The sequence below is a fragment of the Rutilus rutilus genome (genome assembly GCF_951802725.1).
Source record: "Rutilus rutilus genome assembly, chromosome: 23".
In the NCBI taxonomy this organism is placed as follows: domain Eukaryota; kingdom Metazoa; phylum Chordata; class Actinopteri; order Cypriniformes; family Leuciscidae; genus Rutilus; species Rutilus rutilus.
The window spans coordinates 29,840,232-29,912,320 of NC_140233.1; the positions used below are offsets into that span (position 1 = coordinate 29,840,232).

The 72,089-nt window shown below is 39.0% G+C and overlaps 1 protein-coding gene across 2 annotated transcripts; it reads left to right on the forward strand.

Annotated features, from left to right (window-relative positions):
- The first annotated feature begins 3,863 nt into the window (after positions 1 to 3,863).
- Positions 3,864 to 44,173, forward strand: LOC311282561 (DELTA-sagatoxin-Srs1a-like). 2 transcript variants are annotated; one of them, XM_084396378.1, is made up of 3 exons: positions 3,864 to 3,977; positions 38,342 to 38,485; positions 42,274 to 44,173. In XM_084396378.1, the coding sequence occupies exons 2-3, from the start codon at positions 38,370 to 38,372 to the stop codon at positions 42,716 to 42,718; spliced, it is 561 nt and encodes a 186-aa protein (XP_084252504.1). In that variant the 5' UTR covers positions 3,864 to 3,977; positions 38,342 to 38,369; the 3' UTR covers positions 42,719 to 44,173. The 2 variants fall into 2 exon arrangements, with proteins under 2 accessions (XP_084252504.1, XP_084252503.1); XM_084396377.1 differs by having other exon boundaries at positions 3,893 to 4,048; positions 42,274 to 44,040.
- The last annotated feature ends 27,916 nt before the right edge of the window (positions 44,174 to 72,089 follow it).

Here is a 72,089-nt window from a genome sequence, read left to right on the forward strand (position 1 = left end):
AAAAATTAAAGAAAATAATATTGTGCCAGTGTATTCTCGAGAAAAGGAGTTTTCCTGTAGCGTAAGCTAAACTTACACAACACTCGTTCCCTCTCTAGAGAGAACCGAGGTTACATTAGTAACCGAGTGTCGCTTCATCACTTTCAGTTTCTTATTAATTATCTTTTAATTTCCGTTAGCACCTTTAAAATTGTGATGTATTTTATGATGTAACTACATAAAATCGAGGTTATATTGAAACAGACATCAATCATAATAATGCACTATTTTAACTTTAATCAACAAGTAGAACTGACCATGACATTCTCACCTTATTTCAAAACAAATTGCTGATCCAATGCTGAGCTAGTGAATGTCTGAACTAGTTGATGCACAAAATCAGTACCCTGATAAAGAGGTTGACTGAAAAAAAGTATTTTTTGTATTTTTAAAATACAAAAATACTCATCTTAAATGTATTTAAATACAAATTACATCAGATTTTTTCCAAAGGCTTTAAAATACAAAATAGTATTTTGTATATCAAATACATATTTTAAATACATGTAGGCTATCTGAAATACTGCCCATCCCTGCTCATACCAGAGTCACTGGATGCCCGCCAGTAAGCCTCAGTCCGGTGTTGTGAGTGTGTGTTCGTACATTAGACTCCATGTCAGTACACTGATTTATACAAACTTACTATTTGTGCTATTTATTATTATGTTTTATTGATGATGATGAACCGTCCAATATCCACTGGATTGCTGTGATTATTGACATTGTAGTGACTTTTAGTGTTTTAAGAATTGCTGACCTCTGCTTTCAGAGTGTTTACCACTTTGCTGTGAATTTGACATGCATATTTTTGCATGGAAACATGTCTCTGTTTGTTCGGTGCTCGAACCTGATTGTATAATGTGATAATCCTAGTGGTCATTTACAGTTCGCCGGGTTAGGTCTCGGGGTGCTGTAGTCACATCATGTAACTGCCGCTGCTACATCTGCATGGGCAGGAGAGACTAAAACTATGGTGTTATAAATGTGCCTCATTCCTGAGCGAGTAATTGTATGTTTTGAGCACAGAGAACTATATTTTGCAAGCACATTACATTATATTTTGAACAGAAATTAACAATCGCAAAAAAAAAATGTGTTTGAGCAAAGGAAAAAACGATTCCGTGCTCAATAAATGCTTGTTTGCTATTATCCATATTAGCGTGCAATAATAACCCCTCTCACGCAGTTTACTCAGGTGCTCTCTCACAAACTTATTCTCTGCGCTTCTGTCAAGTCCCTCTCTCTCTCTCAACCTCTTAATTCTGTGCGCGCTCAACTCTTGACACACACGCTCGCTCAACTCGACACACACGCGGGCTCAATCTTGACACACACACTCGCTCAACTCGACACACACGCGGGCTCAATCTTGACACACACACTCGCTCAACTCGACACACGCGCGCTCAACTCGCCCGCTCAACTCGCAACAGCTTACAAGTGTGCCACAAAATCAACCAATCAGAAAATGAAAGGTCAATTGTGATTGGCTGTTGGTCTCCAATCAAATCGCTAGTAGAACCAAAGCCCTTCTTGTAGAACTATCCATAGATATCCATATACATATATCTGTATATAATCATTTATTATATGATATCTATGGAACTATCAGCATCCCGGAAGCTTACTGAAAAAAAAAATCGAAAAAAATAACTGACTACAGCTAGACTAATGGATTAAAACACATTTTGGTAAGTATTTTTTTTTTAATTATTATTAACTTAAAAGTGCCTTGTTAGTTTTGTGTATTATAAATTATAATACACAAAAATAATAATTAAAATAATTATTATAATGGTGGTTTTCTTTAGATCACAGACATTACAGACATTAGCCTAGTTGGAGGGCACATTTTGTTTAATTGTTCAGAAAATGTCAGTTTTAAGAGTGAGGTCATTGTGTGCGGTGATTGACAGTTATATGTGACAGAGGAATATTATGACACTCCTCCAGAGATTCAGCTTATAATTTATAATGCTGTTGTGTTGTTTAACTTACAATATTACATCTCCTATTGTGACTAAAGTGGTGTGACATTTAGGTGTTGCTGTTTTGATGACATTCTGTGCTAGCATTAGAATGCTTGAAAAGGATAAGTCAAACTAGTCACAATAGGAGATATAATATTGTAAGTTAAACAACACAACAGCATTATAATACAAAAAACTAACAAGGCACTTTTAAGTTAATAATAAAAAAAAACTTACCAAAATGTGTTTTAATCCATTAGTCTCGCTGTAGTCAGTTATTTTTTTCGATTTTTTTTTTTTCATATAATAAAGGATTATATATAGATATATGGATATATATGGAGTTCTACACGGGGGCTTTAGCCTAGAAATCTAGACGCACCCTAGCGGCAGCAAAATGTATTTCGCAGCCAGGTACGTCTAGACACTCTCAATAAACCTTCTCGCTGCAAAAACCCAGATTGGGTCAGGCCAATCACGTTGTGTATAGAGTAGGCGGGGCGGGCTTAACATACACGACAGAGTTGCGACGGTTACCTGGCTGCTGCTACTTGAAAACAAAGAATGGCGGCTGCTGATGGAGAACAACGGTCTTTCGAATCGGCTTTGGCCGCGACTCTGGAGGACTTGGAGTTAAGTTTTTCTTTGAGAAAAGAGCAAAGAACGGCACTTAAGACATTCTTTAAAAAAGGAAGATGTGTTCGTCGTTTTGCCGGCCAGATATGGCAAAAGTTGAATCTATCAACTAAGCTCCGCTGTTGGGAAAACGCTCTGGTTGGTTGAAGCGCTGTCCTATTGCGTGCAGAGGGAATTTGAAAGACAGCCGTTTATCCCGCCCCTCGGATTGAGTCGTGACTATGGTGAGTTTCCAGACCTAACATCTTGATGTAGGTCTGGCTTGCCAGGCTACGGGGGCTTTGTTTCTACTAGCGATTTGATTGGAGACCAACAGCCAATCACAATTGACCTTTAATTTTCCGATTGGTTGATTTTGTGGCACACTTGTAAGCTGTTGCGAGTTGAGCGCGCGTGTGTCGAGTTGAGCGAGTGTGTGTGTCAAGATTGAGCCCGCGTGTGTGTCGAGTTGAGCGAGCGTGTGTGTCAAGAGTTGAGCGCGCACAGAATTAAGAGGTTGAGAGAGAGAGAGAGGGACTTGACAGAAGCGCAGAGAATAAGTTTGTGAGAGAGCACCTGAGTAAACTGCGTGAGAGGGGTTATTATTGCACGCTAATATGGATAATAGCAAACAAGCATTTATTGAGCACGGAATCGTTTTTTCCTTTGCTCAAACACATTTTTTTTTGCGATTGTTAATTTCTGTTCAAAATATAATGTAATGTGCTTGCAAAATATAGTTCTCTGTGCTCAAAACGTACAATTACTCGCTCAGGAATGAGGCACATTTATAACGCCATATTAAACACATAACACAACTAAAACATCCATCAATAACATATACAATAAAATTCTCACCTAGCAAATGAAAATACATAGTGATATAGTACAAAAATACTTTCAAAAACATTACCACATGATGAATATTATATATCTAAAATAAACATGAGAAAAAAGAAAAGAAATAAACCTACCAGGGTTATATAACCAGCTACTAAAACACAATATGTTCAATGATCGCATGTTTGACTCCTCTAACCACATTTTCCAATGTAATGAAAATGATTTATTATATTAAACAAAAAATGTGTTTTGAACATGTGATCTGTTGCAGTTTATGCTTAAGATTGAAACTTTTATTAGCTTTTCGAAATAATCTGCGAATTGAGTGTGCACTAATCTCAGTTGGGCTAAATAAATTTGCGTGCCTCAAGGACACGCCCACAATATATAGGATATCAGGAATATTCATATTAGCACCTCCCAGTGGAACCAAACAGCATATATTGGAACAGCTTTGACTCACAACTGCTGCGCTGATTCTCCCGAATCTTTCTTCAGCATCTTGAAAAGGTCAGTCAGAAAATCATTTTCATCTTATTTTCTGACTGAGTCGATTGCTGAGGATTCATCAAAGCATTGCAGTAAGACTTGTTTACTTTCACTTTGTAAGAACGCAAATGAGATCGTTATGGTTTCATCGCTTTCAGTTTATTAATTATCTTTTCATTTCCGTTAGCACCTTTAAAATTGTGATGTATTTACGATGTAACTACATAAAATCGAGATTTTATATTGAAACAGACAAGTTGCATGGAATAGGCTGTAATATAGGCAATTCTCATGGGATAAACTAGCGACGTCTTTTGAGGACGTTTCTGGAACGTTAGCCAAGAAGATTATAAAAAATGGAAACTGTAAATATGAAAGTTTGTGGGTTTTATGGACCGTTCGGTATTTATGGAAGGGGCCACCGGAGGGGAGGGTCATGTCTTTTTATTCTTTTTTTTTAGTCTAGGGGGAGGGTTATGAAGGTATTTTTGGTGCAAAACAACTGAACGCCTGTGATGGTGAAATTTGTAGTTGTAGAGAATAGCCACACATGTGTATCAGTAAATTTGAAGTCACAGAGAGAAATGTTTTAAGAGTTGCAAACTTGTAGATTTTTTTTTTCTCTTCCACAAACACAACACAACAGTTACACCTTCCCAAATTCTTCATTGCAGGTGGACAAATCCTATTCTACAAATCACAAATTAAGAAACTCGTACGCTCACATTTTTGCTACAGTTGCTGCAGTGAATATGGTGCAAAACGCATTCACGGGTGGTTCTTCAACTACGGGCACTTTTGGCCTTGTGAACTTGATGTAAAAAAAAGTGTTCAAATCAAAATTGTCACAGTCTAACAGTTAAATATAACTAGTCTAGTTTAATGATCCATAAGAGAACGCACTTACATTATAAGACAAATTGGTGTTTTTTGACATGTTTTCCGATCCGCACTGAACAAATGTCATTTCCATCACATGCAAATATTTGATGATTATTTAAAATTCTTATGATATACATAATTTCTTAACAGTGTAAAACCACTTCCACACATAGTTTTACCAATTTATACCTATATTGCAATTACCATAGATTTGTGGATTAAGTAAATTAATTGTCATGAGGCCCAAACACAAAGCTTACATCCACCACAACCTGAAATATAATATTGCATTGGTTAGATACATTTCAGAAAAATAACTACTTGTGTTATTACATTAAGTGGAACATTATCCCATAAACTATGCAGAATTTTTTAATGAGTGATTAGAATTTTGTACATATTTTTTAAAAAGTTATGAGGTGGTGGATATGACTGTGTTGTGGAAATGACAATGAGTGGACGTCCATGTAGAAAAACAAAAAACATTTATTTGAAACCCATTTAACAAATCATTAGTCATTAGTCTGTTTGGTTCCATAACCAGATGAACAGTTACAGTCTTACTGTAAACCACTTTAAGCACAAATAGTGAGACCTTTATCCAGTTGACCTCCGCAGCATCTTAAAAATAGATGAAAATTCATTTAAACAAATATATATTTGAATAAATACATTAGTGTTGTACATTTCAATAAATAAAATATCCATATGTAGCCACTCAATCTAAGAATTCCACCTTGTAAGCATAAATGTCATTTCCACCTCACCTTTGTCACTTCCACCCAAGAAGGTAATGTGGTGGAAATGTGGTGGAAATGATAATCCTACAGTATTTTGTAAAAAAAATCCAAGCTAGTATTACATATTAGCTATGAATTGGTAGTTAGCATTGCATGCATGCAAAATACATCTATTTGTGTTAAAAAATCAATTTATTTACAAACTCATTTATTGTTACGTCATGTTTGGAAATGACATACAATAAAAATATTTTCATTTTAAGCAACATTTACCTTGAGTTTTCTTCTCCAAGTTGCTGAAGAAATTTAAAATCTCCTCCATGTCAGACATGTGCTGTGATGTCATTGTTCATCTCCATAGAAACTACCCAAACAATCTTTCAAAAAAACTTTTTAAAGGGACATTACAGCGTTGTGGTGGAAATGACGGCAATACTGTGGGACAACTACATTTTGTATAATCACATTAATAGTTGTCTGACCTTAAATACCTCAATTATGTTTTGATTCTTTTACTGAAACTTTATTCAGTCATAATAAAAAAAAAAGATAAATAATTTTTTTACACTTCTTTTTCATTATTGAAGATCAAAAGTCTGGGTGTGGGACAAGCACAAAACAGCAATATTTGCATGTATAATAATGTTTAAAAAGGTGAAAAAATCATCGTAGACTACCGGTAAAAAGTTCCTAAAGTACTTTCATTGTAAATTTAACTATGAAAGTGTTAATTTTTCAAAATTAAATGTTTTTTTATAAAATATGATCAAAGGACATGAAAGTGCCCGTAGTCTAAGAATTGCACACCCGCATCAAAAAATGTGAAGTCGCGGAGAAGTTTTGCTCATCCGCAAATCAGTATGTGAATTCATCCGATGAGAGTTGCACACTTGTAGAATATTTTCTCACAAATGTATTGTATATTTTTCTAGCACAAACACAAGTACATATTTACAACTGCTTGAATCTGCTGCGACGAGTCTCAAACACTGTTTCTCGCTTACAAGTGACAAGTTTCGCGCGATTTGTCAATGTGAAATATGGTGCAAAACTGAGTTGTGCATCTGTAGAGGCAGTGGGCGGAGCCTGCATGAGTTTCCCGGGCATGCGCGCGGATCTGATCATTTTAGTTCACGCTCCTCGTTTCTCAGCAGGTTTAGCGCGAACTTAAGCTACAATTCTGTATCGTTTCGTAGAGTTTATAATGTTTTTATTAATTTGCACGTCTTATGCATTCATCAATGACTGAATGATTGCAGGCATTCACTTCGTGTAGGCCTATATAAAGCACAGCAAACTTCAACTCGTTAATTTCGTTGTTTTTTTCTTTGTACATTGCAATGCTTTAAAACGGTCTTTTGTTATCATTTGTTAAATGTCACTGCAATAAAAATATTAAAACATTTTACAAACAAAAATATAAATTTAAATAAAAATAAATAAAAAATATCACAAGGTTTAAGGTTCCACTGTTACCATAATTTTACACCTGAAGGCAAATTATTTTCAACAGAATAGCAGAGATAGAATATTCCTAATACATGAACCATTATCATATAATTTATTTATTGCTAAGCTCTTCTAATACCTTACCTTATGAAGCTGTCATCTCTGGCAATAATCTCTGGGAAATAACTCCACAACCCTCCAAATAAACATTTTGCACACTACACTGATGTTTCTCTTTGTCATGTTCTTTCTTTGACCTTATGTGTTGCACTATGTGCTTGGATGATATGATAATCACACAAATGCATGATCTATTTTGTTGCACAACAAACACTCATTTAACATTTTTTAAAAGTCATAAAGTTCCATAAACATGTATGTTCTTAATTGGGCTTCAATTAGAGGCACTTCTGATTTGAACTCTTGAAAAATGAAACCTTTAAACTTTGTTGGATCTATGTTAAAAAATGACATTCTGCCATTTTCATCACTTAAGATTTGCATGACAAAAGTTTGGAATCACTATGATTTAAGAAATGTTATAATTTTTTATTGCATGGCTAGATTGAATTCCAATGTAAAATGCGGTCTGATATTTCTTGATAGCAGACCGCTGCGAAGTAGCCTATAACACACCGTTGCCATGAAAAACAGAGCGTTGCTATGGACGCGGAAGGGACTATTTTCTTTAGCAGAAGCAATATAATCGTTTTTAAATCAATAAACTTCTTTTTTAAATCAATATTTTCCGTCAAATTATTTATTTATTGTGTAGGTAGCCAACCATGTAATAAGCGGGATAATGTATAGCAAGGCGGTTGTTATAGCGAATAACAAATAATGAAATCTAGAGTAATGAGCTCTGCCATCATCACAATAATTTTTTTTTAAACATTAAATAGAAAACAGTTGAAAAAATATTTCACAATATTACTGTTTTTCAGATAAATGTGTCTTGGTGCCTTACTTATAAGTACCTTACCTATTACCTAGTGTATATACAGTATTATTATATCAAAACTAGCACAAGCACGCCTTGCAATCAAAACATAAAAAAAAAATTGTTAGGCTACATTATTTTGCCAGTATGTATATTTGTAAATATATTTTTTTTAGAACATCAAATTATTCACATACTCATCATCAGCTTATTATATTCCGTAAAATAATGTTAAGTGTTCTTTTTTCTCTCATTTACAGTAACCTAGTTAATTTGTAATTTATCCATTTTTGTCCATACAGCTTTTGTTTAATCCAAATATACTCATCTATTAAAGCAACACATTCATGCTTGTATGTGTTCTTAAATGATTTGGCTTATTTAAATTAACAAGAATTTAAGAACAATCACACCAGGATAGGCTATATAAAAAAAGGTGTTAGCCCACAGATACATTTATGAGGGTTTATTTAATTTATTGCAATCAATAAATGATAACAATTAGTAAAAGACACAGTTTTAAAGCTTTGCAAGGTGAAATGTATACGACGAGTTGAAGTTGTGCTTTATATAGGCCTACACGAAGTGAATGCCTGCAATCATTCAGTCATTGATGAATGCATAAGACGTACAAATTAATAAAAACATTATAAACTCTACGAAACGATACAGAATTGTAGCTTAAGTTCGCGCTAAACCTGCTGAGAAACGAGGAGTGTGAACTAAAATGATCAGATCCGCGCGCATGCCCGGGAAACTCATGCAGGCTCCGCCCACTGCCTCTACAGATGCACAACTCAGTTTTGCACCATATTTCACATTGACAAATGGTGCAAAAGGGAGAGTACGCGAAACGTCTCGGTTACGTATGTAACCTTAGTTCCCTGAATAGGGAACGAGATGCTGCGTCAAACGCTGTGTGAACGCTCATGTGTGAGTGCGTCATGAAGCACGTATGGAATCAGTCCAATGGCGAGACGGAACGTCATAGGCGGGTGACGTCATCGACCAGGAAACTATAAAGCACCCCAGAAAACACAAATGCGACAGCTTCTGATACGCCTGAAGCAAGTAGATCACGGGCATGCTGGGAGTATGGCAGAACGACGCAGCGTTTTGTTCCCTATTCAGGGAACTAAGGTTACATACATAACCGAGAAATTCCCTTTCAAGGGAACTCGAGCTGCGTCAAACGCTGTGGGAACGCTAATACCCACGTCGCCATAAGAGCAAGTGTCCGTCGTGTGAAGTCAGAGCGCACAAGCAGACGAAAGCACCTGCGCCCCAGGGGTGGAGCTGAAGTCAAGGTCGTAAAACCTGACAAAGGTATGCGGTGAGGACCAGCCTGCCGCATCACAAACATCATGAAGAGAAACTCCCGACAAGAGAGCTTTAGAAGCAGCCATACTCCTAGTAGAATGAGCTCGCACAGCCAAAGGTGAAGGCTGGCCAGCCGACTCGTAAGCAAGTGAGATGGCCTCAACCACCCACTTGCTCATCCTTTGTTTAGATGCTGGACACCCTCTACTGGTTGACCCAAAAGAAATTTTCCTCCACAGGGCAGCTCTGTGGACATACGCATCTAAGGCCCTAACTGGGCAGAGTAAATTAAGTTTCTCCTGGTCAGACGACGTAAATGGAGGAGGACAGAAGGCCTGTAGAACTATAGGTCTAGGAACATTAGTAGGAACCTTAGGAACATAGCCCGGCCTAGGATGAAGAAAAGCTTTCACCATCCCAGGCGAAAACTCCAGGCACGAGGGAGCAACCGAAAGTGCTTGAATGTCTCCAATCCTCTTGAGAGACGAAATAGCAAGAAAAATAGTTTTAAGAGTGATGAATTTTTCAGAAACCTCTTCAATGGGCTCGAAAGGAGCCAGGGAGAGACCTTCCAATACGATGGCCAAATCCCAGGATGGCACCCTCGTGCGAACTGGCGGCCTCAGCCTCAAAGTACCACGAAGGAAACGTGTTATCAGTGGGTGTCTCCCCAAAGAGACTCCACTGAAAGGGACATGGTAAGCAGCTAGTGCCGCCACGTACACCTTTAGTGTGGAGGGGGATAGCCCTGTGGAGAAATGCTCCTGCAGAAAATCCAGCACTACACCCACTGGGCAGTTAACTGGGTCCAGCTGGTGTTCTCCACACCAAGAAGTGAAAAGGTTCCACTTCAAGGCATATAACCTCCTCGTGGATGGAGCTCTGGAGTGAAGAATGGTCTCAACAACCTCGGTTGAGAGACCAGCACCTATGAGCTGGGCCCCCTTAGAGGCCAGGCCCACAGGTTCCACAGTTCTGGGCGGGGGTGAAGGATCGACCCACTCGCCTGAGAGAGAAGGTCTCCCCTGATCGGAATCTCCAGAGGTGAGCCGTCGAGGAGAGACACCAGGTCCGCAAACCACACTCGGGCCGGCCAGAACGGGGCTACTAACAATAGGCTGACCCCGTCCCGGCGAACCCTCTCCAGAACTCCTGGGAGCAGAGCAATCGGGGGAAAAGCGTACAGACGCAACCTCGGCCACGCCTGCACCATAGCGTCCAACCCCAGAGGGGTTGGATGGCTTAGAGAGAACCACAGCGGACAATGTGAGGTCTCTCTGGAAGCAAATAGGTCTACCTCGGCACGACCGAATGCTCGGGGTGGAGTCTCCATTCCCCGGGCCTCGGCCCCTGCCTCGACAGGATGTCTGCGCCCTGATTTAAATACCCTGGGATATAAATCGCCCTCAATGAAAGAAGCTTCCCCTGGGACCATAGAAGGATCTGGCGAGCCAGCTTGTATAACGGGCGCGAACGCAGACCCCCCTGATGATTTATATAGGAGACCACCGATGTGTTGTCGAACCGAACAAGAACATGATGGCCTCTCAGGTCTGGGAGGAAATATTTCAGAGCCTGAAACACCGCCAACATTTCTAGACAATTTATGTGCCACGAAAGATGATGGTCCTGCCACAGACCCCGGGCTGGACGACCACTCATGATCGTTAGCGTTACACGACGACAAAGAGCTCCCAACACAGGTCTTCGGGACAGAAACCAAGGTTCTCTCCACATGACCAGAGCACGGAGGCAGCGCCGCGTGACCTTGATCATGCGGAGTGGGTTTCCCCTCAGGGAAAACCCCTTGTTCTTGAGCCACCACTGTAAAGGTCTCATGTACAACAGGCCGCAAGGTATAAAGTTGGACGCTGCTGCCATCAGACCCAACAGTCTCTGAAACTGCTTTACAGTGAGCGACTGGCCTAGCTTCACTTGTTTCATGGCTGAGAGAATCGATGTGATGCGAGCAGGAGACAGGCGTGCTTGCATCACTACCGAATCCCATAACACCCCCAGAAAAGAGGTTCTCTGAGCTGGAGATAACACACTTTTCTTGGCATTCAGCCTCAACCCCAATCTCTTGATGTGAGCGAGGACGACATCTCGATGCTGAACCACTTGCTGCTCCGAATGAGCTAAAATCAACCAATCGTCGATATAGTTTAGAATACGAATGCCCTGGAGTCGCAGCGGGACCAGCGCTGCGTCCATGCACTTCGTGAATGTGTGGGGAGATAAAGCTAGACCGAACGGAAGAACACGGTATTGGTACGCTTCGCCCCCGAAAGCGAACCTCAGGAACTTCCTGTCTTGTGGAAGGATGGAGATATGGAAGTACGCGTCCTTTAGATCTATCTTGACAAACCAGTCCTCGGATCTGATTTGTGACACGATTTGCTTGAGAGTGAGCATCTTGAACTGAGCTTTAGAGATAAAATCTACTAAGGGTACCAGCCTCTCGAGGCTGGCCTCTGGAATATTTTGAGCAGCAAACGCAGCGCCCTGTAACGGCGCACCGGCAGGGAACAACTGGTTTAACTGCCCTGAGCCCCTCCTCAGAGAGGGCGAGCGCCCCTCGGGAAAACGCTCGCTGGGACCGTCTACGCCCCGGCATAAAGGCAGGGTTGGCAGACCGGACCCCTGAGGGCACAGAGAGAGAATGGGCACCGTCTGAAGCGGTGAACTCCTTTCCCTCACGGTGGGGACTACCCTCAGCATCCTGACCATCCAAAGGCGTCAGGACTTCTTCATGGACGAAGCCTTCTTGGCCATAATAACCGTCCTCAGATAGGTTTTACCACCGGAAGACTTCGCCTGAGAGTGCAGAGTCTGTTCCCACTGTTTGACAGGGGGAGTACGAGACGCGACACTCTGTTTTTGTTGTGCCCTATGGGAGGAGCTTGTCGACGGCCGGGACTGCCCCCGCCTGGCAGCCCCAGGTACATGAATTTTGAGTGGGAGGTATTTCTGAAACTCTGCTGCTTGCCTTTTCTCTTCTTGAAACTTATCAATGACCGAATTCACCGCATCACCGAATAACCCAGAAGGAGATAGTGGAGCATCCAAAACAAAAGATTTTTCTTTCTCTTTCATACCGGAAAGACTCAACCATAAATGTCTCTCTGCGGCCACCAGGGCTGCCATAGAGCGGCCCATTAGTTTGGCCGACTCCTTAGTGGCACGCAGAGATAAATCAGCAGCCTGACGTAATTCACAAATAACATCAGTACTAACCTCCTCACTCTCGCTCACATCTTTCAATAAATCTGCCTGATACACTTGTAATATAGACATCGTATGCAGGCACGATGTGGCCTGACCTGCCGCCGAATAAGCTTTGCCCACCAAAGCCGATGTATTTCTGAGTGGCTTGGAGGGCAAAGTCGGTGCCTTTAAAGAGGATGCTGCTTCAGCAGAAAGATGGCTCGCTAGCGCTTCTTCAGCCTTAGGCATCGCCCCATAACCATGTAATTTAGCCCCCGCAATATTAGAATAGGTGGAGGTCTGAGGGCTAAAAATACGATATGAAACCGGTTTCTTCCACGACTTCGACACCTCGGTGTGTAGGTCGGGAAAAAACGGTAGGCACCGGCGTGGAGGTTGAACACGGGAGGGCAGAAATCTCTCATCCAGTTTGCTTCTCACAACAGACTCCTGCCTAACAGATGGCCATTCAATGCTTAGTTTAGACACAGCGCGAGTGAGAACCTCCACAAGCTCCTCATGCTCAGGGGAATGAGGTGACGAGTCCTCAGTATCCCCTGTCTCAATACTGACAACATCCAGCTCCTCAGAACTGGATAGTTGCAATATTGGTGCCTCAGCCTGGGGGGAAGAAACCGCAGCGCGTGCTTCCACCTGAACTGAGGCACTGGAACTGGCAGGTAAAGACTGAGATAGGGCAGAGCCTGTCTCAAACCCCGCTGACAGATCCATCTGCGATCCCCACGTCAAGCGCCGCCGCTCTGCCTCAGCAGAAGCGGGACCCGAGCCGCGGGGAGCGCGAACCGAACCACTTTCCTCGAAAAGTAGTCGGCGGGAGCGGAGCATTCTAAGGGGCAAACGCTCGCAATGCTCGCAATCAACCCCCTCGAGAGCTGACTGGGCATGCTGAACTCCCAAACAAACAACACATAGATCGTGTGTATCCCCACCAGTAAGGAAACGAGGACAAGGGGGAACACACTCTCTATACTGCTGCTCGCTCGCCATAATATAAATATATATATATATACTTTTTTTGTAGTGAAAACTCCTGCTTAGTGAAACACTAAATGACAGACAAAAACACTTGGACAATATTTTCACACACAGAGCGCTTGCTGAAGGCACAAAAGCTGTCGCATTTGTGTTTTCTGGGGTCAAGTCAAGTCAAGTCACCTTTATTTATATAGCGCTTTTTACAATACAGATTGTATCAAAGCAGCTTCACATTGAAAAAATGAAAATAATACAACATAGTTTGTTTCTAGAAGAAAATTGCATCATTTGTTTCATACCCTAATAAGGCAGATCAATGGGGTGCATTATAGTTTCCTGGTCGATGACGTCACCCGCCTATGACGTTCCATCTCGCCATTGGACTGATTCCATACGTGCTTTATGACGCACTCACGCAGGGGCATTCCCACAGCGTTTGACGCAGCTCGAGTTCCCTTGAAAGAGAACTTGTCACTTGTAAGCGAGAAACAGTGTTTGAGACTCGTCGCAGCAGATTCAAGCAGTTGTAAATATGTACTTGTGTTTGTGCTAGAAAAATATACAATACATTTGTGAGAAAATATTCTACAAGTGTGCAACTCTCATTGGATGAATTCACATACTGATTTGCGGATGAGCAAAACTTCTCCGCAACTTCACATTTTTTGATGCGGGTGTGTGAATGCGTTTTGCGCCATATTCACTGCAGCAACTGTAGCAAAAATGTGAGCGTATGAGTTTCTTAATTTGTGATTTGTAGAATAGGATTTGTCCACCTGCAATGAAGAATTTGAGAAGGTGTAACTGTTGTGTTGTGTTTGTGGAAGAGAAAAAAAAAATCTACAAGTTTGCAACTCTTAAAACATTTCTCTCTGTGACTTCAAATTTACTGATACACCAACCCGGTATCACAACAAGACGTGAAATAATCACATTGGTCCCCTTTGGAAAACGTGTAGATGTCACAGTTTAACGCCCTCAAACGTGAATCATACACGTTTGCCATATCTTGAAGATATCTGTACAATTTCCTATACCATTTTATAGATTATAAATGTAAGATCTAACTCTACTCCCACACCTAAACATACCCATTTTATGGACAATATTACAATGATAAAACGTAATGGACAGATATGTGTAGGAAAATGGCATTTTTATGAACAATATGAATCCTACCCCTAAACCTAACCATAACCATTTCTTAAAACTACCTAGGCAACAATTACAAAGAAAAACAACAGACAGATGAGTATCACAATCATTTATTTATGGTTCCTATAGAACCATAACTAACTAACACAACAGCGATTCACAAAATACACCAATTTTATTAGCTTGATGTAATCCAAACCTTCAGAATCCATATATTATTTTCAAGAAAAAGATCCAAACTCAGCCATTTATCCAGTAATTGTCATCTTGACCGTAAACGTAAAACCCCGCTTGTTATGAATTCAAATTCAAAAATTGCGCCCTCAAGAAGCGTTACGACAGGTTACTATGGTTACGGCAATATCAAACGCTCATTGGCTCTCGCCTCGCCTGCTTCGTCACAGATTGCGTCATGCACATTCACATTTGAAATGAAGCACGCAGCCCTCCGAGCGAACCGAACCGAAGACGGATTAACATTTTCATGGATTTGAATTAATAACTTAAATTCTGCTCTGTTACCTCATACAAAACCACTGCCAGAGAGGACTGCGACACATCACGTGAACAACTTTTGGTACCGATTTTGACATTTTCTCATTAAATAAATTATTGTGATTATACTTGTCTGTCTGTTGTTTTTCTTTATAAGTGTAGCCTACGTAGTTTTAAGAAATGGTTATGATTAGATTTAGGGGTAGGATTAGCAAACGTCCGGGGATAATGGTACGTGTAAGATTCACGTCTGAGGCTGTTAAACTGTGACATCTACACGTTTTCCAAAGGGGACCAACGTGATTATTTCACGTCTTGTCGTGATACCAGGTTGGATACACATGTGTGGCTATTCTCTACAACTACAAATTTCACTGTCACAGGTGTTCAGTTGTTTTGCACCAAAAATACCTTCATAGAGGGTCACCCAACTTTTGTGAAAACAGCAACATTTCAAAGTGGCTTGTTTGGTGCATATTTTTTTACATGTAGCTCCATGTAGCTCTCTCGGTCTCTCGGAAACGTCTGTTTATATCATACTCCCTTAATAAAGGAGTCAAGACATTAGAAAAATATCAGTCTACACATGTGTTTTATATTTAATATGAGGGAAATACACATGTGACGTGACATAAAAAATCTTTAACTTTTAGGTGGCAAAATATTCTTTAGTAATTCTATGAGTTGCACTGCGCAAACCAAAAGTAATATACCCACCGGATGAAGAAGGGTCGGCCTCCACAGAACATAAAATATTCTTTTTATTTTATTTTTCATGTTCGCTTTTATGAGGAAAAAACAATGTTATGGACGTTCTCCGTTATGGACATGACCGCTCTGAGAGCGACTTTAAAACTTTCACAGAGACCTCAAACAGAAAGCACAAAGCCTTTCTTTAAAGTGAATTTCGTTTTTTTATTAATTGTATCTTAATTTTAATCAATGTTTCATCATCCAAATGGCCTGGATTTAATAAATAAGAATTAAATATAGAAAATAGATAATCATGACACAGGCGCCGGCGAGTGAACTGGGGCTCGTATCATAAATGAACCGAAACTCAGCGTAAGGTAGAGCTTGCCTCACAGAACTGAGAAATATATAGAAAGCTTGAAATGTCTACTTTTAAACAGAACAATTCAAAAACGAAAGAAAACAGACTGCTCTCTTCTAATGTAGCCTAATCTGTATTAAATATTTCTCTCTGGCGCGTTCACTACTGCGAAGATCGCGAGTCAGCATCGTTCTTCATCTTTGCAGTCGACACAGAAAACACTTGTTTATTAATAAACAATTAAAATGTCTCCTTGCTATATTTGACATATTCATAATCATTACTTTTGCTGGTTCTTTGTGACAGCTTTTAGATGCTTTATTGGCAGCGCCACCCACATGTTGAACTCGTCACACCGCATCAGCACCGAAAACAAGATTTTTTTTTCTAATCTAAAATCAAAAATCGTGATACGAACCGAATCGTAGGTTTGGTCTATCGTTAGGCTACAGCACTAGTAAGATGAGAAAGCAGGAGTTTATGGTTGTAAAAAAATACAATGGCTATCTGAACATCTTTGCCAAGCGCAAAGCAGATCAATAAATTATCGGGGAGGGTCATGCCTTTTTTCACAATCATTTTGAAGGGTCATAGAAAAATTTATTGCTGGCGAAGGGAGGGTCATGTATTTTTTGACTACAGATCTCAAAACTCCTCCGGTGGCCCCTTAAATAAAAAATGAACAGTCCCTTACACACATTTTTTGGGGTCGTAATCTTTTGGACAAGACTAAACGAAACAGCAATTCAATTACACCACAGGCGTTACAGGTTTTATTAAAATATTCTGACAGAACAAATATTTGTTACTGCATAAAAAAAAAAAAAAAAAAACCTGGGCAAATAGTTTTAAAAGCAGGACCAATAAAAGAGGGGGGGGGGGGTAAATCTGCATTTTGGAGCATTTTTCACTCTTGTGTGTCATTCATCTTTCACCCATCTGTGTCTTTCCTGTAATGCTGACACTTGGTCCTTCCAAACCAGTCGAATGAAGACATCTTTCAACAGATGAGCACCTGTAAAATAATGATATGAGATTAAATTAATAATGATAATAATAATCATCATCGTCATGCAAGTACATGACTTTGTGTCATGCAAGGTCATCGTAAAATCTAGAGAAATGTTCGAGGTGGGTGGGGTAGAGTTGAGACACTAGTGTATCAAACATACCCGCAATGCGGCACATGCAGTTTAGTTGCACGATGTAAGATCGAAAGTTAATAGTCACATTCATTATTTATGTATTTGATCTGTTTTATTATTGCTATTTGCAATTGTTCAATGTTTTTTACAGTTTACTGAACTTTTCAACTGTTACTATCAAAATGATGAACTTTTAACCAAACAAATAATAAAATAAAATACTGAATGTAAATAAAAACGGTTAAATTCGCATTTTAAAGGAGAACTCGGCAACTCTAGCGAACTCTAGTCACTTCTTCGCTGATTTTCCCTTTTGTTGTCACATGTTTTCCCCACGAGCTCCCCCAACAGCTGTGGTGGGGCGTATATTTCACAACACAGTCGTAAAAAACTCACTTGCGGTGGCCTCCTCCCCCTCTCTACCGCTGCTCATGTGCGTTTGTTTTGATCGGAGCAAGCCAACTGTATCCTGTGGAGCTATGTCTACCGAGGTGGATAATCTGGTAATACATCATACATGCGTATGTGTTTATGTCGAATTGCCATAAAGCAATTTGTGTTTTGCGCTCGTGCTCGCTCTCGTTTCTCACGAGACTTCCAATTTCTATCTTGCCGGGACGGTAGTGCCCAAGTTGCAAGGTTGGTTTTCCGCCTGGGAATGCTGGGGGGAGCGGGGAAAGTCACCAATATCACCAGAACAGGTTGTTTAACCATCCAAATGATTTCTAGACAGTTTTATTAAGTTAAAAAAGTTACCAAGTTCTCCTTTAAAGGTATTTTACATTTGCAATGAATTGGTTAGGCAGCTTTACAGCATTACAGATGGTGACTCAACTGTTCCAGCTGTACCCGACATGTTGGAACAAAAAGGTTGTGTTTATGAGCTAATTGTGGCAAATACTGTATGACCTACTTATTTATGTTAATAATTATTCATATTTTAGTAGACAAGTAAAGAAAATGTCATGAAAAAATCACTTCTATGCTTTTTCTAATTGTAGAATTAATTCTTAATTAATGTTAGTTAATTAGTTAATAATCTTAGTTAATGTTTCATCAACCAATTGCCTAGATTTAATGAGAAGCAAATAGAGGTGAAACTCAAAAAATTAGAATATTGTGCAAAAGTTAACTTATTTCAGTAATGCAACTTAAAAAGTGAAACTAATATATTATATAGATCCATTACATGCAAAGTGAGATATTTCAAGCCGTTATTTGTTATAATTTTGATGATTATGGCTTACAGTCGCTCCACTCCAGGCTTTGGTCACACCCCCCTCAGCAGGGTGGATACACCTCGTCCTTCCTACATTTAAGACCTATTCAAGCTAAAATTAAGACATTTATTACACCATTTGAGAAAAGTAAGCTTACTTAAATTTATGAAAAGTGAAATTAAGATTAACAAAAATCCGTCGTCACGACGGAGAACTTTAATCCCTGCATATTATAGCATATCATACTATGCTTTCCTCTCAACTTGCACATCAAAAACACTTAATTCTGCCACTTTCAGCATTGGCTTATTGGCGACTTGCATATCGCCACCTATGGGTTGCTGAATATTATTAGGGCCCAAGCCCTGAAAGGGCGAAGGCCCTATTGTTTTCGGTAGGATTATTTATTATTAGGGCCCAAGCCCTGAAAGGGCGAAGGCCCTATTGTTTTCGGTAGGATTATTAGGGCCCAAGCCCTGAAAGGGCGAAGGCCCTATTGTTTTCGGTAGGATTATTTATTAGGGCCCAAGCCCTGAAAGGGCAAAGGCCCTATTTTCGGTAGGATTATTTATTATTATTATTAGGGCCCAAGCCCTGAAAGGGCGACGGCCCTATTGTTTTCGTAAGGATTAATATTAGGGCCCAAGCCGTGAAAGGAACCACCCAGAACACCCTAGCAACTGCATAGCAACGCCCTAGCAACCACCCAGAATACCATAGCAACTGCCTAGCAACCGCCTAGCAACCAACCAGAACACCCTAGCAACTGCCTAGCAATGCCCTAGCAACCACCCAGAACACCCATAGTGACTAAAGGCACTGGGGTGGTGGTGCCGCCGGCTTTGGCCCTTCATTACTTGTCTTACCTTATTCTGATTTTATGATACACTCAAAATATTCCACAACATTGATTAACGTTGATTAACCCATTGATTAACCGGTGGTAAAATATTCTCACCATCACATACCTAGTATATTTTTATAATATAATATTTATATAAACAGCCCAACAGGAAGTCGGCTATTATGGGTTGTTTGCATACCTAGTATATTGTTTGGAAACGCATGCTCAGGAAATTGATGTACTCCTCCTAGGGAATTCATCCGATCCCCACCAAACTCGGTCAGTGTGAAGTCAAGACATTGAGGATGCTAAATTGCGGACGGATTTTTGATATCTCGAACGGTTTGGCCGTGGCGAAGAAACGAATTTATGGCGATAAAAATTAAACAGGAAGTGTGTTATAACTTCTGCATACATTGACTGATCTTGATGAAACTTCAGCTGTGTGTTCGTTGTCAGAGGCCGATCACATTGATGTGACTATTGTGAGTCAAAGTTATAGCGCCACCAACTGGCAGCAGGAAGTGTGTCACTTTCAAAATGCTTTGAAATCACCATCTTAGTTTTACCAGATTTGCTTCAAACTTTATGTGTATAATGTAAACACACGGCAGATGTAGACCTGTGAAAGGATTATTGATATCTTAGATACTGCATCAAACTTTAATATTCTTTTCTGATGCTTTTGAGACTCTTAGCATGCTTGAAATTGGACTCGACAGACATTTGCAAAGTTTCAGAAATGGGCGTGGTGAGGGGCTCAGTAGCGCCACCTTTAGTCAAAAATGGGGGCTTAGTTTTTCCTAGAATCACAAAAATCGTTATGTATAATGTTCTCATCGAGCCGGACAACTTTCTAATTTACAGTCATTAGCTCCTACCAACAGGAAGTCAGATATTTTGGTTTGAATGTAGATTTTTTGGATATTTCAGACTCTGTCTCTCTCTCTGTGTGTGTGTGTGGGGGGGGGGGTGTGGGGGATTTGTCTGTTAGGAGAAATTTGCTTTTATAATTGTTTTTCAAGGTTTCAGGGGCTTTTGGGGCCCTTAACGTGCTCGAAAACTCTTGAAACTTTGCACACAGGTCAGAACCTGTGGCCATCAGGGCCGGGCTAAAGCTGGTACCTGAGCGTGGTAGGGGGGCTCAACAGCCCCCCCTTGAATGGGGTCCGAAAACTTGGTCCATAGATCAAATTAGCTTGCATGAATTAATATGAAACTCGGTACACATAGATCTCATCGGGCTGAACAACTTTCCCTCAGTCAAGTTTTATGCCAGCCCAACAGGAAGTCGGCTATTATGGGTTGTTTGGAAAATTTAGAGGATGCTAAATTGCAGACGGATTTTTGATATCTCGAACGCTTTGGCCATGGCGAGGAAACGGATTTATGACGAGAAAAGAGAAACACGAAGTGTTATAACTTCTGCATACATTAACTGATCTTGATGAAACTTCAGCAGTGTGTTCGTGGTAAGAGGCCGATCAGATGGATGTAACTATTGTGAGTCAAAGTTATAGTGCCACCAACTGGTAGCAGGAAGTGTGTAACTTTCAAAATGCTTTTGACAAAAGTGGGGGTGTTAATTTTTACGTACAGTTACAAAAATCATTGGTCTCATCGAGCCGGACAACTTTCTAATTTACAGTCATTAGCTCCAAGCAACAGGAAGTCAGATATTTTGGTTTGAATGTGGATTGAATGTGGATCAACATGATGAAAATACATTAATGATTCTAAATTCTGAACGGATATTAAACATCTCAAACAGTTTTGCTATAGTGAGTGATTAAAGTAATGTTCAAAAAGGAAACACTAAAAGCCTCATATCTTCTAACAATGTAATTATACACCATTTATTTCTATATAAAAGTATACAAATATCACAACTAAACCCATTTCATACTTTTTTTTTAATAATTGTATTCTAATTTTATTCTAAGTTTATTAGTAAAAAAAAAAAATCAAGTCATAGAATAGAATAGAATAGAATGAGGCATTTATATAGCGCTTTCATATGTACTACTGTACACCCAAAGCGCTTTACAATCATATCAGGGGTCTCTCCTCAACCACCACCAGTGTGCAGCATCCACTCGGATGATGCGACGGCAGCCACAGAACAACGGCGCCAGTGCGCTCACCACACACCAGCTATAGGTGGAGAGAGGAGAGAGAGTGATAGAGCCAATTCAATGTAAGGGGATTATTAGGAGGCCATGATTGGTAAGGGCCAATGTGTGGAATGTGGCCAGGACACCGGGGTTACACCCCTACTCTTTACGAGAAATGCCATGGGATTTTTAATGACCACAGAGAGTCAGGACCTCGGTTTTACGTCTCATCCGAAAGACTAAGTCATACATAGGGTTATACTGCCCTCTTGTGTTCAGGTAGGCCTATTGTATATATATATAAAATATACTAGGTATGTGACAGTGAGAATATTTTACCACCGGGTTAATCGACATGTGACACCGCTGGGGGCTTTTGAATCGCTAACTTAAAAACGAAAGTAAAATATGTTCGTCCACACTGACATTGATAATGGTGATAAACTTTGATAAAGCAGAGCGAGCGTTTTCAATGAATTCCTATAGAAATAGGAATGAACTAAAAAACGTTCGCTCTTCTCTGCTCGTTCTTCGCCGTGGATGCACACCATTATGAATGCCCGTGCAGCCGTGAGCATTTGTTACATTTTAAAGTTAACACCATAAAGCATATTTTTATGTCTCCACTGTTCAATCATGCCCACGCGCACAAGGGTGATACCACCTGATTCCTGTCTTTTGTTCATCCATCCATGGTAGGATTGAGCATCTTCTAACTCTGGATTATAAGCGGAAGCTGATAATGCTATCCCTGTTAACTTTCTTGGTTTGTTTGACTCTCCCTGCTAATCATCATCAATTTCAATCGTATCATTCCTTCGATATGGCTTTATACTATTCATCATCCGACTTGCTACGTTTAAAATTCTCGCCCCGCTTGCCAGCCGGAGTTTATAATCGATGTGCTGCCCTGGGAATTACGCGCCGACCACGGTATGTGCATTGTGGATCACGCCGCTGTTATAGCAGAATTACACACTCGATTTTGGGACCGTTGCTGTTTTCGCTCTACATGCTTCCTTTAAGCAGGGTTTTTTCAAAGTATAGCATTTCATATCATTGCTATGCAGACGATCTCCAATTCTACTTTCCTGTGAGGCTAGATGAAACCTTGGACAAAGCACAGGAATGTTAGAGTGACATTAAACTTTCTCCAATTAAATGAGAGTAAAACTGAGGGTTTTGATTGTAGGCTCTCCCGTCTCATCTAGCTTTCTTGATCATTTGGGTTCTTTATCCCTAAAGACTGAGAATCATGTAAAGAGTTTAGGGGTAATCATGGACTCATCACTTAACTTTAAGAAACAGATTGGTGCCGTTGTCAAAGGAAGCTTTTTTTAACTTGAGATCAATTGCTAAAGTAAAGCATTTTTTATCCAGTAAGGATTTAGAAATTGTAGTTCATTCTTTTATTACATCTAAGCTTGATTACTGCAATTCTTTATATATCGGTCTCCCCCAGACTCTGCTTGTCCGCCTACAGTTAGTGCAGAATGCAGCAGCAAGGCTTTTAACGGTGGTGCGAAAGAGAGAACATAATATTCCGGTACTGCAATCCCTACATTGGCTTCCGGTCAAATTTAGGATTGATTTTAAAATTCTCTTGTTTGTTTACAAGGCATTGTCAGTCCTTGCCCCCCAGTACATCAGTGATCTTATAGTTACTCTCCTTTTAGAGTTCTCAGGTCCTCCGATCAACGACTTTTAATGGTACCTCGTTGTAATTTGTATTATGAAAAGCGCTATACAGTGCTTGAAGTGGAGGGGAAAAGGTGCCGGTACTCTCTAGTAAGGGAGGGGGAGGGGGGGCAGGACTGGCTCCTCATTAAATTATGGAAAAAAAAATGTAAACATTTTAAAATAGTCCTATTTGTGGAAAAAATATGTAATATTTGAGTTACATAAAAGCTTTTTATTTGTTTTCTTCCTAATTGTCCTTGAAATAGTGGTAAACAACAACAACAAAAAAACACCCCCAACACAAAAATGGTTTGGCCACTGATCAAAATTTGATGTCATTTGATTTGAAGTTCAGTACGCTCAAAATGTCCGGTGCTCAGAAAAGAGAAGAAGAGAAGAGGAAAATAGAGGCCTGGGAGATTTTCTAAACAAATATTTTAAAAAAGGTGCATGTGACGGTGAAGCTGGAACTAGTAAAGTCAACTTAGAGCAAGGTACAAAACAGCGCAGCCAATGTTCCCGAGCCTTGTCAGCGGTTTTCCTGCATTGAAATTTTTTTGGTGGCCGCCAAAGCAAATTTTTGTCCCGACAAACTAAAGCCTTATTTGATCGGCGAGTGATGTAGAATCAATGAGTGTTGATCGCCTGACAGGGCGCATAACGAGCAGAGAGAGAGAGAGCCCCAGCCGCGCGCGCACTCACGTCTTCAAACAACACGTCGAACGCTGTCTTTTTGCTCTCTCTCCCTCGCGCATATATTAATAAAAATAATTTGACACGATAGTAAAAGGTCGGAAGACCGTAGTTTCACGTGGAGCATTTGGAGATTTTTTCTCTTCAATTAACGCGGGCTGTGAATTGTGCGCATCTAAGATGATCTCGTCCCGGGCCCAGGCAAGACTGTCAGCTGGCCTGCCCTCTTGCATTGGCAAATCATGACATTTGAAATTTCTACAGTGAAAAACAAAACTTGGAGATATTGCAGGAACAACAACAATTTATTGTTTGTTATTAAGTCGTGCGTGCAAACGGAACTCCTCCAAGTCTGCAAGTCCAAAAAAAGCATTACTTCTATATAATTATATATTAAGTTGCTCAAGCAAGTGGTAAAAATGTTTTACCATGTAGGCTATACTATTAAAATCGCATAGCCTACATTTTAAATTAAAACTTAAAATTGACAAAAACAGCAGACAACAGCATACCCTTGCTTCTTTTGCATAATTTAAATCTTTATACAATAAATCTTGCATGTCACTAATAACTTGTTTTTCCACCTCCACGAATGAGACGAGTGTTGTTCATTATGTTGTCTTATTGAAGTAAATGGTATTTTCCCTTGATTTACCCCGGTCTTAACGTCTCAGCATTCCGATTGTTTTGTACGCATATACACTCTTTAACAGACGCACGTTTAAACACAATTTAAACAACGTCAGCCTATTATTCAATGATTTACTTTTACTTATATTAAGTTGCTCAAGCAAGTGGGCAAATATTTAACCATGTACTTTATATTAAATCGCAAACATTTTAAATTAAAACTTAAAAAAATTGACAAAAACAGCCGACTCTCATGCCTTTTCTTTTTCATTTAAATTTGAATACAATAAATCTTGCATATCACAAAGAACTTGTTTTTCCACCTCCACGAATGAGACAAGTGTTGTTCATTATGTCACCTTGTTGAGGTAAATTGTAGCTTTCCTTGCTTTACCCCGGTCTTAAAGTGAAAAAAAAAAGTATTTAAATACATTTATGTTGAGATTACTACATTTTATTTAATTAACGCATTTATGGTGAAATTGCTACATTTTTAGGTCAATCTGTGTTCATTTTGACCACGAAACATGCACTGTCACTTTAATTCAGCGCGTGCAGCACAGCAAAAATAGACTCGGTGCGGAAACGATCGCTGCACTGCTGTATACGCACCGCAACTGGAACGGATCGCCGGACTGCATCCGTGTGCAGTGTGAAAGCTCTAACCTGTTAACATGGGTACGGAAAAAAAATACGCACCGCATACGCACTGCAAACGGAGTATGTGTGACGCCCCGCCCGTTTCACACATACTCCGTGTGCAGTGCGTGTGCGGTCCGTGTTGCGGTGCGTATGCGGTGCAGGAGCAGCACGCGCAATAGTGCATTCACATATGCTGCGTTTGCAGTGCGGAACTGATCCGCGGCTGTAGCCACAAACAAATAGACCTACTCATTATTTTTATTTCAAATCCAGAAGTTATCAGCAACTTTTATTTAAAAAAGTTTTAGGATTCTCTTTGTACACATCCTCCCTTGTCTGTCTTGGCGTCGCTCTATCTTTTTGAGCTGACTAATATAAACGCCAACGAGGAGGAGAAAGAAGCGTCGACTGATCAAAGAATTGTCTTTAGAATTGTATTTTTGTTTTCTTTGTTAGGCTAGTTGTTGTCCGTGCTGTTATATTTCGTTCACTGGATGGAATGTTCGTTATTATTGTGAGTCTTTGTGACGTCTGTTGTGAGTGAGTAAATAAATAATTGCACTGATTCCGCCGTTTACTTGTTCTTGTTTAGGATCTCTTCTCTCAGAGTTGATATTTTTATGAGAGGTCGTAACACAACGTATTATTCAATACATTACTTCTAGATTATATATTAAGTTGCTCAAGCAGTGGTAAAATATTGAACCATGTACTTATATTAAAATTGCATACATTTTAAATTAAAACTTAAAGGAGAACTCGGCAACTCTAGCGAACTCTAGTCACTTCTTCGCTGATTTTCCCTTTTGTTGTCGCATGTTTTCCCCACGAGCTCCCCCAACAGCTGTGGTGGGGCGTATATTTCACAACACAGTCGTAAAAAACTCACTTGCGGCGGCCTCCTCCCCTTCTCTACCGCTGCTCATGTGCGTTTGTTTTGATCGGAGCAAGCCAACTGTATCCTGTGGAGCTATGTCTATCGAGGTGGGTAATCTGGTAATACATCATACATGCGTGTGTGTTTATGTCGAATTGCCGTAAAGCGATTTGTGTTTTGCGCTCGTTCTCGTTCTCGCTTTCGCTTCTCACGAGACTTCCAATTTCTATCTTGCCGGGACGGTAGTCCCCAAGTTGCAAGGTTGGTTTTCCGCCTGGGAACGCTGGGGGGAGCGGGGAAAGTCACCAATATCACCAGAACAGGTTGTTTAACCATCCAAATGATTTCTAGACAGTTTTATTAAGTTAAAAAAGCTACCAAGTTCTCCTTTAATTTACAAAAACAGCAGATTCATACCTTTTCTATTTAAATCGTTATACAAAGTCTTGCATGTCACAACTAACTTGTTTTTCCACCTCCATGAGACGAGTGTCGTTATGTTGCCTTGTTGAAGTAAATTGTAGTTTTCCTTGCTTTACCTCGTCTTAAAATAAAAAGATGACTGTAAAAAATGGTACTATTTAATTAAATGCATTCATGGTAAGATTACTAGCCTACATTGTATTTAATTAAATGCATTTATGGTGAAATTATTACATTTTCATGTCAATCTGTGTGCGTTTTAAACACGAACCATGCGGTCACTTTAATTCAGCGCGTGCAGCACAGCAAAAAATAGACTCGGTACGGAAACGATCGCTGCACTGCTGTATACGCACCGCAACTGGAACGGATCGACGGACTGCATCCGTGTGCAGTGTGAAAGCTCTAACCTGTTAACATGGGTGCAGAAAAAAATACGCACCGCACACGCACTGCAAACGGAGTATGTGTGAAACGGGCGTGAAACGGGCGTGACGCTTTTTCTGTCAGTGGTAGAGTACCGGCTACATGCGAGAAGCAGCGGTACGCAAGAAAAAGTGCAGGTACGCTTAAGAGTAAAATGTAGAAGTGCCGGTACTGCGTACCGGTGAGTACCGCCCCACTTCGAGCACTGGCGCTATATAAATAAACTTGACTTGACTTGACTTGACTAATTTAAAATCAAAAGGAGATCATGCTTTTTCCGTGGTAGGTCCCAAACTCTGGAATAGTCTCCCATTCCATGTGAGGTCAGCTCCATCGATTACAACTTTTAAGTCTTATTTAAAAACTTATTTATTTTCTGTAGCTTTTGAATAAAGTACGTTTTGTTTGTTGTATGATTTTCATGTTATTATTTTGTAAAGCACTTTGGGGCAACGTCTGTTGTTTAAAAAAGTGCTATATAAATAAAGTTGCTTGCTTGCTTGCTATATATATATATATATATATATATATATGTATTCTTTTTTTAAGTGACAAGACAGAATATTACTTGTCTGATTGATATATATATATATATATATATATTTTTTTTTTTTTTTTTTTTTTTTTTGTTATATAAATATTTCCAATTGCTTTCAATGGGAGCATCACATTTATTAAATTATATAAATATAATTTATATATAAATTCATAAATAAGTATACCTAAGTTCATGCACTACCTTGGAATCAAACCCATGAACTTGTCTTTGCTAGGGAGATCAATTTCTAATAGGAAACATTAAAAGAAGCACAATATACTGAACGATTTAGACTTAATCAAATCTGAATAGACAATTGTTAAAATAATAAAAAAAATCTGTGCAAACAGTTGCCTTCATTTTTTTAATTTCTATTAAAGGCATTCTCCACCGAAAAAGGAAAATTCTGTCATCATATACTCACCCTGATGTTGTTTCAAACCCGTATGAATTTCTTTCTTCTGCTGAACAGAAAGGAAGATATTTAGAAGAATGTGAGTAACCAGACAGTTTTAGATACCATTGACTTCCATAGTAGGAAAAAAATATACTATGGAAGTCAATGATATCTAATACTGTCACAACACGAGAGAGCGTGCACAACCTAGCTCTCCTCGTGCACGCTCTGTTTACAAGTTGCAAGATCGCTAATCATAGCTTACATTAACTTTTACTAGCAGTGATTTTAAATGGATTTCTCCAAATAGCATGCCAAACTTTACCTGTCGAGTAGAAACTTCGCGACTGAGGCATCAGTGGGAAGCCCAACCTGTGCTTTTAGCGCACACCAACATGTGAAATATTCTCCCAAAAACACTCAGGTCCTGTTTCTTTCTTCAGAGGCCTTTCTCTTCTTGTCATACAATTCGTAGACACTTTTTCTCTTGCGACCCACAGACATTTTGAAAAAACCCGGTGAAAACGGCAAGCTTCAATGAATGGCTGAAACCGTAGCTCACCCATAGACAGCTCACCACACATAATACACCTGAAAGTGTGCATGCGCAGAAAGGACGAGCACGTACGACGGCCTTATGTAAACATATCACCAGAATGATTGACAATTAGGAGGACCAATAGTCTTGATGATCCACCCGGAAAAAGAAAATCCTCCGCTATACCTTTAAGCTGAGCTGAGGGATAAAGGAAAAGGGGAAGAGGGGAAATTACCAAAAGTTTGGAAAAGTGCAACCATCCTTCCATTTCCCAAACCAGGAAAGGATTCTAGTAATCCAGAGAATTATAGACCCATTGCTTTATCATCACATTTAGGTAAATTAATGGAAAAGATAGTAGTGGCACGGTTAAATTATTTTCTGGAATATAAAAGTCCATTTAAACCATATCAAACAGTGTTTAGGAAAAGTAAATCAACTACTGATGCCTTAGTAAATCTCAGCAATGAAATCGAGAAGACAATAGTTATGAAAGAGGTCATGGTGGCAGTGTTTTTAGATATTGAAAAAGCTTATGACACTATGTGGAGAGAGGGTCTATTAATTAAATTAGATAAAATGGGAATCAGTGGGAGAATGTATAATTATATACTAGATTTTCTATCACAATGTACAATAAGAGTCAGAGTTGGTAATGGAATAAGTGAAGAGTTTATGGTTGAAAGTGGAATTCCCCAAGGGAGTGTTATTAGTCCCATATTATTTAATGTTATGGTAAATGATATATTTGAAAAAAATGGGGAAAGAAATGAAGGATTGTTGTATGCAGATGATGCTGTCATATGGAAAAGGGGACGCAACATTGAATAAATAACCACAGCTATTCAAAAGGACATACAAGTGTTAGAACAATGGGGTATTGATAGGGGATTTAAATTCTCCATTTCGAAAACAAAGGTTATGTTTTTTACCAGAAAAGAAGATCCCAGAAAATTATAAAGTTCAATTATATAATCAATCAATTGAAAGAGAGAAGAAATTGTAATATTTGGGTATGTGGTTGGATGAAAGGCTTACATGGAGACATCATATAGAGCATGTTGAAACAAAATGTAAAAAAGTTCTAAATCTAATGAGGATGATCACTGGACAGTGTTGGGGAGCAGATAAAAAGTCTTTGATGCACATTTATACAGCCTTAATAAGATCTTCCATAGACTATGGATGTGTAGTTTATAGCTCAGCATGTAAAACTGCTTTAAGGAAACTTGAGAGGGTTCAATTCAAAGCTATAAGAATTGCTTTAGGAGCTATTAAAACAACCCCCACAAGTGCGTTATTAGTAGAATCTGAAGAATATCCACTTAGTCTAAGATATATTAAGTTGTCTCTAACATATTGGGTTAGGCTGATGGGAAGTATCAATAATCCAGCAATTTCTGTTCTTAACCCTCTGGGGTCTGAGGGGTTTTTGGGGTCCTTGAGATGTTCTGACATGCCCTGACATTTGTGCTTTTTTCAGTTGCTTATAAACATATTAATGGCAAAGGTGTAAATTCACTCTATTTAGCACAAACAGGGCTACCATAATATGTGAACAACTTGCATGTACATGTTTGTATTTTTGATAGAATAATGTTTATGCATGTTTTTTTCAAAAACAAAAAACTAAAGTTTCTGAAATAAGGCCATAAAACACATTCTAAATATATGTAAATAAGACTTTTGACTAATGGATGACGTTGCCTAGAATTTTTTCTTCAAAATTATGTGAAAATCATCCTGCCTAATCATTCACATCACACAATACATTGATTTAAATCTTGTAAAACACTTTTTGTTTGGAAAGGCCATATGCGGGTGGGCGTGATTCACACCTGCGGAGTCAATGGGGCCCGCATAATGAGGCTGCATACGTAATGAGCCTTTCATTCAGGTGTGTGAATGAGCCACAAGAATGCAAGGACAATATATAACTGGCTTGTTGTTTTTTTCCACAAATTTTGCTTGCAAATTGTACAATATCCAAGGTAAACATTTCTAGTAATTGTGCAGTTAATTGTTCTCATACTGTATTTTCAGATTTGGAATATATTCTCTTCCCAAATGTGTCACTAATAAAGCATAATAAAATTATTTAAAGAGAAGGCTTATAATGACCTTTTAAGATTTTGTTTACATCTATCCTTACATATATATATATATATATATATATATATATATATATATATATATATATATATATATATATATATATATATATATATATATATATATATATATATACCGTAAAACTTCAAATAATAGCCGAGTCCCAAATAGACGCCTGTCTCTTTTAAACGCCCGGTGTGACGACAGGTTTGGGTAAATAAACGCCGGTCTCAAATAGAGGCCTGGTCTGTTATTTTGTTTCGGTTTGTATTTAATCTTCTAAAACCTGTCAGATCATCTTTTTAAACCAGTTCTATGGTGCGGATTGCGCACGCAAGAGAGCCGTGCGCATCTGGGCGGGAGCTGTAGTGCAAGCAAGGCGGAGAGGGAGAAGTGGACGGGAGCTCCGAGGAGGAATTCGCCAATGAACTTGTAGTTGAGGTGTATCGCGGTGAAGATGATAGAAATGAATGTTTTTTTTATGCTGCCAATAATCTCGCACACAAGACGAGAAGCGCCACGCTGCGTCAATGACAACTCGAGGTATTATGATATTATCTATTTATTAGGGATGCACCGAAATGAAATTCTTGGCCGAAGCCGAAGCCGAATAATAATGAAATGCTTGGCCGAAGGCCGAATACCGAACGCAGTGTTTCGCATCTTTTTCCATTTATTTTGACAATATTTTTAATATTTTGTGTTGCTTTTCAGAGAAATAAATCAAATATCAAAAATACTATTTCAAAATATTTATTTAACACTGAACATTTTTTTTAACATTCCAGCAGATATTATACAAACAAAGCACAATATAACTTAAAATAAATAAATTAGTAAAATAAAAAAATATTTTATGATACTTATTACAGCTACTATTAAAGCTATCAGTCAAGAGCAGTGAGTGATTTTCTCTTTGCATTTTGTTGTTTTATTAACATTAAAGGGATAGTTCTATAAATTTAAATTGTCATAATTTACTCAAACTCAAATAAGTTTCTTTCTTCTGTTGAAAATAATAGTTACTGAGCCACATTCTTCAAAATATTAATATTAGAAAAATATTAGAAGGAAATTAATGCCGGTTGGGAACAACATCAGAGTGCGTAAATAATGAGATAATTTTTATTTTTGGGTGAACTATTCCTTTAAGGACAAGCGGCAGCGTGTTTTCTATTCTGCGCGCGACTCCTCTAATATACACGCATTTGACAAGCAGATTTTCTCCATGATTTTCTCTCAATTTTCTCAAGTTTGCTTTCACTTTAGACATAACCGACTTTGTTTATGTAAACCTTGTGTATTTGACAGTATTAGCACAATAAGACTCGAAAGATAACTTAGTCCAGTATCCAGGCACTGGTAGACAGGCCATGTGAGCTTCACATAATTTAACGTACGCACTGAGAAACGCGCATCAGCACGCAAATTAAATGTTTAACCGACAAGTCATTATTGAACATGCAAATTATGAACTTTTTGCGAACTGCAGTGTCCCGTTCCGCTGCGTTAACATTTTAATCATGTGATGCATGATGTTAGGGGTGTCTTGATTAAGTGATAAATTAAACTTGAAGTACTGTAGGCTACGTTTTTGCAGATGCACCCCTCTGGACAATTCAGCAGAACAGTGTCTGCAAACGGCCGTTTTTGCCTCTTTCTCTGACACTTTAAAGTGCTTCCACACTGCTAACATGTTTGCTGCATAAAAAGCGCGTGCCTCTCACTCTACGCGGGTTAATATTTGATCACGTCATTAAAAACTTCATTGTTCGGCAAAATTTATTCGGCCTTTTTACTTATTCGGCCGAACACCGAAAGTGCTTTTTTTGACTATTTTCGGCCGAATAATTTCGGTTGCCGAACATTCGGTGCATCCCTACTATTTATTCAGTTAACGGACGCTCTGAGGTAAAGTGTTCAGACTGCAGACTTAGCAACGATTGTATTTAATTGTACAGTACAATCATAACATAGTACAGTACAGACATTATATTAACTCTATAATGTCCTTAAACATAAAAATATTGCTGGCCATAAACCGAGCAAGTGCGCGACCGGTGTGTAATAACGTTACCTCGAGTTGTCCTAGACGTGACACGACGCAATATAATGTAATTCTTACATAACTGATTTGTTAAACACATTCGAATTATAAATAAAACGTAATATAATGTGGTAAACTCTTACTGTCATGCTTTCTGTCTGTCAGCCTAAATTCTATGGATATGCTACACTCAATGAACAACATCAACACTGAATTAAAGGCCTGTCTCTTATAGACGCCTGTCTCAAATACAAGCCGGTGCAGTTCGGCGATTTGGGAAAATAAAAGCCCGGGCTATTATTTGAAGTTTTACGGTATATATATATATTTATATATATATTTATTAAGGTTATACAATTACAACTACATTTAAAATTGTAATAATATTTCCAGTGTAATCTTTCTTTGTATTCACGATTCATATTAAAACAGTATTTTTGCCAGCTGTAGTAGCTCCACAACAGCGCGCATCTGTGCGTTCATTCATTCAAACGCGATTCATATTATTTAAACAGTATTTTTGCCAGCTGTAGTAGCTCCACAACAGCACTCATCTGTGCGTTCTTCGTTCATTTATTCATACACAGAAACGCGATCAATATTTAAACCGTATTTTTGCCAGCTGTAGTAGCTCCACAACAGCACGCATCTGTGCGTTCGTTCATTCAGATTAGAACAAAGCAAACAGAACTGACCTAATTCCTCAGCGGGATCCATTTGCTCCTCGAAATGATACTTCCAGAACTTCTGAGGTAAATTTTTGCAGGATTATTATCAAGATAGTAGTATTCCTCACAGCATCGTAAAGTACATAAGTCTGAAAGTGAACTCGCGGTGTGTGTTATCCAGCTGATGTGGGCGTTTCACAGGTTTGTTTGGATCGCCTCACATTTGCGTTTGAATAGCGCGCGCTCTCCGTGGGCGGAGCACATTAAAACTTAATTAGCTGAGATGAGAACGACTGACATCTCTCTCTTTGCATACATATTACATAAACTGTGAATATTTGTTTTTTATAAAAAATACTTCATTTAAAAGAAGAGAATTCAAGCTTCATGCCTGTGTGACTGTATGCCTGTTTGACTGAGTATTCGCTGAGTTACAGTTCATTTTCGGACGCGTTTCAGAATTGACTTCACTGACGGAGAGTAGGCAGAACTCGCATCATGTTTATTTTTCTTTATTTGGCGAAAAGCACAACACTTTGTTTTTATTATGAGCATACACAAAAAAATACACACTAAACAGGATCGATTGATGTATAACACAAGCATATAAGATAAAAATTAATATTTTTTTTTTATTTATTTTTTTGCACTCATACGGAAAAAAACGAGCCTATCGCGCCGGCGCGACAGCCGACCTCAGGGGGTTATTGATTGCTGGGAGTATCACACAGAATCAAAAGGGTTTGGCTGGAACATTAACAGTATAGCAGAACAATATAGAGTTAAAGAATTTAAATTTAGTCCTTCACTGTTTTAAGTGCGGTTCCCCCATGGTTTCTTCCATCACCTGAGGTTAACAGTGAATTACTGAAAGAAAAGAATGAGTATCCAAATGAAAAAAGTTTTGCAGCATATTGCCAGGGATATTTAAAAACATCATTCAATGGATATGTTCAAATATATACTGATGGATCAAAAGATCCAAAAAAATGGGCATTGTGGTATTGGGATATATATCCCAGAATTTAACAAAAAAGAGGGGTATAGACTAAATAATTTTCTATCTGTATATTCTATTGAAATTACTGGGTTAATAACAGCCCTTAGGTGGATTGAAGAGGTTAAGACATTGAGAAATGTAATATGTACAGACTTCATGGCAGCTTTACATAGTCTAGATACAGGTCACTCTTCAAGAGAAGATTTGATCATTGAAATTAAATATTTGCTACTACAACTCAAGAACCTAGGGATCAGTATTCAGTTTTGTTGGGTTCCAGCTCATATTGTCATTAACCCTCTGGGGTCTGAGCTGTTTTCTGGGCCCTGGAGGTGTTCTGACATGCTCTGACATTTGTGCTTATTTCTGTTACTTGTGACATTTTCATGGCTAAAGTCTGATTACACTGTATTCAGCAAAAACTCTGCTACAATAATATATCAGCAGCATGTATGTAAAAGTTTGTAGTTTTGAGATAATGACATTTATGCGTGGTTTGTGAAAATACAAAAAAAATTCTCACTGAAATAAGGTCATGAAACCCATACTGATTATTTCTTCACAAGACTTTTGAAAATTGTATGACGTAGCCTAGAATATTTGCTGCAAAACTATGTGAAAATCACCCTGACTGCTCATTCAGATAAGACAATATATTGATTTAAATTTTTTACGACGTGTTTTGTGTGATAAAGCTTTATGCGGGAGGGGCGGATCACCTCATTAATATGTAACGCTTTTCACACCTGAGAAAGACAAAGACCCTCCCTAACGGCCCTATTAGGAGTTATCAGGCCCTATCATTCTGAGCAACCTTGCACAAAGAATGAGGAGATTTAAAAAAGAATGGCTTTTAGATTGTTTGGATTTATTTACAACACAACATAATCCAAAGATACACAACAAATGACAAAAAAGCACTCATTCAAAACAATGATCCAAAGACAGAGACCTTTCTGCCATTCCTAAAAACATTGTACATACCTTTCATTTCCAAGGTGTTTGATTTTTACTTTACCATGTTCATGTACAGAGACATGTACTGTGAATGTTGAAGTCAGCAGGACTCAGTGGCATCTGGGCCCTGAAAAAAAAAAAAGTGAACATACTGATATCAAGAGAAAGGCCTGCACGATTTTGGGAATAGGCTACATTTTAGATTTTTCTGGTTAAAATTGCTTTTTAAAATTCACAGAATACACAAACACACACAAATGTTTCCAACAATGTATTATATAATGAACACCAGGTTTGTTGTGCCTTGTAGGCATAGGCTATACGCAGTGCTGCATAAAATAATAACAATATAGCAGCCTATATAAATCTTCCAAAAGATTTCAGTAACAACCAAGCTAGAGAAAAATATATTGATTATCATGTTACTTCAAATGTTTCCATTCGTTATGATGATATGAAATGAGATAATAGTAAAAACATGAAGCCGTTTGGGGCGTTTTACTTTTCCAAAATATGATACATTCAAACGCGATCGCGCTCAAATATAAAACATTATGGTTACCATATACATATCTACGTTTGAGCAGATATCCACAAACAGAGTAACAGTAAACACGGGTCTAAATATTATAATATTCACCATATATCTAGCAACAGTTCAACTGCAATGTGAAATTTATGCAACAATAACAAACGAAAATGTAAGAATTTCTTACCTTATCTTTCTTGTCTTCAAATCGCGTTCTTCTTCTTCTGAGGTAGCCTAAATCCAATGTAAGCTCACGGCGCGTCTTTCAATCTCGACGAAAAGCAGAGACTTGTGAAGTGTTTTGGTGTTTTGTTGTTGAGGTAACGTGCGCGTTCGCGTTCCATGTGGAGATTTGCATGTGAATCTCTTTTGCGCGAGTGGGCGTGGTCAAATTAAAACTAATTAGGAAGCGTTTGAGAAGCTGGACATCTTGTTGGTTTTATACAAATTACTTAAACAGAGAATATTTGTTTTCAGTTTGAATCCGATCATTTAAAAGTACACACTTAAATGTTTATAAAGGTGTATGGCTCATAAATGTGTGACAAGTATTCGCTGAGTTTTGTTTCAGTTTATAGACGTGCTCAAAAAAAAAGTTCACCGCGACGGAGAGGCAGAACGCACACCCTGTTTATTTTCTTTATTTTACAAAAGCACAATGTTTTGATTTGATTGTAAGTGGACACATACAAAAGAAGAAATATCACAGATTCTTTTTTATATTTCTTTTTTCTGTATGACCATAAATGACGGAGTAATTTAAGTTTATAGTGCTACAATGTGAAGAAAATCCAGCAAAACTTGCCCGCGCGTTTGTCGACCTCAGAGGGTTAAAGGTAATGAGGAGGCGGATAATATTGCAAAAAAGATGTTGGAAAACAAATATATAGGAATTAATGTGCCAATGGGTAAGTGTGAAATCAAATCTATAATTAAATCAGTAATTGTACAAAAATGGCAAAGGGAATGGGAGGCAGAATTTAATGCAAGACACTACCATAAATCTCAGAAGAATGTGACAGGGAAAAGGGTTACTTCACTGAATCTAAACAGAAGGGAAGAAGTGGTCTATACCAGACTTAGACTAGGACATACAGGACTAAACTCCACTTTACATATAGTAGGAAAGGGTAATGGTTTATGCATAGTGTGCCAAGACAGAGAAGATGTTAATCATGTACTTTTTACTTATAGTATAATGAAGTATAATGATAATAGAATAATCTGGCAGCAAATGGAAGGGGAGAACTCTATTCGTGAAATTCTGGAAGAAAATGGCATGACAAGGGAGAGACTTAAAGCTTTATTTATATATCTTAATAATACTGGTTTAATGAAAAGGGTATAATTGGCCTCCTTTTTTTTTAATTAATAGAAGCCTAGATTCTATGACGTTCATGGTATTACACACTCCTGTACAGGGGCGGTATACTACAAAATAGTCATCTGCCAAGAATCAGAATCAGAAGAAGAAGAAGAAGAAGAAGAAGGAAAAGGGGTGTGGCCATTTTGAGAGATGTGTTTGGTGAGGTGGCATGGTTTTTTGGCTAACCTAGCTCTGAGTAATTGTTCCAAAAATACGTTTGAGCCATTTCATATGTGCACGCTCTGGTCTGGGATATACCTGGTGGACTATACTTTGGGGACTTTTTCCAGCTGGACGATATCCTGTTTTTGTGGGGCCTTGAACCGGTGGATTTATATTTTTTCTCTTTTTGGGGACATTGTTTTTCATCAGGACTTTAAACTGCCTACATACCTCAAAGCAGAAAAGGACTGAGTCAGGACTGTTGAGTTTTATTTTTGTTATTTATATTTTGCTTGCATGGACTTACTACTCTTGAACTTTCTTTATTTGGACTATTTTGTTTGAGTTAAATACAAAGAGTCAGCAGATGTATGTTATGTTTGCGTGTGCTTTACAATGGTCTAAGTTGCCTTTATATTTTCAAAACAATGCTGTTTGGGGTCTTTGATGTCTTTACAATCATGCTGTTTTGTGTAGATGTTTGACAAAGAGGAAAAGGAAATAGTCAATTCCCTTTGTGATAATTATTCAACCTTTTATGAAGAGTTGAAGTTATAACAGAGGTAAGCCTTCAGTCTCATGGAGACAAAATATGCTTAATAATCATAACTTAATAATCAAAACTAAATGCTAATATATCATTTTATTTCCATATTAAAATTATAATATGGCAAGACAGTTTATTCAGTTAAGGATACTATTATACACACTTTGCTTCCTACAGGCAGAGTGGTGTTTGAGGCAGAGGTCTCTGTGTGTAATCACTGTGACCCTGTTTATTCGCTAGTTAATATTGAGAATAGTAATGAAAGAGGGGCAGAAGTGAACTTGAGTAGAGCTATGTGAACTTTAACCTAATGCTTCAACTTTTTATGTAGTGCTTGCACATACACACAAGAACAGGGTGTTTTTCAAGAATAAATTATTTAGTTCAACACATTAATTCAGCACAGTAGTTCAAATAGAGGACAATTAACTTATGACCGCAAACTTTATATCATAGAAAAACAATAGAAAAGTTATTTTCACTGCAGCCCTATAGTGTAAACAAAACTGAATTTCCACTTCTTTTTACTGAGGTGCAGACTTTTTACTTTTCCTCACACCATCCCTCTCCTCCCTACTTCTCTCCGTTTCAGCCGTCAATCAGATCTATCGTCCACCATCATGACTGAGACTGCTGTTGCTGCTGCTGCTGCTGCTGCTGCTGCCAACGTGAGCAGTAGACACGCCACCATAGAGATCACCAACCTGACAAACAACTACTGCCTCATCAACCCAAAGTGAGACTACAACCAGAAGCAAATCTAATGTTTAACCAAGCATTCAAAACTAAAACTTTGTCTCTTAAAGGAGAACTCCGGTCAATTTTAAAATTTTTTTGTAAATTTGGAGTGCTGTCAGTACAGAGAACAACAACAAAAATCGGTGTTGCCTACACCGTGTTATCCTCTTTAAAATTTGCACCCTGTTGACTTCAATGGGGCAAGTTTTAAACCTGCTTTTAGCCTCTTAACATCCTTGATGTGTCATTACAAGTGCACAGGTCATGTGAGTGATTCCTTCGGAGTGAACGCGGGTCAATCTGACTGCAGTAGATGCTGCAGTAATGACACATCAAGGATGTTAAGAGGCTAAAAGCAGGTTTAAAACTTGCCCCATTGAAGTCAACAGGGTGCAAATTTTAAAAAGAGGATAACACGGTGTAGGCAACACTGATTTTTGTTGTTTTTCTCTGTACTGACAGCACTCCAAATGTACAAAACATTTTTTTTTAAATTGACCGGAGTTCTCCTTTAACATGTATAGGCATTCAAGGAAAGGAGTGTGAAATGCATTTAAAGGGAGAGTTCAGTTTTCTAATGTCATTCCAAACCTGTATGACTTTTTCTTTTGTGAAACTCAAAAGATGACATTTTGAAAACTTGTTTGTCCACACAATGAGTTTTGGACCCCATAAACTTTAATTTTAAGGACAATTTTTATTTTTTTCATTTGTGTTCAAATGAAGTCACACATGTTTGGGACACCATTAGGGTGAGTATATGATGGCAGTATTTAATTTTTTGAGTGAACTATCCCTTTAAACATGCATGTTCTGTAGCAATAAGAGCAGGGTTCCTGCAGGTTTCAGTTAGTCAAATTTAAGACCTTTTTATGATATTTTAATACCATAAAGATTGAAATTTAAGACCTACACGACGCATTGCCAAAAAATAATCAAATTATGATTATTCATTTTTTTTCAATGAATTCAGTAATTGAAAAAGCATTAACTTAATTTACAGATCAAGCAATCACATTAGTAACCTTCCAGACCCAACAACGCGTCAGAGAAAAGAACAGAATCAGATATAATTTTTTTTATAGAAAATTGTACTTTGCATATTATAGGCCTACTGTAAAAACACATAATTAGTTGATCATAGTTGATCATAACTAGAGATGAAATGGCATGAACATTTCATTTAATTATTATAGTGCCAAAAATGATAACTGTTTTCACAGAATCCTGTTCAAAAAGTACTAATACTACACAATGAAATCAATTCACCAAGTTTTATATTGAAAAACAGCAAATAACAAATAAAATTATCATCAATACGCACTTACATAAACATTAAAATAATACCATTAAAAATGATAGCCAGATTTTAAAAGTGTCTTGCAACATGTTACTAACATGTACAAGTTCAAATAAAGTTGACAAAAAAGGTTTTTATAAAAAGATAAACCTCACATATTTCAGACTTTTATTGATCTTTTTTGACTCATTCTTTTTATAAAAAAAAGATTTAGTGACATTTACAATACACTTTAGCTTATCTTTTATTATTAATAGTAAAATTCGGTCCGATTTTCCCGTGGCGTCTGTCGTTGCTATGCAACTCCACAATGACAAAAAAGTTTTAGTGGCTAATGGATTTCCACCGCCGAAAAACGCTTGCTGTAGCTCTGTTACAAGATTTATTTACGGAGAAGAGAAAAACACCCGTAGTGTGTGGGTGCACCCGCATCCTTCATGTCTTTTTTCATGTTGCGGCGCCTGAAAAAAACGAGTGCGTCGCTTACCGCAAGCCTACATTTGAATGAACTTGAGCGCGAAAAAGACGCGATATGTGAACTGCCTCTTGGCGAGCTACTTCGATACTTTTTTGCTACTTTGTAATAACTTCATGCGGCCAGAGTTTCTGGAAATGAACAAGGGTAAAATCTTTTTTAAGACCTGACTAAATGAAATTTAAGACCGCGGATGAAAATCTGGCTGTTTTTAAGACGTTTTAAGGCCTTAAATTTAAAGACTTTTTAAGACCCCGCGGGAACCCTGTAAGAATATGTGTGTGTGTGTGTGTGTGTGTGTGTGTGTGTGTGTGTGTGTGTGTGTGTGTGTGTGTGTGTGTGTGTGTGTGCTAGACTTGTAGTCAAGACCGCCTAAACCGAGACCAAGACATTACCAAGACCAGGGGGTATCAAGACCAAGACAAGACCAAGTCGAGACCGGAGGGGAAAAAAACAGACTAGTGTTGAAGCTAAGCAATAACTTGTATGAATTCAAGAACAGCAGCATAGGGTTCAGCCGCAGTTTACATTCAATACATATTAGACGGTATTACTTCAACTACACAGGCAGAACAAAACAGAGACAGACCATGTCATGTGTGTGACTGCGAGCTCACTGTAAATTTGCAGACTGGGTGAGATCAACTATGTGTAGCAATTGCATGACGGCTGTTACTGCACTATTAGAGGATTGAGACTCTCTTAACTTTAGTGTACTGTTGAGGACTGACATGACTGGTACTGACTGGTTCATCTGACAAAACATCAAACACCTCCAACACCATCTTGCTCCTCCAACAACTGTCTAAAGAATGAGAAATAATAATGTGTAGATGAAAACGTATAACATCAAATTAAAGATACACAATTATAAACTTGGATTAGGCCTAATGTTTAGTCAACACAACGGAGATATGCAGATGATATTTAAAAGACCATTTATTTAGTCTAACACCAACACACACACACACACACACACACACACACAGATATCAAAGACACAAATTCATCTAAGCAAATGCCTGCCTATCTCTGCTGATTTCGGAGTCTCCAAATGAAGCCATTCTGCAACTTTTAAAAACTTAATTACATTTTTATAAACAAAATTATAGGCTTAAGTGCGGGATCCGAAAGTTGGTCGTTTTGTCGCTATGGTTACACACACACAACACACACACCGTGGTGTGCTCAAAGTCATCTGTCAGTTGTGTAGTTTTGCAGTTACCCAAAATGAATGACTGAATTAAGTTGAAACCCATCATGTCACTGATATGTGTTTTTTAAACCAAGTGATCAAATGATGTTTTATTAACAAAGTTCGGGAGGAGCACGTTCAAATAATCAAGTAATCAATCAACTCATCAAACAATTACCATGTCTACCCTATCAGCATGAGAGGAAGCATATATATTCACTCTGTCAACTCATCTAACTTCCTTGACAGTTTTCAGCATCCCTCCACCACCCCGACTCCTCACTCTTGGCTTGTTCTTTCACAGCCAGGAATACGGGGGGAGTACTCTGGGTTCGGGCCGAATACCGAGCCCGGAGCCCTCTCCTCGGACAGCACGCCAAATACGCATTTATTCTATCTGACTTATTTGTAAGTGTGAACTCGTGAAAGTGCTCGTTGCCGCTGCGATCAGTGGCGCGGATACAGTGTGTTCTCGTGTGGCTCGAGCACATGCCGCACTGTCAGCACTCGGATGCGCGCTTCAATCTGTTCCGTTGCGGATAATAATGTTGCATTATCGAACGTTGTGTCGTCGTGGATATTGAAGTATTGTATTTCTAAATCCCCCGACCACTATGTTGGTCTGAGACAGCGAGACCTAGACAAGACCGAGAGGTCCGAGACCAAGACGAGACCAAGACCAAAGACCGTCAAGGCCGTGACAAGACCGAGACCACGTAAAAGTGGTCTCGAGACTGGTCTCAAGATCAAGACCGGTCTCGAGACATACATCACTAGTGTGTGCCTGCGTATTTTTCATGCATATAAATCCCACAGGGTCTATCTGGAGAGTGGTGAAACCTTCAACCCACCTCAGCCTACAGTGCGCCCCCTCAAGACTGAAGTATGCACTTTCAGCAAGACCAGCGGTTGCGCCACCGGCAGCGTGGGGGTTCTGACCTACGACCTGTTCGAGCGAAACAGAAATGACTACATTGAGACCCTGGCCATAATGTTTTCTGTCCCCTATGACTACGGTCTGTATAAGAATTGGTTTGCAGTAGGTATCTACCCAAAAGGAAGGGATTGTGACCAGGGCCTTTATAAAGAAATGTACTATCAAAAAGAACAACAGGGCTTTGTGAGGGAGAAGGCCAATGGGTCAGGCATTACCTTTGAGGGTAAATGCCTGGACATCAGGGCCACCATGTGTCCTTTGGGCAGGGCTATAATAAAACTGGAGGTGTGGGACAAGATGGCATCTCCTACCCAAGTTTGGTAAACAATGTATAAGTCAGCCATTTTACTTAATCAAAATCATATAGTAACGTTTTTACTTATACGTCTAATGTGTTGATATCATTGATATCATAAATGTTTGCATATTGTGAATGAATTTTAATTAATCAACTATAAATAATCAACTAAACATTCATTCATATGCGTTTAATGTTTCCAAACTCTTTGGGGAAAAACTTGTGACTGACTGACTGTATGTGTCTATGTGTATTAATAACAAAAAGGGGAACTAAAAACTAGACAGTCTGTTAGAATCTTGTGATGAACAAATTAAGTCACCATTAAAACCTTGTGATAAGTAATCATAAGATAAAAGTTTGCTTTACCTAGTAACAGAGGGGTTTGCATATGAGGAACCAATCAAATAGTGGGGAAATTATGTAATTTTGCCTGACATTTATGACACACCTCTATACTATAAAAACTGTTGTATATGTATTTTATGGTGGGATTCTAAATGGAATTTGAGATCCTCCGGCCTTGCTTCTTGGGAGAGATTCCCTGAGAACTGCTCGGGAAGATCTCCTGGCCGTGATTAAAGCATTTAAAGGACAATTGCAGGTCAATTTATTCCTGCGCAGGAAGCTAGTTTAGGTAGGAAGCTAGTTTAGAAAACTAATTAGTTAGGGGAACAAGTTAGACTAGGTAAGATATCCAAGTGAGGACGTCGCCAGGAGACGAGACTCAGGTCCAGAGTTGGGTGTCCATTTGGAGACACCCCAGATAGTTAGGTAGTTATGCAAAAAGCTGGTGATCTATAGAGTGGGGACGTCAAGGACGGGAACCAATAAATAGAGCCGGATAGTTAGGTTTAGAGAAACAATCTACCACAATATACATTTACCAATGTAATAAATCTAGTACTATTTCTTTAATATCCCACACTTTAAACTGTTTGCTTTCTCTGTCAGTAGAATGCCTCAGATGTGTGTTTACAGTTTGCTTCTGCTTCCTGTGTTGCACCCCTGGAAAAAGGGGAGAATTGACATAAATAAAATGAGACGACACAAACTCGTTATCTGTGCGCCAGCTGTATTGACTGTGTGAACTCTTTTCTTTCTTTTTCAAAACAACATAAAAAAGAATTGAATGTATTCATCAATATATTAGTTCACATTAATATGCGGACAAATCAACAATGTAAAACAATGTATAACAACAGTCATCATAACTGTGATTTAAATACATTTTTTTATAACTGAATATGTATTAGCACTAAAGCTCCATTTTTAACATTGAGTCCTGTATCAACTTTTCTTCAACTTCTTTAATACTAAAATAAAATGAAACACTTTTTCAGCAGTCACTTATCCATAGACAGATTAACCTTTTTTTTTTTTTATACACACTTATTTACAAAACACAATTTACAAAATCTCTCGTTGGGAGATAAGTGCAGAACATAGTTAAACACAATTAAATGGAACAAAATTCCGATAAAGAAAATAAATACAAATAAATATAAAATAAAATAAATTAAGCAAAGGCACTTCAGTCCATAAGGCATGTCAAAGTTGTTCACATACATATATTGTCCTCAGTCTTCATATATTCTTAAAATAAAGTTACATGGAAGCTTTACAAGTTAAAATAACAAATATTTTGAGACATCTTCATATAGAGAGTAAATGTTATCACTGGAGTCTTTCAAAAGTTTCAAAGAAGCAAAGTATTCCCTCAGTTCAATTTTAAACACCATTATGGATGGATTTTTGTTTTGCCATTTACATTTATGAATATGGTATTTACCCATAATTGTTATGATATTGTACATTCTAAAAAGTTCCTTCGGAAGGTTTTCATTACAAAAAAGAATTTGCTATAACTTTAATTCTGTAATTATCTCCATTTTTGTTTCCAGCCAATTCATGACATCTTGCCAGAATATTTTTATTACTGAACAAGAGAAAAACAAATGTTCAATAGTTTCGTCTTCCTGGGAACAGAACACACATGGCTCCACTTCAAAACCAAATCTCTTTTTAAGCATTGCTGCTGCTGGATAATATCCATTTATAATTTTGAATTGCATTTCTTTGATTTTAGGAGGTATAGGCCATTTCATGAATTTGATGTATTTATTTGTTATTTTGTCATCATAATGCCTTATTTTTATATTTTGGTCAAAATCATGAAATAGTTTACATTTGAATATTTTGCTAATACAATTATTGTTACATTTTTTGCTATTTAGGGGAATTTGGTTTAGTTGCAGTTTAGGCAAATTTATTTGACTTTTGGAATAATGTAAATAGTTTTGTATCATCTTTAATAGGGCTATTGGTATTGCTTTACATACCTTATTATAATCCCTTATTAAACTTTGTATATTAAATTTTGTTTTAAAATCCGTAAACCTAAGAAAATTACCTTGTTCATCTAATATATCTGTGATGAAAATGATTCCCTTTTCAAACCAATTTCTGAAAAAAAGTGTCTTTCTACTTATTGTTCTCACTCTGTTGTTCCACAAGGTGGAGCCATGTGGTGTACAATTATGAGTAAATACCATCTTCCAGTAATGAAGAACTTGTTTATGATATTCAGACAGTTTTACTGGCAATTTGGATACCTCGAAATCGCACTTTAAAAGAAACTCTAAGCCTCCCACTTTATCAAAAATATTTTTGGGAATATGATACCATAGAGAATCAGGTTTATCTAAAAAGGCTTTTACCCAATTAACTCTAAAAACTCCAACCATAGATTCAAAATCAATTGTTTTTAACCCCCCTTTATTATAGTCCTTTACAAGTTGTGATTTTTTGATGTAGTGCGTTTTATTACGCCAGATGAATTGGTAAATTATAGTATTTGCTTTTCTTATGTTTTGTGAACTAATATAGAGAGAATAGCTTGGGTAAATTAATTTAGAAATTCCTTCTGATTTTGACAATATGTTACGTCCTAAAATAGTTAAGTCTCTTGTTAACCAATGATTTAGGGTTTTTTTTTATTTCTTCAAATTTCTCTGTGATATTTTTGGATTCTCTTATTGCCAAGTTTTTAGATAGATGAATGCCCAAGTATTTAACATCATTCTTAACTGGAATCATCTCCAAGTCTGTCTCAGTGCAATTATACAAGGGTAATATTTCACATTTTTTTAGATTAAGACAAAGGCCTGATGCCCTTGAAAAAACAGAAATCGCATTTAAAGCCTTCTGAAGAATTGATTTGTCCTTTAGAAATATCACTGTATCATCAGTGAATTGGCTTATTTTCAATTCGGTGTCACAAACTTTTATCCCTTCAAGGTCTTTATTATTTACTACAAAATAGGCCAAAAGCTGAATACAGAGAATGAATAATTTTGGTGAAATTGGGCACCCTTGTCTTATTCCACAAGAGACATTGATTCTTGGAGTGATGTCTGATTGAAGTGAAATATAACTATATATTTGGTCATAAAACATTCTGATTACCCTACAAAAGTTGTAACCAAACCCAAAAAGTTGGAGCGATTTCAGTAAAAAGTCATGCTCGATAGAATCAAATGCCTTGAAAAAATCAATAAACAATATTAGGCTTTCTGTGTTAATAAGGCTCTGGTAGTCTAACATGTCCATAATTAGTCTCACATTGTTATGAATATGTCTACCTTTTATAAGAGCTGACTGAAATTCATCTATTAAATTTTTCAAGACATTTTTTACTCTGTTAGCATATACCAAAGCTAGTAATTTATAATCATTGCAAAGTAGAGTTATAGGTCTCCAATTATCTAATAGTAATAAGTCTTTATTGGGTTTGGGCAACAAGGTTATCAGACCAGTTTTCATTGTAGGGGATAACTGACCATTTTTTATGCAATTGAGATACGCGTTAAATAATAAATTTTTAATATCGGTCCAAAAAGTCTTAAAAAATTCTATAGATAAACCATCAATTCCCGGTGATTTACCGTTTTTCATTTGTTTTAAAGCTGTTTCAATTTCTGTTAAGGTTACATCTCTTTCTAATAAAAATGTGTCTTCATCTGTTAGTTTTGTTACATTTTCGTTTACACTTTTCAGAAAGGCATCACAATCGTCACTCTGAAATTTTTTCGTATATAAGTTACTATAGAATTGACATACTTCCTCTGTTATTTTATTTGTGTCTTGAATAATATTTCCATTTTGGTTTAATTTTGTTATACATTTTTTAGTCTGTCTCCGTTTTTCAAGGCTATAAAAATATGATGAGTTTTTTTCCCCGTGCTCAATCCATTTGGCTTTTGATCTTACAAAGGCGCCTTTTGCCTTCTCCAAGTATATAACATCTAGTTGGTTCTGAAGCATGTGTAACTCTTGTGTCTCTTCTACAGTTATGTTAGGTTTTCCACATAATAAACTTATCTTTTCAACTATTTCCTTTTGTTTACGTTTACGATTGTCAGCTATTTTCTTTCCAGTTTCAATAGCTTGTTGCTTTACTCTAAATTTAAACCACTCCCATTTACTTATATCTGACAAATCCATGTCATTAATTTCAAGACATATTATTCTAATCTGGCTACAGAATTCTTCGTTCATCAACAAGGTATTGTTAAATTTCCAAATATTGTTTGATTTTTGTTTTTGTTTGACTATTGAGAGTGACAAACCAATAAGACAATGGTCCGTAAGAGGAGATGATTGAATATCACATTTTGGTGTAAGATTAGTAATATTTGGAGACACAAGCCAATAATCTAACCTCGAGCATAGGTTAGCATCGGCTGGGCTAATCCATGTAAATTGCATTGTGTTAGGGTGTGTCACTCTCCAATAATCTACCAAGTTATTGGATAAACAAAAATTATTTAACATGTCATTATATTCTGGTTGTAACCCCTTGGGAGGTTTTCTGTCAAGCCAGGAATTAGGTGTTATATTAAAATCACCTCCAATTATTATGCTATCCGTACTATAAGTTGCACTCCATTCCCTGATAGATTGAGTTAACTTTAACATCATATTTCTATTGAGAGACCTGTTGTTGTACCCCATATACATTAATCAAAATCATTTTAAAATCAAATACTTTCACCACAACCATTAGCCAGTGACCTGCTTCATCACTTTTATAATCAATAACTTTCCCTATAAACCTAAAAAATAAAATCATCACTCCTGCGGAATGAGAAGTTCCATGTGAATACAAAATATTGTCTCCCCATTGTTGCTTCCAGAATTTTTCATCGTCCTTGTTAGAATGTGACTCTTGTATCAAAATAAGGTTGGCTTTGACTTCCTTACAAAATAAAAAAAATGGCCTTACGCTTAATATTATTTTTTAAACCTCGAACATTTAAAGAACTAAAACCAATAGACATAGCCTACGAATAAAACAAAATACACGCTCTTAAATGCGCTTAAAAAAAGGATTTAAGGCATGAATGAACAATCTGTCATAGATTTCAACTTTGACATTAACAGTAACAGTCCCCTTAATCAAACTTGTGAATCAAGGTGATGACACTATACTTAACCTGTGAAAGGTGCCTCCACTCTTTTTCCGTTTATAATAGCATACCCTTCCTTCAAGTAAGCTTTTTTCCCATTGCGTCTGGCCTCCTGTACCGTCGGATACAGCTTTGCCCGGGCTTCACGATCTTCTTTTGACCAGTCCTGTCTGAATTGGACATGCGGCTCCTTGCAGACTCTGGCCTCCCTCGACCTCCTCCAGATCTCGTCCCTCGTCGTCCGCATACCAAACTGCATGATGATCGGTCGTGGTCTCATGTTGAAGGCGGGATCATCTTTCTTTCCCAGACGATGGACAGTATCAACCTTGTCTCGTAGTTTCTCCACTGAAATAGGAATCACTCTTGTGAGAATACCGATCACCATCTCTCTTGTATCCTCGTTTTCCTTCTCTGGTAGCCCGATCAATTTGAGATTCCATCGTCTTCCGTATCGCTCGATTTCCCGGCATCTTTCCTTCAGCTCCTTGTTCTCTTTTGTCAGCCTATCCACTTGCGCGTTGAGTTGAATTATTTCATTTTTATTTTCTGTCACCTCTTTTTCGTTATTTTGGATGCGCTGTTCAAAGTTTTCAAACTTTCTTTCAAACGCGTCCAGTCTTTCCTCAAATCTTTGTGACAGAGTGTGAATGGCATCATATATGCTTTCCATGCTTACTTCTTTTGATTCATCTCTCCTCTTCAGTTTTTTTGGATTTGGACTCTGTAACGGAGTGTGGTCGCTCAGAGGTTTTGCCATCTGCATCTCTTCTTCAACAAATTCGTCAAAACATGCCTCACGTATCCCATCCACGCTGCAGTCATGTTCATTGAGGCTAGCTTGATCCTGAGTGTTAGCCATTTTTTTTTCGAGTGTATTATTTTGTGCGTCTTTTGTGTCTTTTCAAAAAAGTGTCTCACAATAGTCTTTTAAGAGTGTTGTTTACCTCACAATGGCTTGAGGGGTGACTGTTGTTCAAAATTAACTGTTTTGGATGTCAAAATCACTTTTTCTGTCAGACCCTGCAACTTTTACGACTGCTCACTCCGCCATCTTGCTCCCCCCTCTCCATAGACAGATTAACCATGAAATACAGAAAAATAACATAGACTATATTTAACATAACATTTACTCCTAACCATTTCAGATAATAAATGGTATATAAGGACATAAGATGCATTCAGTTTAGCCCACAGTTTCCTCGTGGTTAGCATGTCAAACACACGATAATTAAACCATCAAATCTTAAATTTTCATATATGTTCAGGAGAAATAATGAGCTTTACAACCACCGTATAGTTTTAACTCACAACAGAAATTAATTTATAAATAGTCTATACCTGGAAAAGGGGAAAATAGACATAAATAAAATGAGACGACACAAACTCGTTATCTGTGCGCCAGCTGTATTGACTGTGACGCAAAACATAGAAGCCGTTTCTCAATACCAAGTACGCAAAGTTCGGACTTGAGTCCTTGGTAGTTCGGACTGACAAGTTCGACTCAGGAGAACGAACTCCCGAGGACGGGAGGACGCGAGTCCGGTAATTCTGCAAATGGAACAGCGGCGTACTTGATAGCGCCACTCAGCTCGCTCTGGCTACTCCGGTTATCTCTTTATAGGCTACAAATAAAACAAAATATGTTATAAACCACCACTTTGCCTCTTTTCATTTTCATTTAAAAAAGATCTTTAACATAATGGCCACACAAATGAGGTTCAGGCAACGCAATTGATTATCTTCACTGCATATTTAGCCTACAACAACACGAAATATAAAGCACAAACCTGACTCTTTTTGTTTTCATTTAAAAAATATGATGAATAAAAAAACATTATAATATTGATCATTAAAACGAACATTTAGCAAAAAGAGACAGGGTTGTGTCATATATGTATATACAGTGAAGAGAATGTAGGCAACATGTAGGCTATTATAATAAAATATTTTATATGTTTTAAATAAAATGACATAACCTTTTTTGCTAAATGTCAGTTTTAATGATCAATAATAGCCATTCTAAAAGTATAAGTAGCCTAAAAGGTATAAGAAGCTATACAATAATAAAGCCAATGATTCAGTCAAACATAAGTCAGCTCTCTAGGCTACATAGTTAAATAGACTAACGTTAAATAAAGCTATAACTTCACTTTGCCCTCAGCTAAAACGTTTTGCCAGGGAACAAATAATACATTAATGAGACAAATAAAATAAATAAATCGCCTGTTGATATACACAGGATGATTTAAATCTCATTTTATACCCATAGACTGTAAAAGGTTATACCACTAGACTAGAGACATCCGAGCCAACGGCAAGTCAGCAGCAGAAGCCGAGAAAAGGCTGTTCTCGGCGGGGTACGAGCACAGAGCGTCCGATTTCCTGGTTCTCACAACTCCGAAAACGTCAGATCAAATTTTCAAATAGGCACTATCTTTATAAATAAACCAAAGATTTGAGCTTTAAACAACTACATTCTCGCCTGAAATACTCTTAAAACTACATTTCGTGACACATTTATAGCAGTATTTTTAAATTACGCGGGGTTTCTCCTCTGCTATTGAAGCTTGCTGGTTGGTGGTGTGAGATGCATTCTGGGATACCTGGCTTGTCAAGTCCGCACAAGTCACCTCTTGATGCATCCTCGGTAAAAGGGGCGGATCAAGAACACATCCGGGGATTCGAACTGGACTTGGCTAGATGTGATCTTTGAAATGGAACAGTACTAAGGCAGCGACTGATGACGTTTCACAAGTCCACAAGAACACAAGTACAGACAAGGACGCATATTGAGAAACGGCTAGAGTGTGTCAGCTACTGCCTGCAGCCTTTTGTTTCCCCCTAGTGGACATTTCCTGAATTACAATTTATTTTTCTCTAGTATAAATCATATTGATTTTAACCACACTACATACTCCCCCTCACAATTAGATGTTGTCCCAACATCTTGCAGTTAACTTAGGCTTTAGTAACGACCATCTTTTTAGACTTTGTTTTATGTGGACTATGCTGCTTTTACTACATCTGAGCCTGTATTAAGCCAGTCTATCCCTGATATCCGTATGCAAGATATGGGTAAGGATTATAAAATGGCCCTGGGCTTGGTCCAGTTCTCCTCTGGCCAACGAGTGAACAGTGTATGATTATGATCCAGGCAGCATTACGGGTCAGAAGTCAGATTGGTCGTGTCGATGAGGCCGGCACTTCAGGGATGCGTCATGGTTGGGTCCACGTGCAGATCCACCATCTAATCTGGATACGGCCGGAGTCCACCTCACTTCAGAAACGGAGAGATTGCTTGACACTTCAGTACCGCGTTGTTGCCGTGTCCAGGCGCTGGTCCTTCATCGGATCTGGATACGGCCTGAATCCGGCGGACTGCGGTAAACCTCGGTATAAGCAGAGAGACTAATATTAACGTAGACACCATTCTTCTTATGATGTAACGAGTACATCAGGATTCATGGGAAGTGGTCCCGGTTCCAGCTGACCTAATCTATGCAGCCTAATATGGAATTATAGAAGTCTATAATGTATTATGTGAATGCTATGTCAAAGAGATGTGTCTTTAATCTAGCTTTGAACTGACAGAGTGTGTCTGCTTCCCGGACAATGGTAGGAAGACTGTTCCAGAGTTTTGGTGCTAAATAGGAAAAGGATCTACCGCCAGCAGTCGATTTTGATATTCTAGGTATAATCAACTGGCCGGAATTTTGAGATCGCAATAGACGTGAAGGACTATAATGCGTTAAGAGCTCGCTCAAGTACTGCGGAGCTAAACCATTTAGTGCTTTGTACGTGATCAGCAATATTTTAAAATTTATACGATGTTTAATAGGGAGCCAATGCAGTGTTGACAGAACTGGGCTAATATGGTCATACTTCCTGGTTCTGGTAAGAACTCGAGCTGCTGCGTTTTGAACCAGCTGTAGTTTGTTTATTAAGCGTGCAGGGCAACCACCCAGTAGAGCATTACAATAATCTAGCCTTGAGGTCATGAACGCTTGAACTAATTGTTCCGCATTTGTCAATGAGAGCATATGACGTAATTTAGATATATTTTTAAGATGGAAAAATGCGGTTTTACAGATACTAGACACGTGACTTTCAAATGAAAGATTGGTATCAAAGAGCACACCCAGGTTCCTAACCGACGACGAAGACTTAACAGAGCAGCCATCGAGTGTTAGACAGTATTCTAGGTTATTACGTGAGGAAGTTTTTTGTCCAATAATTAGAATCTCTGTTTATTCAGAATTTAGTAGTAGGAAATTACTAGTTATTACAAGTTGCATTTTTTTAACAAGCGGTTTAATCATAGCCAGCTTAAAAGTTTTCGGTACATATCCTAATGACAAAGATGAATTAATGATTTTAACAAATGTAAACATAAAAATAATGTCAAAATTAATTACATTGTTAATGAAATGTATTTTGAAACTATTTTGCATACCTGTAATTAAAACAAGATGTTTATATCATATGTTGGTCCTATTTTAGGTTATTTTAACTTTTTTTGTTGTAAGAATAACATGAATAGATTCAGGAAACAACTTGATGTTCAGAATGTGCTGAAAATTATCCAGGGAGATGACAGTGGATGTGATAAGGGATGTGACAGTGACTGGGAAGAAGGCATTGATGGAGGATGATGAATCAAGTGGGTCTGATTTAGACATTAGCATCAAGTGATTTAGATTTAGAAGCTGCACAACATAAACTCTGGGAAGCAAAATACAACCAGCCAGGGTAAAAAAAAAAATCTTGGAGAAAGAAACATTTTGAAATCCCTGAGTGCACATTCAAAGGGCCGAGTATCACACCTCCAGACAATCTTCTAACGCCCCTGGAGTATTTCAGAAAGTTCATAACAGCAGAAATGCTTGAGCTCCTAGACTGTGTCCAAAATCTGAAACTCAGACGAATGTTAACACCCACTGTAACACCTAATCATTATACCAATCAGTATAGGAAATACTGATTGGTATCCATCTGCGCATGGGTCTGCACCAAATGCCAGGAAATCGTGCATACTGGGAAAATGACACAAGGTGTCCCATGGTGGCTGACAACATGTCAAGCAACCGTTTTCAAACCCTGCTAGCAAGTCTACACTTCACTGACAACAATGATTTGTCAAATCAGCAAGCAGGGGATAAGTGTTGGAAGATCCTTCCATGGCTTGATATGTTTCACAAACAATGTCTGGCTATCACCCCGGCTATCGTCCCAGAAAACAAATAATTTTGATTAGTTGACTCATTAGTTGACCAATACCCTACTCAACTATGGCTCGTGTTTTGTGAGCTCTGTGAGTAAATGAAAATGAACAGAATTCAGTTGATATTTTCAAAACATAATGGTAGGTTATTTATGGGAAGTAGAGTAGCCTACAAATACTACTGCAACACATTTGTTGTTCACACACATTAATTGTATGTTGTTGTCACTGTTACCTGTTGTAATTTAGCTGTGACCCCTGGTCAGGATGGAGGTCAGGTGTGAGGAGCCATGGTTTACAAGGATAACCACTGTCCCCTAACAAGTGGCAATTTGCTGGAATACGACGTCCTTCAAACACGTCTCAGGCCACTCTCCGCCAGTATCCTGGCATCATGTGTTGCGCCGAGCCATTTTGCAACAATGTCAACAATCCTATAATCTGCAGTGAAAACAACGTGAAAGTTTATGCTGTGGTACCTCTTTCTATTAACATAAACGTCCTTGTCTTCCAACGGTGCAATAATTCGGATGTGGGTTCCATCAATTACTCCGACAACACCAGGGAAGCCAGCTATATTCATAAATGCAGTTTTTTGAGCCTGCAAGGTGGGAATGTCCAGTTGAAATGAAATGAACTGCGACACAATAAGAGGTTCTGGAAGTGCTGTAATTGTTTGTGTGATCACTCTGCTTACAGAAGGTTGTGACAGACCCAGATCATCAATGCTGCATTGTTGCATTTTCCCAGTGGCCAAATATCATAATGTAGTGATTACTTTCATTTCTGGCGCTATGGCATTTCTGCGCTGTGTCAGAGATGTTAGCGCATCTCTAATAAGATCAGTCACAAAAATGATCCCTGCACGATCTAATCTATAGCGTCTTATTAACTCACTGTCATCCATTGTCTGCAACACATTTCTTCTCCCTCTTCGTCTTTCTGACATTTTCTCCTCTGCTAAAGAAACTCTTAAGCCTCTTAAAAGTCCTCGTCCGTGCTCCTAACAATTTTGACAATAAGACCTCTTTTAAGAGATGCTTTCTGAATTACTTTTTTCTTTACTAGGATTTTTAGCGCAATTTTCCACCGGACAAAATTGCGATTGTTAACTCATGATTTCTGTTCAGTCTGTGCGCACCAATCTTGCACTTCTATCTTCTCCTCAACCAGACCACCTAGAGACTTCGGGTTTTCGGCATTATGTTAAGGAAGGTCTAATCTCGGGAACGCACAAAAAAAAAATCCAGGAAAAGATTTACTATCTCTTAGTGTTGTGATCCCATGACGTCAGAAAATTGCTCTAAAACACTCACTGAGTTTTTATTACTTGTTTCTTTAATTTTAAGAGTAAACGCCCACATTTCTAAGAATTTTCTTAGAATTTTGTCATTAGGAGCTACTCTTTGCATTAAGATTCTTTATGAATATGGGCCCTGGTCGTTATCATCACCCTGCAACAGGTTACCTGGAAGAAAGACTACACAATGTGAGGAAACGTCTTAGAGCCCCACACAGTCAGAGACAGCACAGCCATCCACAGCCATCACAGAATTCCTCTTCCCGACCAAGTTTTCCACTGCCAGGTTAGAACTAGGGATGAGTCATAATTGTCCAAAACAAGTGCATTTATGATGGGGCAAGTGAGTGAGCTTTTTACTTGGAACTGGACAAGTAGCCAGTACAGGGCTCAACAATAAAGACTGCCTGAAGCTGATCATTTGAATCAGGTGTTTTTGATCAGAGAGAGAAAACATTTGCAGTGCTAGGGGTACCCCAGAACCAGGTTTGGGAAACACTAAGATAGTTTATCACTCAAGTTGTTTTCCAGATGTTTTCCCTAATTTTAGTGTGTTTTATCTGCTGTAGAGTCTGAGTCATCTTTGCCTGAAATTCACACAATGATTGAGTGGCTAAAGAACAACAGAAGCCCTCACAGCCCAGTCGAGGAGTTAATGATACGTACAGCACCTCATCATCCTGCGTGGATTTGATCCTCTGGTACAAAAACTGTTGAGGAAATAAACAGAATATCCCAGACTTTGCGATTTTCCTGGAATGGTGAGTATAATTATTTGCATTTTAGGGAATTTACTGAAGGGTTGTCTTGGCCTGTAGTAGAAATCCTACATTATTTAGAAAAGTAAAATGCTTAAATTTAAATGTTTTTGTTTAGATATCACAGGACTTTGGAGTTTTATTCCCTGACAATGCAGACCACCTTTGCAGCTCCTGTCTTCACTGACCGGATTTGACTTTTTGCAAGAAAAGAACCCAAGGCTGCTGATGTCCTTCTAGAAAGTCTGGAAACACTGTCAAATGGTAGTACATCCTATTAAAATCATACAAAGTATACCATGTTAACTATAGAGTTATATTTAGTTTCTAGTCTCTGCACAGGTAGTTTCAGATCTGTTGACCAAATTATAGTTTCATATCACTTATATGAAATTTCCAAAATTACTTTTAGTATCTAAATATCTATGGTAAGCACACTCTTTCTGGCATGTTATTGAATAAAAAAAGGTACATTTCTTCGGAAATGCTGTAATTATTTAAACAAGAAAAAAGTAGGGTGAGACTTGATATGATCCATTGGTTTTTGAAAACTGTAAGCATTCTTTCTGTAAACTTGTCGTTCAAGATGTTCGTGGTGAAGTTGCCTTTAAAACCCTTCCTGCTGTTCTGCCATCATCGCTATACTACACAGATGGGAAAATGGTCCATCTAACTTATGCTGAAATGAAGCGCAGCTTCATGGACATTAAACCAGTAAGTAAAATCAACACTGCAACATCAGCTGTTAACTGGCTTATATATATATATATATATATATATATATATATATATATATATATATATATATATATATATATATATATATATATAATTATTATTATATATATATTTTTTATATTATTTGAGGTTCATTTATATTGTTGTTATACAATTTTGCACAACAATGTGATGCTTTGGATAAAAGTGTCTGCTAAATGATTAAATGTAATGTATTCACAAAACAAATTATTATTATGTTTTGTCTCATTTCTATAACAATCTGCAGTTAAATGTTCTGAACAAACATAACCCTCTGATGTGATCCAGAACGCCATTAAAAATAAATAAATCATCCACTCATTTCTAATGCTGGAATCAATCAGAAAGATGTGCAGAAACACAAACATGCTGTTTATTATGGACATGTCAAAGCGCATGTTTCAAAAAAAGATCAGCTCCTTTCCAGGAGTTCATCACAAAATAGAATGGGGCATCGGTCTACAATCTAAATCCAGTGTGTTCACTGCTTTTGACATGCCAAACTCTCCTCATGTGTAGAAAGGTGTTTGCTGGCAGGTGCAGATATGTGACATAGTAACATAGTTGTGGCGAGGGGGGCGTGGTTCTGCAGAGTCTGTAGCGGGAGAGAGAGGAAGGAAGCGAGCGGTGAGTAAGTAGGTCAAGTGCAGATGATGAACACCTGTGTCTGATTTCAGTAATTGGCGTGGAGAGACCGGATATAAGCACGACCGGGAGAGAGTGTGGGGGAGAGAGAGACACTGGGACCTCAGGTGCTGCTGTGGACTAAGAGAGAGCTGTCGTGTATATGCTGATTTATGGACTGAGGTTGTGCTGTGTTTATGACACGGTGAACGCGCTATGAGCGCACCTTTCTGTTTGTGTTTTCAACTTGAGTAAATAAACGAGTGTCCCAGTCATCGCCGACCCCTTGTCTTCTTCCTTCCCTCATCACGAGAACTGAACCTCATCACACTGGTGCCGAAACCCGGGAGGGAAGAAGAACGCCGCCGCCATGCAGACCCCGCCAGCAACGCCATTTGCGGATATCATCCAGTCGCTCGCCGGTCTTCACCAGGAATAACACCAACACCTGCTGGCGATCAAGGAGGAGCAAGACAAGCGGTTTGAAGCACTCCTCCGGTCCCAGCATGAAGACCGCGAGCTGTTCCGGAGCTGGGTAGATCGGGAGGTTCGGGCCATCCCCCCAGTGAGAGACTCATCATCGCCGCTGCCTCTCAACAAAATGGGTGCACAAGATGACCCAGAGGCATTTCTGGACCTGTTTGAGAGGTCAGCGGAGGATCGGGGATGGCCCAAAGCGGACTGGCCAATGAGGCTGATCCCGTTGCTGTCCGGAGAGGCACAGTTAGCCGCACATCAACTGCCAGTCCAGAATCTCCTGGTCTACCAAGACCTCAAGCGTGCCATCCTGCAGCGGGTCGGTCGGACTCCAGAACAACATCGACAAAGGTTCAGATCGCTGACCCTGGAAGAGTCCGGCCGGCCCTTCATCATGGCACAACAGTTCCGGGACTCCTGCCGCAAATGGCTGATGGCCGACCAAAGCGACGTCGAGGGTCTCATCGATCGTGTGGTACTGGAACAGTTCATAGCAAGGCTACCGAGGAGAACTGCTCAGTGGGTCCAGTGCCACCGCCCGACGTCGCTGAACCAGGCCATCCAGCTGGCGGAGGACCAGATGGTGGCGTGCCCAGGGGTCGGCGAGCCCCACCCATCTGCTTCTCTCTCTCTCTCTCTCTCCCCCCTCTCCTTCTCTCTCCTCTAGGCCGGTGCCACTTCCCCGGACGCGTGGAGGGTTCCAGCCGAAACCAGCACCAAGGTGGAGAACAGGTTTTCCGACGGAGCCTACGGTGACACCCAGGGGACCTCCCAGGGGAGGGAGCTCGACCACTGGGCCATTCTCCACCCAAAGTGCCCCACCGCTCTCTCCACGCCAATCACTTGATCCGCTTCCTGCCGCCAGGGTGGCGGTAAAGTCTGGGCCGGCCTGTTGGCGTTGCGGGGATCCGGGTCATTTCATCGACCGGTGTCCAGTGATGGAGGTGGGGACACTGATCCGGGTCCCCGACGCGCCACAGGCTGCCCCCGATCAAGCTGGCCTGTACCAAATACCAGTGAGTATCAAGGGGGGTACCTATCAGGCTTTGGTGGATTCAGGATGTAACCAATCCTCCATACATCAAAGCCTGATTCAACCTAGGGCATTGGATAATAGCCGCGTGGTTATGGTGCGGTGTGTGCACGGGGAGGTGGTGAGTTATCCTATTTTGCCTGTGGAAATTCAATTTAGGGGAGAAAAGCATAGTGTAGAGGTGGCAGTTAACCCGCACCTCCGGCATCCGATAATTTTGGGGACCAATTGGCCCGCGTTTAATCAGTTATTGGGGTATTTATGTGCGGGTGCCTCTTGGGGTAAAAGAGATGAGAGTGGAATAGCGGTTGCCCAGTTGGGAGAGGCTGATCCGGAACCTCTGAGGACTGTTTCGGGGGAACAGAGTGCTCCAGAGCAAATAATCCTCACAGAGCATGATGATTTTCCCCTGGAACAGTCCCAGGATGAAACGCTGAAAAATGCCTTTGATCAGGTTCGCTCTATCGATGGTCAGCTTCTTCACCCTGAACAACCGCTCTCCTATCCATATTTTGCAATTTTGAAAGATAAGTTGTATCGGGTGACCCAAGACACCCAGACAAAACAAGATACAACTCAGTTATTGATTCCTAAAAGCCGTCGGGAAATGCTTTTCCAGGCGGCTCATTGTAATCCAATGGCCGGGCATTTAGGACAAACGGCGACACTTAACCGTCTCATGGCCCGATTTTTCTGGCCGGGCATTCACGAGAATGTGCGCAGGTGGTGTGCGTCTTGTCGTGAATGTCAGTTGGTGAATCCACCGGCCACCCCAAAAGCACCATTGTGCCCCCTACCATTAATGCAGGTCCCCTTCGAACGAATTGGTATGGACCTCATCGGGCCATTAGAACGGTCAGCGCGGGGACACCGCTTTGCTTTAGTCCTGGTGGATTATGCAACACGGTATCCTGAAGCAGTGCCGCTCAGCAGTATTTCCGCGAAAAGCGTGGCGAGCGCACTGTTTCAACTAATCTCCCGGGTGGGAATTCCGAAAAAAATTCTCACCGATCAAGGCACGGCGTTTATGTCACGTACTATTCGCGAACTTTACGAATTATTGGGCATTAAATCGATCCGAACCAGTGTCTATCACCCACAAACGGACGGGCTGGTGGAACGGTTTAACCGCACGTTAAAGACCATGATTCGAAAGTTCGTACACGAAGACGCCAAAAATTGGGATAAGTGGTTAGAACCCCTCTTGTTCGCTGTACGGGAGGTCCCGCAAGCCTCCACGGGGTTTTCCCCCTTTGAGCTTCTCTATGGACGTCAGCCCCGTGGGGTGTTGGATGTCCTTAGAGAGACTTGGGAGGACGGACCTTCTAAGAGTAAAAACGAAATTCAGTATGTCCTGGATCTGAGAACAAAACTCCACACGTTGGGGCGGCTATCTATGGAGAATTTGTTACAGGCACAGGACAAACAGAGTCGGCTGTACAACAGGGGGGCTAGACTGCGTCAATTTGCACCGGGAGATAAAGTGCTTGTATTACTCCCTACGTCAAGTTCAAAATTACTCGCGAAGTGGCAAGGACCCTTTGAGGTCACACGGCGAGTTGGGGATCTCAACTATGAGGTAGCTCGAACGGATAGGGGCGGAGCACATCAAATTTATCACCTCAACCTACTTAAAAAATGGTCTGAGGCAGAATCAGTGATGCTGGCGATGGTAGTGAGCGGAGAGGAGGATCTCGGTCCAGAAGTGAGTCCAAAGTCACAATCTCTCGCTCTGGCCCCTGGGGGGACCACCTCTCACCCTCTCAGCTCACTGATCTAAAAACAATACAAGCAGAATTTGCTGATGTGTTCTCGCCCCTGCCTGGTCGAACGGATCTCATTCAGCACCATGTTGAGACCGAGCCGGGCGTGGTAATTCGCAGTCGGCCGTATCGCTTGCCTGAACACAAGAAAAAAGTGGTTCAGAGCGAATTAGAAGCAATGCTAGAGATGGGAGTGATAGAAGAATCCAACAGTGACTGGGCGAGCCCGATAGTTTTGGTTCCTAAAACGGACGGCTCAGTACGGTTCTGTGTGGATTACAGGAAGGTGAATGCTGTGTCGAAATTCGATGCATATCCAATGCCCCGAGTTGACGAATTGCTTGATCGGCTAGGTACTGCTCGATTTTATTCGACACTGGACTTAACCAAGGGTTATTGGCAGATCCCCTTGTCTCCTATGACCAAAGAAAAGACAGCTTTCACAACGCCGTTCGGTTTACACCAATTCGTTACTCTTCCGTTCGGGTTGTTCGGGGCTCCAGCGACTTTTCAGCATCTGATGGACAAAATTCTCCGGCCGCACGCTGCATATGCCGCTGCTTATCTGGATGATATCATCATCTATAGTGGTGATTGGCAGCGACATATGCAGCATTTGCGCGCTGTACTGAGGACGCTGAGAAGGGCTGGGCTCACGGCCAATCCGAAGAAGTGTGCAATTGGGCGTGTGGAAGTCAGATATCTGGGTTTCCACTTGGGTCATGGACAAGTGCGTCCCCAAATTGATAAGACTGCCGCGGTTGCGACTTGTCCAAGACCCAAGACCAAAAAGGAGGTTAGGCAGTTCCTGGGGCTGGCGGGATATTACAGAAGATTTGTTTCTAATTATTGTTGAAGATTTTATTATTTAGAAAATAAGTAATTTAACTGGTTTTTGTACACTATTATTTCCTTGTCTGTGGGTGACTTTGGCTGACTTTGGAACCTGAGAGCACAAGGTGTTGTCACAGCAGAAAATTCTATTTCAGTAATGTCACATGGTACAAAACTATTTCTCAAAATACCTATAGAATGTATTACCATGTTTGGGACAAGGAGAGGGTATATACGTTTGCTGGGCAATTTTTCTGGAGGGTCTTGTCTGCAGAGGGACACTCGGCTTTGTTTGTTAATAAAGTCTAATTTTTTCTGATGTCAAATATCTTTGAAGTCATTCCCCTGAAAATAATTAAACCACAACAAATGGCGACCCCGGCAGGACGTGGCTTAGGAGCTGAAGGAGCCACAAAGGGATCGCTGGTGACTGACACAGACAACAGTGGCCGCTGTACTTTGAGGTGAGCAGTTTTTGCTTTTGAATAAGGTGTGTGTAAGTCACCAGTGGCCCGGATGTGGTAAGAAAAGCTTCTCCAAATTTAAAGAACTTAAAAAGTGATGTTTGATGTCAGAAAAAATTGCATGCATTGTCTTTGTAGATGTCAAGTAGTTGGTAAAAGCGCGGGGGGGGGCTCCCGATAGTGTTTGTCAGTGCTTGTTTAATCCTAAGTGGATTCTATAACTACTGGTGATGCTGATTTAGCGCAAAGAGTTTTGACGTACGTACGTAAGGTTCTGTGTTTGTTCATCAAGTGGGCCTCGAAGGATGATGAGCAAAAAGCATGCACACAGGGGATTAATATAAGTTAATTTGTATTTACTTGTCAAGAGGGCCTATGGCAAGTGTACTGATAAGGATATCAGTGGTTTATCTGTGCTTACTTTGAGAAGTATAGCATGTGCACAGATGGTTAGCTCACGGATACCGCTTTGTTAAACAAAGTTTTAACGAAGGACTGCTATGGGTGAAGCTGGAAAAAATAGAGGTTTTAAAAGTCTATAGGTTTAGAGTAACGGTTACCGCCTCGAATGCGAGGGACTGCTCGGGTTACTAAAATTATATAGGATAGTTAAAAGTGTCACTGTGTTGATTAGTGAATCTGTTAATGTATTGTTCAGATCTGACAGGGAGTACAGAATAGTGTGTGTGTGTAAGTGTTTGTGGGATCCTGTGTCTTGTGTGACTGTGCCTGTGGTTGAAAATAAGTGACCTCTGACCCTGGTTGCTTGGAGGGACAGAGAATGTGTGACTGACCTGTGAATGAAGGGACTGAAATGGTGTGTATTAAAAAAGAAAAAAAGAAAAGTAAGGGAAAACAATTGTTTCAAGATATTAGCTTAGCAGAATATTGTAGTATAAAATAAGTTAAAATAATAAGATATATAGTTAATCAATAAATGTAATGATAAATATTAATAGGTGAATACAAATATGATTGCACGTGCTTAATATATTATATATTATATCTGAAGACGTCTAAAATTTGTATCTCATTATCCCTGAAGACAGTGTGGAAAAAGTATTCCATTGCAGATTAATAAGTTTGTGTTAAGAGAAAAATAACTGGTGCAGTGTGCTGAAGGCAAGATTGAGTGACCAAGTTTCAAAAGTCAAAAGTACTTTACAGAAGTTGATGAGAGTAATAAATAAGAAGAATTCCTTGATGATAGTTGAGAAACATGCTAGATTATTGTGAACACAGCATGCAAATATAGAAGAAAGATTGAAGTCTGATTTTATGATAGGGAAAATGATTTAATTGAATTATTCTCAGATCAACAGAGTTATATTATTGCTGATATAGAAAAACAGAACTAGCTTGCTTTTTCTTGCAATGAAGAACTGCTTACTAATAGAATGAGGGAAATGCTATGGTCAACCAGTGAGATTTTTATATAAAAGAAATAGTGAAAAGATGCAGGTTAAAAAAGTGGAATGTAGATAAAGAGCTAATAGCTTATATGTAAAAGTTCAATTTGACTCATACAGATCTCTGAGTGTTCAAATTGCAGATGGAAACAGAGCCCTGTGGAAGCAACAAGAGGGCAAAGGGCAAAGACATGAATGCAGAGACACGAATGCAGAGAAGAAGAAGAGAATGGGTGAGGGGTTCTCAGCTCCCCTCCTGAAGTTCAAAAAGACTCAGAAAGACTGAATTAAGACTGGAAAAGGTGAATCTTTCACTTGAGACTTTTCCTGAAAACAAAGACAAATCCTGAGATGCAAAACTGTTACAGGATTGATCAAAAGCCCAAACTGAGAAGAGACAGAGAAGCAGCAGAGCCTACATTCCACTCTGCAATGGCCTTTGAGTGACAGCAAGGCTGAAAAACATGTCAACGAACACTGATCTAAAAACAGAAGAACAGACACTTACGGCACCACAGGTGTGACAATCCTTATGAACACTCTAGAGACTGCTTCAAATTTAGTTCATTATTATATTAACTTAATTCATTCTGATTATTCACTGGTCTCATGGCAATTCTTTATATTCTCTGCTAAACTAACCCTCTCTGCTTTTTCAATAGGTACAAGTCCAGCTCTATAAGAAAAGAAAATACAGAGAAGTGGGTGCTGAACTCACAAAATAGTTAAAACTGAGGCTGGATTTGGTATAGTGGGGCTATTAAATTAGACAACTATAGGGCTAAAAGCATGATACAATTATTCTCTGGCAAAGAAAAAGACACAAAATGTCAAAGAATTATTTTTGTTTGCAAAACAAAAACACTGGTCACTCCATCTTGTTTTAATTTTTTATAGAGATAAATTGGAGAAGGATAAATAACTCCAAAAGTCCAAAAATATGAAATTAAAAATGCTGTCAAAACTGGGATAATGAGATGGAAATGTTATTGGCCGTGGATCCAAGATTAGGCAGAGATCTCCAATTTTATTCTTAAAGAAGCTCATGAGCAAAAAACAAAAAGAATATGAAAAAGTAGACCAAACAAATGACAAAATGCATTTGAGAAATTACAATTGGAAATTACAATTGGAAAAAAAAAAAAACAAGAAAAAAGGGATTATAACAACAGTGGTAAACTAAGCATTAAGATAACTGACAATTCTGAATAGTGTTTGAATAGCTGTTGTGATGTTGTCTGTCAGACCTTTGGAATTCCACAGCTAAATTTGTAAGTTCCGCATTTAGAGCACAACCTGCGGAAGAAGAATGTATGATGGCCGATGAGTGACTGATTATGAATGAATGAGTGTACACTAAGGCAAATCAATTATTTTGCCTACAGCTGTATCTAAATTTCATATGTGGGCCCACAGGGCATATTCTGCCCAATATAATAATGACCATGGATGGATTTGGTTAATATCCAAGTCGAAACTGTAGTGACAATAGAAAAAGAAAATGGGAAAAAATTTGTAAAAGAAAACAAAACAGTACTATATTTTGCGCAGCGCCTAACACATCTGACTTTCCTTTCAGAATATCATGATGGAGCTGACGTTTTGTCAAAAGTCTGAAATATTGTCTTGTAACTTTTGTCTTGTTGCAAAGTGGGTTGAGTGTTGTCAAAAATGCCTGATAACTAGTATGCTGATAGTGGGACTCAAAACAAAGAGATAGCTGAGCTGAATTGACTAATTGTAAAAAGTAATATAGGGGTAAAGCCCTACTGCTAATGAGCAGAAAACACACAAAAGAGGCCAGAACACCACTCAGCCCACATGACCATTTTACAGATGACACCAAGAAGGACAATGGGCCAGATGAGCAGATGATTTAAATTGTTGTTGTCACTAACTGAACTAACAGAAATAATGAAGGTTTCATTCACAGATGAGAACAGTTCAATTCCAGGAAGGTTTCTGGGACGATTCAAACAAAAAGAACCAGTGACTGTGCTTTGTCATCTCAGAAGAAGCTTGAACATTGATCAGCAACTGACATTTGAGTCCATGGCTCTCAACTTAAAATACGCCAAACGACTCCAGGAAACCCCCACAACAGCGAGTGAGGTTTCAAGGACATGCTGGCAATGACCTTCCCTTGCCAATGAGAGAAAAGGAAAAAGCCAATTACAACTCACAATGATCTCATGAATGGAAAAAGAAGAACTTTAAATGAAAAGTTGCAGAATAAGAAACTTTCAAGGAGTTGTGCAAAGAAGAGAGAATCAACAGAGATGAGTACAAGTTCAAACAATAGTCAACATCAACCAAACTGTCTTTAAATGTAATGTTAAAGCCATTGAATATACTAGTAGCAACTTAATAATAACCCCAGAAAGAAAAATATTGAATTAAAGAATATATCAAAACAATGTAAACGATAATGAAAAATCAGAAAACAAATGAAAATAATGAATGATAAGCGACTAATTCAAGTAACTGTCATAGCACAGTGCGAATTAAGACAAGTCATGAAGGAAAATACAAATAGACCTAAATGACATTTTAAAATAGATCATAATGGGTACTCGAATGTAATTTGTCAATAAAACGGGTATACATAATTAATTTAAGGCTACAGTTGAAAATTAAAGAAAGATTAACACTGGCTATTAACAAATATTTGATTTCATTTATGATTTGAATTATGATTTGATTCAATATGCTATTTGACTAATTAAATGTATTTTAAATGGTGCTAATAGAACGACCACCTCAGATGGAAATTGTTCAAATTCAATAACAAACAAATTGTTATAGCATATAGACTGTTCAATACCATGTAGATTATTGCCTTATGAACAATCTATATGGTGGTACCAGAGGGGGGTAAGAATGACAGGTTATTGCACAAAAACATACTTTTTGAATATTCTCAAACCATGCGCAAGGTATTCCCTTGCGCAAGGGGGGAGGGATTAAAAGAATAAGGAAGGACAATAATTAAAAGGCTAAATTAAGAATAAGGAAAAAGAATAAGGAAAATTAAATAAAAGGCATTTTTTGCAATTGTTGACTGTATACCAGAGAAATTTGCGACAAAAATAAAGGTAGGAAAGGAACAGTGACAAAAATAGGCCATATATCAGTACCAGAAGGACTAATAAAACTCTTGGTAATGGATTATATGAACAAGATAGAGATGGGTAAAGGCAATGAGATCAACAGAGGAGGGTCAAGAGAAGTAATTAAATTTAAGACCAAAGAATTATTCCTTAGATTTGAAATTCTATCAGAAATAAGTTTAGATAATGGTTTAGCAGTCATTCTAGAAAAATTGAAATTAACATTATTTGTATGCAAAAACGTAAATTACAGAAAGGAAGTTTTACCAATAACTAAGTTATAATGCTTTATGTTTGAAATGGTTAAGGAAAAAACTTAGATATACAGAAAAAGAAATGACCATACAATGAATATGTAAGATAGTATAAAAAGTTATTTTCGAGAGTTATTTTTTCTAATTGTCTAATGAGTTCATTGAATGACTTTTATGAAGTAAATGTAACATTGCTCTTGAAGCTTTTTTAGTTTGAGTGATTACATGTGACATAATTAAGTTTATTCATGATAGTTCATTTAGAAATTAGTAGAAAGGAAGAAAAGGTATTCAGTTAAGGTATGCTTGAACTGAGGAGCTATAATGAGAAAAAGCTGCAACACGTGAGAATATTTATTGTTTAAATTTGGTAATAAAGTAGACAGAATTTGAAATGTAAAACGTTATAACGAAGAAAATTGTGATTTAATGTAGCTGCACTACAGTGTTATGGTTGTACATCAACTAAAACATGACTGACTAAAAAATTGATTCTTTAAAAATAAGTGAATTGACGTTCCTTCATAAAAATAAGAAGCGAATAAAAAAGAGAAAAAGTTATTTTTACCCAGCCCTATTTTATATCGAAATTCATATGGAATATACGGGGAAAAAACGCAAACTGAATCATTTATTCTATTATAATCAGCAGAGATTTATTATAATGATTTGACTTTATAATAATGAAAACAATTACATAAAAAAAGTAGAATGACTTTACAATTGAATAAAAAAAAGTTAAGGAAAGCTTGATTAAAAAAAAATTAGAAATGTTTTTTGGAGTTGAAATATTAAAAGAGGGTTATTATTCAGTTGTGTACTTCCCATATTAAGAAGATAATGAAAACTAATTTTAGAGGGCAAATAAATAATTTATTATTAAGATTGAGCTTATAAACCAAATTGAGATTTACAATCATTGGACGTTGACTGAAGTACCTCGGATAAGGATGAAGAAGAAAATGAATGAGCCAGATCCTGGGTGTCTGGGTCGAAGAGGATATCTACACCGCAAGAGAACTCTTAACTGTATAAGGGATTTTTGTGTTTGACATGTTCTACATAACTGTGACGATAAGACAATGCTGAACCAATTTCATCCACACACTTGTAACAATGTTTGATGGTTGATTAGGGAGGATTCGAGTCTTTTACTTTCTCCATTGAAAAAGAAAAAACAACTGAAAGAAAGAAAATGTATGGAGAAAGATGTTTGGCTCGATTGCTCCTCCGGAGTGTGGTGGCATAATTTCAGTCATTGAAAATAAGAATGAGTGACTTAATTTAGTCACTAAGGTAGTATAACTGAGGGGACTGGATTTTGAAACTACACTCTGGAAAAGGATAGCGAATGTGGGGCTTAAATAAGCCCCAGAGGAGGGAATGTTGAAGATTTTATTATTTAGAAAATAAGTAATTTAACTGGTTTTTGTACACTATTATTTCCTTGTCTGTGGGTGACTTTGGCTGACTTTGGAACCTGAGAGCACAAGGTGTTGTCACAGCAGAAAATTCTATTTCAGTAATGTCACATGGTACAAAACTATTTCTCAAAATACCTATAGAATGTATTACCATGTTTGGGACAAGGAGAGGGTATATACGTTTACTGGGCAATATTTCTGGAGGGTCTTGTCTGCAGAGGGACACTCGGCTTTGTTTGTTAATAAAGTCTAATTTTTTCTGATGTCAAATATCTTTGAAGTCATTTCCCTGAAAATAATTAAACCACAACATTATTTGGACCTCGCCAGCCCGCTGACTGATCTAACTAAAAAGGAGGCACCAGATACGGTTCAGTGGACGGAGCAGTGCCAGCAGGCTTTTACCCAAATAAAGGCTGCTCTGTGTGGCGGACCGCTCTTACATGCTCCTAACTTTTCTCTCCCTTTTATGTTACAGACAGATGCGTCGGACAGGGGGTTGGGCGCCGTCCTGTCCCAGGAGGTGGAGGGTGAAGAGCGGCCGGTGCTGTACATCAGTCGGAAGCTCTCGAAGAGAGAGACGATGTACAGCACCATAGAAAAGGAGTGTTTGGCCATCAGGTGGGCCGTTCTCACCCTCCGGTATTATCTCCTGGGGCGGGAGTTCACCCTCTGTTCGGACCACGCTCCCCTGCAATGGCTCCACCGCATGAAAGATACCAACGCGCGGATCACCCGGTGGTATCTGGCGTTACAACCCTTTAAGTTTCAGGTGATCCACAGGCCGGGTGCACAGATGGCTGTGGCCGACTTCCTCTCCAGGAGGAGGAGGGGGGGGGGAGGCTGCAGGCCGGATGGCTCCCCGGCCTGAGTCAGGCGGTGGGGGTATGTGGCGAGGGGGGCGTGGTTCTGCAGAGTCTGTAGCGGGAGAGAGAGGAAGGAAGCGAGCTGTGAGTAAGTAGGTCAAGTGCAGATGATGAACACCTGTGTCTGATTTCAGTAATTGGCGTGGAGAGACCGGATATAAGCACGACCGGGAGAGAGTGTGGGGGAGAGAGAGACACTGGGACCTCAGGTGCTGCTGTGGACTAAGAGAGAGCTGTCGTGTATATGCTGATTTATGGACTGAGGTTGTGCTGTGTTTATGACACGGTGAACGCGCTATGAGCGCACCTTTCTGTTTGTGTTTTCAACTTGAGTAAATAAACGAGTGTCCCAGTCATCGCCGACCCCTTGTCTTCTTCCTTCCCTCATCACGAGAACTGAACCTCATCACAATAGTAAAGTCACAGAACTAATGACAGGACTACAAATGAGGTGTTTCAGGCAGTTCAGGAACAGTGTTTTCTGTTAAATAGAAAGTCCTTTGGCATGGACTTTGTGGAAGTTACTTTGTAACTTTGCAAATAGTTTGCGTGCACAAACAGCTGTGTTACTTAATATATAATAATTACTTAAAATCCAAAAAAGCACTCTATGGGCCCATTAAATTGCATTGCTCTCTGTATACATATACTCGTTCCTTCAGTGATTCTGTTTATCCACAGGTGTCATGACTAATCATGAGTTAACCAACTTTAATTATAGGGTTAGTTCACCCAAAAATGAAAATTCAGTCATTAATTCCTCACCCTTCATTTTATTTATGGGTGAACTAACCCTTTAACTACAATACTGCTTCAGTATTACTTTTACACAGTAAACGCTGCTGATTTTTTCTGCGATTCATTTGTAAATAAATATATTGTATCCATGGAATGTTCGTCCCTATATATGCCAACTAAAGTATATTTATCTTTTAAGGTTGGAACTAATATGGTGCATTACCTAATTAGTGAGACAAGCCAGGATCCACACATCTTGGTGCTTGGGGACAAAGAGAACTCCTCCCAAGTTTTCATCATTTTCAACGGAAAAGGAGACCATACTTCAAGCAGTGGATGTATTTGTCACGGGGTGACAAATAAGCCTGGGTGAGTACCTGTCGCTATGGTAACCTAGTGGCGGATTGATAGCAGGTGTGGGTAATTTGTGCTGAGCGTTTGAATGGGGCCACACTAGCTCATGAGAGTATAAAAAGTCAGAGGAAGAGCAAGTGAGTGTGGTTCTTCCCCGCAGGGGTTGTGAGAGAGAGACGCGAAGCACGTGAGCGGCCGTGGCCGCGGCGGGAGGCCGCGGGAGAGAGAGGCACGAGCAGAGGGGGACACGACGAGAATGAGAGGTGAGACGCGCAGCACGTGAGCGGCCGTGGCTGCGGTCGCCGCGGGAGAGAGAGACAGACGAGAGAGACAGATGAGAGAGCCAGAGAGAACTTCACCTGGATGGCGGGCGGAGGCCTTGGTGCACTGTGGGTCTGTTGAGTTGCAGTTTTATTGTGGAAATGAGCACGAGTGAAATCTTGCAGTGTGTGGTGGAAATGTGAGTGTGGGATTTGTTTCTGCTGTTCACTCGCAATCACAGCTGTCCATTCCTCTCTCTGCCTGAGCTCAATGAAGAGCCTGCTAATGCTGGAAGAACCTGCTAATGCTGTGAGTTATACTGTACATACTCTCCTCCCTCTGTCTGAGTCCAGTGAAGAGCCTGCTAATGCTTGAAGAGCCTGCTAATGCTGTGAGTTACACGTGTCTATTCCTCCCTCTGTCTGAGTCCAGTGAAGAGCCTGCTAATGCTGAAAGAGCCGGCTAATGCTTGAAGAGCCGGCTAATGCTTGAAGAGCCGGCTAATGCTTGAAGAGCCGGCTAATGCTTGAAGAGCCTGCTAATGCTGGAAGAGCCTGCTAATGCTGTGAGTTACACGTGTCTATTCCTCCCTCTGTCTGAGTCCAGTGAAGAGCCTGCTAATGCTGTGCCGAGAAACGCGGAGAACGCTGAAGAGAATGCGGAAGCTGTGGATTATGTTCATTCCTCTCTCTGTCTGAAGGTGCTGAGAAACGCGAAGAGAATGCGGAAGCTGTGGATTATGTCCATTCCTCTCTCTGTCCGAAGGTGCTGAGAAATGTGAAGAGACACATGAAGAGAACCTGAATTGAAGAGACTTTTAATATTGTTTTTATTATTTAATAAAGAGTATATTTATTTTGAATGCTGTGTCTGCCTGTCTCCTTCGTGCCCACGGCCGGCTCCTCAGGGGCGGCACGCAAGCGAAGGGGTGGGCGGCCCGCTGGCGCTCCACCCCGACCTGTGACATATTCTTTAAAATATTCTACACCTATGACATTAACTACCCAAAGCCTTCTGCTCCCATTTGGGCGTTTTTACAGCATGCTGTCTATAATATTCCTGGAGGAGTTCCTGCAGTACATTGCAACCTCCTTGAAAGCTTTGTTTTCAATGTTACTGATCATCAGTAGGTCCAGTAGCAAAACACCATATTAAGGTGTTTATAACACAATGCATAAAGTGTACAGTATAGCCTTTTTTAATGAGTCTGTTTTTTTTTTATTGTGGCACATCTGTATGTTTTTAATTTATGTACTAAATTTAATGTGTATATTTTAATATTTGCACATCATAATTGTTTGTTCTATTTATTATACACGTGTTTATTTACATACTAGGCTCACTAATATTTATTACATTCATAATTGAATACTTAAAACATATTTGTTTATACTCAAATAAAATAAAAACAATGAATTTGAAAACAATGTGGTTTTTTTTTATTAAAATAAGGCCATAAATAAAAAGAAATATCTAACTCAACTGTTGGGTTATTTGAACCCAACTGGAGTTTAACCCAATGCATTGGGTCAAAATAACCCTCAGTTGGAAAGGTGCTATACCAACCCATAGTTGGGTTATTCGTTGGGTTATTTTTAACCAAACATTTTTACAGTTTTTCTCAGTCACTTTGCTGCATTTCAAGCTCACATCACTATTTACATTTGCACAACAGTTAGTTCAACTTCCACAACATTTAGTCATTTGTGCACATCATAGTAGCAGTTTCTCATTCCTTCCAACAAATTGCAAATGCTTTTGGACATGCATCAATTGCTTTCATACAACTCTCTGCTGTTTTATAACATTATCATTTGCTTATGTCATGTCAAAATTAACTATACTTGTGAATGCTGAATAGTCATTCCATATAAAACTAATAGTCCTCATTTCATTGCTTGAGTCATTACATACAAAAATGTTGAACTAGTTGTCAAAATCTGTCAAACAAATTTTACACATTTTTTTTAAATATTTTTTCCGCTGTATTGCAAGAGATGATATTTGCTGTGATGTAGATGAAATTATGTGGCCAGACAGAGAGGAACGTCTGGATGTGTATGAATGATTACAGTACTATGTATGTTGTATGTTCATATGTACTGCAATATTGTGTACAGTTGTGCACAGCTCTACCCAAAGGGTGTTTATGTTTGTTGTAAATAATGGTGTATTTTTTCTTTTGCACAATGCTGTGAACAAATTAGAATTGCAAAGAGCATATGCAGTAAAAAATGTGAAACATACATATATTCAGTGTCTTGTACTCAGTTA

Excerpts from the sequence above, each read along its gene's own strand:
- LOC311282561 (XM_084396378.1), top strand. The coding sequence starts at position 38,370 with ATGACTGAGACTGCTGTTGCTGCTGCTGCTGCTGCTGCTGCTGCCAAC. Across the intron at positions 38,486-42,273 it reads TACTGCCTCATCAACCCAAA|GGTCTATCTGGAGAGTGGTG; the intron begins GTGAGACTACAA and ends TAAATCCCACAG.